The 69,119-nt window shown below is 42.0% G+C and overlaps 8 protein-coding genes across 11 annotated transcripts; 4 read left to right on the top strand and 4 right to left on the bottom strand.

Annotated features, from left to right (window-relative positions):
* Positions 1 to 232: 232 nt before the first annotated feature.
* inavaa (innate immunity activator a) lies at positions 233 to 8,302 on the bottom strand. The gene is made up of 10 exons (XM_083674427.1): positions 8,234 to 8,302; positions 4,162 to 4,255; positions 3,871 to 4,004; positions 3,578 to 3,694; positions 3,212 to 3,443; positions 3,033 to 3,086; positions 2,651 to 2,903; positions 2,351 to 2,503; positions 1,340 to 2,054; positions 233 to 1,141 (listed from the first exon to the last, which is right to left on the bottom strand). Exons 2-10 carry the CDS (start codon positions 4,214 to 4,216, stop codon positions 1,049 to 1,051), a joined length of 1,806 nt encoding a protein of 601 aa, XP_083530553.1. The 5' UTR covers positions 4,217 to 4,255; positions 8,234 to 8,302; the 3' UTR covers positions 233 to 1,048.
* Positions 8,303 to 9,204: 902 nt separating this feature from the next.
* LOC310808661 (protein FAM107B) lies at positions 9,205 to 13,154 on the bottom strand. Of its 2 annotated transcripts, XM_083675684.1 has the most exons (4): positions 13,031 to 13,154; positions 10,704 to 10,848; positions 10,200 to 10,344; positions 9,205 to 10,049 (listed from the first exon to the last, which is right to left on the bottom strand). In XM_083675684.1, exons 2-4 carry the CDS (start codon positions 10,838 to 10,840, stop codon positions 9,951 to 9,953), a joined length of 381 nt encoding a protein of 126 aa, XP_083531810.1. In that variant the 5' UTR covers positions 10,841 to 10,848; positions 13,031 to 13,154; the 3' UTR covers positions 9,205 to 9,950. The 2 variants fall into 2 exon arrangements, with proteins under 2 accessions (XP_083531810.1, XP_083531809.1); XM_083675683.1 differs by lacking the exon at positions 13,031 to 13,154 and having other exon boundaries at positions 10,704 to 11,300.
* A 936-nt stretch (positions 13,155 to 14,090) lies between these two features.
* LOC310807929 (protein kish-B-like) lies at positions 14,091 to 15,789 on the top strand. The gene is made up of 3 exons (XM_083674594.1): positions 14,091 to 14,203; positions 14,558 to 14,689; positions 14,982 to 15,789. Exons 1-3 carry the CDS (start codon positions 14,194 to 14,196, stop codon positions 15,062 to 15,064), a joined length of 225 nt encoding a protein of 74 aa, XP_083530720.1. The 5' UTR covers positions 14,091 to 14,193; the 3' UTR covers positions 15,065 to 15,789.
* A 144-nt stretch (positions 15,790 to 15,933) lies between these two features.
* Positions 15,934 to 18,172, bottom strand: cfap276 (cilia and flagella associated protein 276). The gene is made up of 5 exons (XM_083674540.1): positions 17,998 to 18,172; positions 17,695 to 17,811; positions 17,468 to 17,583; positions 17,226 to 17,344; positions 15,934 to 16,627 (listed from the first exon to the last, which is right to left on the bottom strand). Exons 1-5 carry the CDS (start codon positions 18,073 to 18,075, stop codon positions 16,557 to 16,559), a joined length of 501 nt encoding a protein of 166 aa, XP_083530666.1. The 5' UTR covers positions 18,076 to 18,172; the 3' UTR covers positions 15,934 to 16,556.
* Positions 18,173 to 19,036: 864 nt separating this feature from the next.
* On the top strand, positions 19,037 to 29,789 carry elapor1 (endosome-lysosome associated apoptosis and autophagy regulator 1). Its single transcript, XM_083674568.1, has 22 exons — positions 19,037 to 19,159; positions 21,871 to 21,991; positions 22,157 to 22,337; positions 22,513 to 22,660; positions 22,897 to 22,977; positions 23,200 to 23,308; positions 23,492 to 23,641; positions 23,957 to 24,045; positions 24,343 to 24,520; positions 24,853 to 24,981; positions 25,136 to 25,226; positions 25,462 to 25,567; positions 25,691 to 25,828; positions 26,065 to 26,328; positions 26,627 to 26,803; positions 27,051 to 27,201; positions 27,430 to 27,523; positions 27,648 to 27,749; positions 27,985 to 28,111; positions 28,230 to 28,408; positions 28,590 to 28,755; positions 28,881 to 29,789. Exons 1-22 carry the CDS (start codon positions 19,067 to 19,069, stop codon positions 28,947 to 28,949), a joined length of 2,943 nt encoding a protein of 980 aa, XP_083530694.1. The 5' UTR covers positions 19,037 to 19,066; the 3' UTR covers positions 28,950 to 29,789.
* A 113-nt stretch (positions 29,790 to 29,902) lies between these two features.
* On the top strand, positions 29,903 to 41,007 carry mapk14a (mitogen-activated protein kinase 14a). 3 transcript variants are annotated; one of them, XM_083675364.1, is made up of 12 exons: positions 29,903 to 30,280; positions 32,449 to 32,578; positions 32,800 to 32,858; positions 35,059 to 35,170; positions 35,367 to 35,396; positions 35,715 to 35,762; positions 35,882 to 35,996; positions 36,199 to 36,270; positions 37,214 to 37,293; positions 38,851 to 38,929; positions 39,077 to 39,250; positions 39,469 to 41,007. In XM_083675364.1, the coding sequence occupies exons 1-12, from the start codon at positions 30,162 to 30,164 to the stop codon at positions 39,534 to 39,536; spliced, it is 1,086 nt and encodes a 361-aa protein (XP_083531490.1). In that variant the 5' UTR covers positions 29,903 to 30,161; the 3' UTR covers positions 39,537 to 41,007. The 3 variants fall into 3 exon arrangements, with proteins under 3 accessions (XP_083531490.1, XP_083531489.1, XP_083531491.1); XM_083675363.1 differs by lacking the exon at positions 37,214 to 37,293 and adding an exon at positions 37,794 to 37,873; XM_083675365.1 differs by lacking the exons at positions 38,851 to 38,929; positions 39,077 to 39,250; positions 39,469 to 41,007 and adding an exon at positions 37,668 to 37,803.
* A 601-nt stretch (positions 41,008 to 41,608) lies between these two features.
* Positions 41,609 to 52,512, top strand: srpk1a (SRSF protein kinase 1a). The gene is made up of 16 exons (XM_083675583.1): positions 41,609 to 41,663; positions 42,335 to 42,389; positions 44,057 to 44,187; positions 44,364 to 44,472; positions 44,598 to 44,685; positions 45,247 to 45,334; positions 45,993 to 46,099; positions 46,269 to 46,434; positions 46,540 to 46,565; positions 46,720 to 46,954; positions 47,240 to 47,671; positions 48,480 to 48,580; positions 48,779 to 48,886; positions 49,117 to 49,186; positions 50,798 to 50,890; positions 51,346 to 52,512. The coding sequence occupies exons 1-16, from the start codon at positions 41,651 to 41,653 to the stop codon at positions 51,528 to 51,530; spliced, it is 2,007 nt and encodes a 668-aa protein (XP_083531709.1). The 5' UTR covers positions 41,609 to 41,650; the 3' UTR covers positions 51,531 to 52,512.
* Positions 52,513 to 53,169: 657 nt separating this feature from the next.
* On the bottom strand, positions 53,170 to 54,530 carry lhfpl5b (LHFPL tetraspan subfamily member 5b; the record flags this gene model as incomplete). Its single annotated transcript, XM_083675955.1, has 3 exons — positions 53,170 to 53,180; positions 53,281 to 53,520; positions 54,119 to 54,530. 3 exons carry the CDS (start codon positions 54,528 to 54,530, stop codon positions 53,170 to 53,172), a joined length of 663 nt encoding a protein of 220 aa, XP_083532081.1.
* Positions 54,531 to 69,119: the final 14,589 nt, after the last annotated feature.

Below are 69,119 nucleotides of genomic sequence, written 5' to 3' on the forward strand. Positions count from 1 at the left end.
ATCAATCCATTTTAAAAATGCTGTAATGCTTGTAATGATTTAACAATCTCACTAGCATTTGTGATTTTTTCGTTTAAACTTGCATCAGTTGCACAATGTATGTTATGTTGGATGTGCACCTTTTTAACTGCATGTGGTAGTTTGTCAAAATATTGTAAATATTGCACAGCATTCGTGATATGGTGATGTCATAAATTCATTTTGCATACAGTAACCTGCTTCAAGCCTGAAAAACAATCAAATATAAAACCTTTTATTATAAATATACAAACAATATCAAAACTGATACAATCACTTGGTTAGTAGTACCACAACAAGACCACAATGCAGTGAGAACATCCAAAACACAAAAACAATCATGCTTCAAACCACTTAAAAATAAAGGCATCTTAGGTTAATATGAAATAATTGTAAGGTTAACATTCATCTTATTTCATGTCATTGTTATTGTTCTACAGCTGTTATACTTAAAAAGAGAAACATCAATATTCTAACATTTTCTAATGCTATTTCCAAAAGCTAGTTTCAGTGATAGTTACTTTCTGCCTATACTGATAAAGGAAACAGGTAATAGATATATTTAGATAGGGTAATAGATAGAAGGATTATATTAGGAATGCTGTAACTTTATTTGGAAACTAGGTCAACCTGTTGTGCAAAATGTGTGCCAGACACAAAGAGATTCTTAGAACTACAGTAAATACTTATTGAAATGTTATAGACAGTGACAAATTTATTAAACTTGTTACAAAAACATATCATATTCATCCTGTAGAAAATAATCTACTTAACTCACCCGAAATAGATAACAAAGAAAAATATGCTTTCTTTTGAAATAAATAAACTGGCATACTGCCAAGTAAAACTTGCTTCATAGAAAGCATTAAATACAATAGGTCACAAGTAGTAGATGTGCTTAACATGGTACCCATGGGTCCAAGGTTTTCTGCATTCTATCAAGCACAGTGTCCCTCCTCCAGGACATACAATCTCACAGAGAGTCCATTGACTCAATAAATACAGACATAAATAAAGAGGATTCCTCATATTACACCTGACTCACTATCTCAGAGTCCTCTTCAATAAACCACTGCACTGGAGTTCCATCTGGAGCCCTCTGAAGGATCACCTTCTGGGGACCCTGGAAAACACAACAACATATTTCAGTCAGCCAGTGTAATACCTTTGTGGGTATTTATTTGAAACGTTGATTCCAAAATGTCAGTCTTGTACAACAAAAGTGTAATTTATGTATCTCTGTGGAATATCTGCAAACAAGTCTTACTGAGGAATATGTGTTGTGAATATGTGTTGTGGTAATGAGTGCAGGCATTCTAACCTCTTTATAGGGGGGGGGGTGAGGGGAGGTGGGGCTCTTCACTCTGAAAGACCCATGGCGTTCTAGGAAGCACGGGCCTGCCTTTTGGAGCTGGTTTCGCTGATGCCAGGACTTGAGCTCCTCTGACACCAGCTCCCTGGGCAGCACCCGGGTGGCATGGTTTGGATACTCCCTCAGCGAGGGCGTACGGACCAGCCTGTTGTAGGGGGGCGGGGGCTTCAGAACTCTTGTAGGGGAGGACAGCCCCTCTGGCCAGTGTCTCTGCTGTGGTGCCTGGGTCACAGGTGGAGGGGGAGACAGGTAGAGTTTCCCCATGTCCAGGTCCTGTGGAGAGCAGAGGCGTTCCTCTGCCAAGCCCCTGCAGAAGCTCTGGGAAGATTTGTGTTGGTTGTTCTTGTACATGCTGTGGTGGTTGTTGTTGTTGTTGTTGAACGCTGAGGGCCCTTTGTTTTGGGCACCAAAATGGTAGCCATACGGAGGTGGGCAGAGTTTAGGTATCTCTGTGGGGCCCTCTCTGCTGGGGGAGCTGGTGTAGGAGGGGACAGAGTGTTCCGAGCTGCTGTCATCAGAGCTTGACTGGTACAGGCACTGGGGGGAGTACTCTGGTGACTTCACCATGAACTCTGCCACTCGGCATCTTGGCAACATGGCTCGCCCACGGCTCTGATCAGAGCTAAATCTCTCCAGGTCATGAGCAGGGTTACTTTTGGGAAGCCTGATGGAGGAAATAACAGGGAGAGAAAAAGTCAGAGAAACGTTTACCCTTAGATCTGTTCAATACATTAGATCATGTTTAAAAACAAGATCATATTTATATGTAGCAATGTTAAATAAAATATTTTTGACACAATAACAAAAGTATGAAATGCTCATTTATTTGACACACACACTCATGGCACATAAAAGCACCAAACTGACTATTTAAAAAAGGCTTCCTTCAAAGCTGCATGCTGTGAACACGAGGCGTCACAATTGACGTGCTGTTACGGCAGTGACATTCTGAAACCTTACCTGAAGGACTGAGAGTACTGGCGGCGCACATGCAGCTCTGGGGTGGAGGGGGCGCTGTTGGATTGAGCATGGCGCAGAGCCAGATTCTTGATAGAGGGGAACTGGAAGGGGAGAGCACGGCTGTCTCCACACACTGGGGTTCCTACTGGACTGCTGCTCACACAGAAGTATTGCAGTTAGACAACTGAACTGGATATATAATATAATACCATCAACAATACACAAACAATCAATCATTGTGTAAATGATGTCATGTTCAAGTTAGGCCCTCCATATTTACTTGGTCAGTGGGTTTCTTACCTGGACCTGCTGCTGCAGGCAGAGAGGGGTTTGTTGAGCTTCTGGTAGGGCTGGTCCAGACTGGACTCTCTCCAGGGGGAGTTCTGAATGGGAGAGCGCTCATACTCCACGCTGGAGCTGGAGCCCATGGTCTGGGCAGAGAGAGACTGCTGGAGACTGCCCTGGGAGGACTGCAAGGAGCTTGATGATGACTGGAGAGGATCTGCAGAAGGGGAGCCCAAGGCTGGTGGAGAGAGGGGGCTGGAGTCTACGTCTGTGGAGAGAAGAAACGCAATAGAGAGAATGTGAGATCAAAGTCAAAACTGTTGGGGTCTTATTTACATAGCTATTGAATTCCCATTTCCACAGAAAGTTGTTGACAGGCAGTTGCAGCTCCACTTACCATCATCCAGGGCCACTGTGTCAGACAGGGAGCTATCGTCAGACATGCACAGATCTGGGGACAGAAGCAGAAACAAAAACCTTTAGTGCTTAATCCATCCAATCTCCATCTAACTGGATGAGCATATGAGCTCCCTGCAGAACATAAAGTAGCCTGAGGGGGGCAGCAACAGCACTCACCTCTATGGTTGGCTTTGGTGTTGGTCCTTGGTGAGGCACACTCATGTTTGATCCTGTGCTGAAACACTACCTCCTGCAGATCCTTCACTTTCCTCTCCTCCCGCTTGCATTGCTGCAGTCGGCTCTTCTTCACTGACTTGCTCAGGTGCTCCTCCACGGAGAGTCTACGGGCTGCCTCGTAAATCTGTAGCTGCAAGGCCAGGTCTGCCTCAAGAGAGTGCCACTCTGAATCCTAAGGGGGAGAAAGAAGGAGTTTTATCTTAGACAAAATGGAACTCCTGATTGTGCTCGGCTTGAGTGGGTAAATATTCTGTGGTCAAGTCTTTCTGTCTTTTTTTGTGTATATGGGGAGGAAAAGCTTGGTACCTCTCCATTCTGGTGGATCAGGTCCAGCTTGAAGGCAGCTCCTATTCGCCGGCGAACACGAGGAGGCTTCTCTTCAGGCATTAAAGGGTAATCTGAGGACAGTTTGCCTGTCAGTTCCTGTAAAAGTAATAGAGTCAAGAGATAAACTTGAAGGAACAACCCTGTTTAATTGATTAGATTAATGCTGAAAGAGAAGCTTGACAAAAATGCCCTCTGACCTCTTTCTTTGCAGATCATTCATATAAATATGATATGGGGGGTTGCGCTTGTGAAAGCCCCATAGTGTCACTTACCGCCTCTCTGATGCAGAGCTTCTTGAGCTCCAGCAGACACAGCTCCAAACGGTCCTCCAGAGACTGGTGCTTCAGCTTCATGGCCCTGGTGTGTGTGGTCAGGTCCTTGATGGGGGATGTTGGGCTATCTGGACCTGTAACACACACACAGAAGATTATATCAAATGTACTTTTCAGAACACAGGCCATACTAAAGAGTAGAGCTTATTCAACTTTAACCTCCTGAATTGACCTCTTACGTTTTGTATTATGCAACTACAACTGCATTCAAATTGAGGGCTAAGGTCTTACCAGAGTGCAGAATGATCCCACTGTCAGTGTCACTGATCTCCTCTTTACTCTCCATGGCTGTTGTGAGGACTTCTTCACAGTGTTAGAACAAAAGCTATTGGAGGGAAATAATTGAGTGAGATGAGTAAATATCATTACTTTTTTTCTTTATTTTCTGTTCAGATCACTGAAGAAAGTGCCAATCATATATGCAATCACATGTCAGACAATATACACACAATCTGAGTTACAAATCCTGATGCTACTCTTCTCCTCAACAATAGTGAATACATGCTGAATGTCTATTTTCCACTGCTCCCCTAACCAACTAATGTTACCCCTCCCATGCTCTCATCACAAAGGCAGCAGCCCCACACTTGACTCGGCACATGTGCGGGGGTTAATCTGAAACAGGGCGTCATGGAGACGGGGCACACTGCGGCTGGCCGGGAGAGTGTGTCGCCATGAGGCGTGTCAGAGGGCGTTTAAAGAGACGGAACCCCCAAAAGAAAGCAGATGGCTGCAGGAATTACCCCCTCTCATGGACTGCACCTGTTCCCCCCTCACACCCCTTCCAGAGGTCCCATTCAACCAGTGTCCTGAAACCCTCCAGGGCTTTGAAGTGGAAGAATGTCTCAATGCTGGGCTTGTCTCTGCAGCGTCAGCTCACATAAGACAACCAATGATTCACTATACACATACACACTCACAAACTAGAAGGCAAAATTAATGTTGTATATCCATCCCTTTTCATATCAATGTCTGACATTTCTACATCATTTTTGGACTTTAAGTTGAAATACTTAATATATTATATTTAAGCCAAGAGTCTAAAAGTTACTTATAAAGTTAATAAGCAGAATGGCAGCATGGATATCCTGTTTGAGTTTCATAAGGAGAATAAGTAGAAGCTGAATGACAGAGAGTATCTATATGTGACATGGTTTGAGTTGAGTAACCGTTGAAAATGTCATCAAAGGATAAAAGGATAAGAGAGATCTTTATTTAGTCAGTTTTTGGTGCATTACTTTTTGTTTTCATTCTCACATGTCTGTCATCAGTCAAGGCTCTCCTAAAACAGCAGATCACAAAGGACTTCTTTATGGCCACTAACGAGATTAGAAGATATCATTACCGTCCCTTGTAACAGGTCAACATACACCACTGCCACACAGGAAATAACAACTCTTAGACTGGATATAACTATTGTGACTGCTCATATGCTTGGGTTTCTGTGTGTAAAAACACAACTTCAATGTGTCTACGGAATTAAAGTTACAGACAATGGATCCATACTTCTGAGAACACACTACACACACACACACACACACACACACACACACACACACACACACACACACACACACACACACACACACACACACACTTCTCCGCACTGGGTCATGTAGCTTTAGCTGCTATAGATTAACAAGGCCCTATAATCCACTGGTCCTATCTAATGCAGTATGTTTAGAGATGGGTATCAGGCCTTTTCCGAGTGACGGGGAGGACACAGCCCGTCCGCATGAGCAACTCTTGACAGGATGTTATTGTGTTGATCACACGGGCTCTGCCCATTCAGGACAGTAACTCATGTGAACTGATGCAGCTTTGAGCACACAGTAGGACAATGAGGAACAGCATGCTCTACTGTGCACCACCGCTTACTGAATACACAGCAACAAAGGCCCTGTATCCACCCACCAGTCTGGGTAATCTGCTATGGGTACAATATCTGCTGACACCTCTAGCTTTATCCCAGGAACATTGGGCCAACAGTGAGACAGGCAACAGGACCCCCTCTCAGGGAGAGAAAGGAACAGGGCTGAGTGGGTGAGGTGGGTTGGGGCCTTCATAGGGAACTGCAATATAAAACTGGGACGGCAACAGGAATTCAGCCTGGTAATCAGAGACAGGCAGCGTAGTGTGGTGTTTGCCCACTTACACTCCATAACTCTCTATAGACTTTCACAATGTCTGTGGTCAGAGGGCTGCTTGGTGGGTGGGTGGGTTGGGGTAAAACAGCAGACTGTTCAATAAATTGTAGCCTTATGGCTAGACATAGACATCATTAGCCATAGTATTTAGTCATCATACTCATATGAGTGTTAAGGATGGGCAAAAATCTATAAATCACACCATTAAGTCAGGAATCGATTTCTTGGAGAAATACTACTGTTACCTTAAGCTCCACCCAACAGACTATGACTTAATTGCTGTCATCAAAACAACCTAATTACAGCAAAATCTTCTGTGATCATGACAAACGCCATCACAGGACTGGTCAGGATAGCAGCTGACTGTTACACCCATCCTCACAGTTCGCTGTACCGTGAAAATGTAACATCTACGGAAATGGGTGTTTATAGCAGGAGATTATGATGTGGATTGACTGTCTCCCAGACTTCCCCACCACCCTTTCCCATGAGCCTTAGGAGTTGTGATCTCCTGGAATGTAGCCACCACCATACTCATTACCACTGTGGTCGGGCCTGGAACTACCAACGGGGGCTAGCCTAGGAAACAGTGAGGGATGCCTGAAACCAAACCAAGACCTGAATGTGAAGCCTGTAATTAAGATTCTCAAGTGAATGCTGATACTATGGAAGAAACCAAACGACTTTACAGTATGCCTTATTGCAGAGTCTGACGAGGAGCCAAAATCCATTCAGCAAAATTGATCCATTCTGTATACAGCATGGGCTGCTGGGGGAAAGGGATTCAATGTGGGGGAGCACAGGGAGAGAGAGAGAGAGAGAGGGAAAAACCTTTCTTTCATCATCCAGAACCAAAATACTGTACTCAAACATAAACTCATGAACACAGTAGCAAACAATGGGCCTGATAGGGGATGAACATCTGAAACAATGGCATGGAGGAAATTAATCAGTGTAACAATAAACATTCTTCTTAAACTCCAATGCATGCTAACCCCTGATAGTAGCAACGTGTTTCCTTTGACAACTTTCATTCAGAACAACTGTAACATTAGTGCCTTAGTTTTCCAGTAGAGACAATGAGCGACACCAGCCTACTCTCAGTCATCCCCGGTAGTAGAGGCCATATGTTAGCCAGACACATAAGCTCTGTTACAGCCCATAGACAACATAAATAAAGAGGGAAAGAAGAGATGCTCCATTGTTCTCTAAGATCAAGACACATGCTATTTGAACCTTCAGTCTTCAAGACCACTGCAATTTAGCAGGATGTGATTCTTGGTCTGCACAATTTGTATTTACTCACCCAATGTCAATCCATGTGTTTGTCACCAACAGATAAAAGGAACGGTAGCACCAGTGGTGGAAATGGAGGGGAACCAACAGGAACCAGGTTCTGAGAGTGAACTTAATAGCAGCATTCAATTTGCCCCTGGACTCACCAGGGTTCCCCTCGTGAATTAATTCCATTTTCAACAACACTCAGGTGCTTTCAATGGCATCAGCAGGGGCTGATAGTCTAAGTCAACATAAAACTGAGAACTTTTTTGTTTGGTGACAATTGATGCAAACAACTGACCATCAATCAGTATGTTTACTCCTTTTACACAGAAACACATATCTTATGTGTAGACCATTAGCCCCTTTTGTCCCATTTCCTGTGTTAAGTGTTAACTAAATAGCTGTGGCAAGTGGCAAGATAAATTAATTGTATGATTGGATTGACTTGTGTGTAAACTAAACACATATTGTAGTATTTTTTATTCTGGGTTAGGGGTTTGTATAGTGACATTTAATCATATTGATGATGATACTCATCTGATGGAACTGTGACTAAAACATGTCATAGGGACACTCTGGAATAAAGACACCATAAAATCAAGATACATCTGTGTTGAAAACTTGGGCTTAGCCAATTGTATTTGAGTTGTGTGTTCATTCAACAAAAAAAAACTACTAAGGTAACACATCCTCGAGAATCGCTGACATTCACATCAGATACTAGTGTTGCTCTGCTGAGAAGTTGATACATTCAGCGGATACTTTCTGCCCTCTGTTGTTTCGCTGTAACAATAACGCGAATGTTACATTTAGTAAGGCGTCCTGTAACACTTTTTATTTTATTTTATTTTTTTAATTCAAATGCATTTTCTTACCTTTGTGCGTTGGTGAGTCCTCTTAAGTTAAAAGCATCTCGTTGAAACTTAAAGAGGAGAGTCTCTGAAGTCAGATGTGATGATGGACATTGGGGGCGTTTCGTGGTGGGACATCTGTCGTCGGCTCATACCATTCTCCCAAGAAAAAGAGGGGTTGATTACTTGAGTTGAGGAGTAGTTCTTTTAAACAAAATTCTTCTTAAATCAAACACAAATTCTGTGCGTTTAGGTGAATTGTGACGTTTTGTAAAGATATTTTGAAAAATAAGTTAAGAAAATAAACATAATTTGGGAAGAGCCACATATTTGCATGGGACGTTTTCGCCCGACAATACTTTTTTCCAGACACGCTCTGCCCCATTGACACAGCACACGACTCACCGAGGGGGGGCCAAGGCGGCATTATTAGTGTGAAAGGGGGATATAGAAGAATAGCCCGAGAGAAACAAAGTTTGGGGAGATGGCGAGTGCTTGGGACAGCTGGCTGGTAGGCCAGTCCAAGAAGTGACGAACAGCTTCTCAGAATCCCAGCAGTATAGCTTAATAGGCTTAAATTATAGCATTTGATGCGTAACGTATCTAAAATATCACCTTTTTGCAATAGTGATCACTGGATTGCAGAATATCTTTGAATCATCCATAGGAGAGGCCACTTTAGCATCTTGACCAGACCTGTAGGCATCTCTTCACTGCCCGGACCAGGAGAGCACCCTCCAGATGGTCAGCTTTCTTTTCTCATCCCGTGATGGAATGAAAAGATCAGCTAATTAAACAAAGTCCCATATCCATGTGAAAGACCGCTAGTGAGCCCTTGGGGAACTGTTGTGTGCAGGGGTTAACCACAGAGCTGCTTGCAAATCGATTCTCACAGTCGAATTATCTCTATAGGCCTACTACAATGTATTCTAAAAAGAGAATCTCTGGAAATCATGGACATCTTTATTTTCATAAACACATTAGCCTACTAAAAAAAGAAACTACAAAAAGACAACAACACACATACAAAGAAAGAAAGAAACTTAAACGGATAGGGTTTCAGATCATACTGTCAAATTTACAAAATAGCTGATCAGGGTTTTTTGATAAGAGATTGATAAGAGACAAGCTCTGTTTAGAATGTCTCTGTTTAAAACAATCCCATACCATATTGAGTGATACTGAGAACAGAAATAAGTGCACTGGGAAGAGGATTAGGTCTTCTTTCGTTATTATTAAATAATGCCTATTATGTCCAGTACTAGAGTACTGTTGGTTTGCTCTTAGTATTTATAGCCTCTGCATATTAAAAATATGACACTGCATACAGTTGTACACCAATACATGGCTGTAACTGCTCTTGGAAACAAAAACATGTTTTTCTAAATGAAAAAAAAACAAACATAGAAAAAGATCACTTATGAATAACGGATATAATTCTTTGAGAGGATGCCATAAACATAATTAATAATGCGAACTATTCCATTAACATTTTCTAAGGATGTATGACCAGTTTTCCTAAACATTTTCTACAATATTGCATAACATACACATATTTTACAGTTTACTTTTTATCACTGTAAAGACCGTCCAGCAAGGGATGCACATAGTGGAGTTGTTTGTCTTTCAACCACTTGCTGCAGTAAAGTTGATTGTGTGGGATATGGAAGGATAGGGCCACTGTGGTGAAAGAGGCTGCGAAGGGGGGGGGGGGGGGGGGGGTGAGAGTTTGTGACCCTCACTACTCAGACACCGGTGTACGACGCAGATTCTCCCTCACACGGACAAACTCTGGGACCTTCTCCTGGTCCTCTCGTCGCTTGATCTCTTCCTGCTCATACTAAAAAACATACCAGTGGCGTTAGAAGAAGAAGAAAAGACAGGGTCAAATTCTGTTAACCTTACTGTGATTTACAGAATAATTACTTTTATTTAATTCTCTTCCCTTTGTGTATGTATACTTTATGTATACAGTACATTGAGTCTTTACCTGTTCCAGTCTCTGCTGCCTCTTGCGGAGCTCTGTCTCCAGATCGGAGGGGGGCCGCAGGGCCAGCTCCTGCTCTCTGTGCTGCTCCAGCCTCCGCTGCTCCAGGACCCGCTGCAGCTCTGGCTTCTCCTCCAGCACCAGGCCTCTGTGGGGTCACAACAACTGGGCTCAGTCACACACCTGCTCATACACATACACACACTCACCCTACGCTTACAGTAATAATCCCCATTCCAAAATGTGTGTCATGTCAACTGTAATGGCATTATGTTTGATAACCATAGAGTAAATCATTTTACATAGTCTTTATAAATGATTCTGTTTACAATACTTTTTTTTTTTAAATATATGTTTTAGGGCATTTCTGTTTTATTGGGATAGAGATAGTAGAGATTGACAGGAATGATGGGTGAGAGAGAGGAGGGATGACCTTGCGATGATATGGTATACGCCTTAGTGTGCTACACTACTGAACGCCCCTGTTTACAAGACTTTTGTACCGACCTTTTGTAGCTGAGCAGCAGTTCCCGGTGCAGGTCCTGGTGGCTAGGGCTCTCCACAGTGGAGCCGTTCAGTTTTCTGGGTTGGGTGACCTCCTCACTACACTCTGTGGATTGGCGGGACAGGGGAGAGTGACACATATAGTTCTCTAATGGAGAGAAAAAGGTACATTTATTTTCAGATAAAATCTTTGATCATATAATTTGTGAATTCAACTAGTTTTAGTTGTTCTGCAGGCCCTACTTGAGACGTGTTGATTAACTTACCACTTTGTTGGTAAATAGTTTTTTATCTAAAAATTGGCCCAAATCAGTGACATTAAACAATGTCCTCAATGAAATTAAATGTATTGGTCCTATTTGAAAGTAAACTAATGATTAAGCAGTATATAATGTACAAAAGTGGCTACAAAAAGGAGTACCTTTTCTGTGGTGTCGAAATCCTGGCCGCTGAGATTTTCCCAAAAGGTGCAAGAGGAAAAGGGGGATATGCCCTGTTAACTCAAACACTGGTACAAAGCTCAGGGTAGGCCTGAATAGAAGAGTAGCCTGTATAACACTAGGGTCTAGTATACTGCACTAGGGTCTATGATGAGTAAGTTATCACACATCTGCACCACAGATGGATAGTGAATAAGAACATTTCTAAATCAAAAGATATGACGTGCGATAGAATCTTCCTGTGTTACTATAATTGGTCTGCTTTTTCACCCCACTGGATTGAGGGTATAATTACGCAAGCTTTAAGAGTCTTATCATCTATTTGGCTGTACAGTCAAGGTTTCCTCAGGTCATTCCTGACCTAGTCACCAAAGCATAGTCAATGTCAACATAATAATAGCAACTAGAGGATGGAAAAATGAACAAATAAAAGGAGAGAGCGTAATAAATAACAATACATGTTTTTTTTATTATACTGTTGGTGATAGCAAATCTCAAACTAAGGTGTTGAATTAGCTGCCACAGCTAGTAAGGGACACACATTGTCTAAACAGACTGTCTCCTCATTCAGCTACAGTTAGAGCAGATGCCTATGCCACTCCCAGTTGAAATCAGATAACCAAACTCTGAGAAGAAATGAATAGTATCATATTAAACAGGGAACAGATGGTAGACTGCACTCTATGCTCTCTATAGAGAGTATAGTCTCACAGACAAAGTCAAAGGCAAAAAAAACATTGCAGGTCAACTAGTTGGATTATGTTTGCATGTCTCACTCTTTGTTTATCTTATAAGATCTGTATAGACTCTCTATGATTCCAGGAACGATCTGCTATCTCTGGAACCTGTATAAGCCTCCAGGTGTCCTAGTGCAGGCCTCATGCAGGGTGTTTACCTGGAATTGAGAATAAATAAGGTGACTCTGATCTCTGCTGCTGAGTGCCACACTTTTAGCCAGAGCCAGGGGTACAGCCAGGGACAGGACAAGTGCCAGCCAGACTGGACCAATCTGATCTCCTGGTGTCTCTTTTCTCCCCAACTCCTCATACACCGACACTCACTTAACAGGATCTTTTGATGTTGTGGACTCCTCTATACAATTTATTTCATTGTGCTGAATCACAACAAATATGACAGATTGGATTATTGTATCAAATGTATATTTTTTTTATCATTAGGTCATCATTATATGGTTAAATACATCAAGGGGGCCATTCTCCCCTTGCCACGTTCAGATCACCTGATTTACAGCACCAATTTAGCCACCTAGAGGCCACAGTGGTCACATCAGTTGGTTGATCTAAAGTACCATTGATTGAGCTGAACATCAAAATGATCATGCAATGTAGGTTTTAATACATTCACAATTGCAATGCTGAACAAATTATAGACACCCAATTGATAGATTAATCTAAATGGAACTAAACAACTTTCTCTTTATTGAAAAAGAAACATATAAACATGTTAGTCACACATTCCATTCAAAGCCACAATACCTTCCCAGGTACTGAGGTCTCTATAGACTAATATGTTTATAACTGAAGAAGAGTCAACAATTGTGTCTGCAGATTACTCTAATCTTCTAGGTCATTCTACAGTGTTTCATCCCGTGAGTGCAGTGTGCTACTGTACTGATATAGCAGGTACAGTTCAGTTGTTGCTCAGCCTCCAATTCAACCCTCAAAGATCTAAAAAACAGAAATCAATGCCAGATAGGACCAATAATTTATTTGAATCCAATCATTAAAGATCACTCACAGATCAGATACTCTACTGTGTTGACCAGAATCACCTATCACCACAACCCACTCTGACAGGTGGCAACCAGACTGTGACAGTTCAGTCACCAGACAGACTTTAAGATGATAGTAAACAGCCTGTGAAACTCACTTTCTTTGCGTATGACCCCTCCATGGCAGGGTGGCCAGGTTCCCCAGATTCTATCCAGCTACAGTACAGTGCCTCTGTCTCATTCAATAGTCCACTGTCAAAAGCAACACACCTCTATGCATACAGTTGTCTGTCTCTTTGCAGCGCCCAAGTCCAACATAGTGCTGTTGATGAGGAGAATGTAGCCTTCAATGAGCTGTTGTCAACAGTGATAGTAGACATCCCCTGAAATCTCTTCATGCCTTTCAAGATTAACCCACAACAATCCCCCGGGCAGTGGATGCAAGATTAGCTAATTGTCGTCGACATCAATGCTGCTTTTAACCAAGCTAACATGGCACTCCCATCAGCAGCTTTAGAGTCTATGCCTCGTTCGCTGAGCTCTTTAATTCGGTCTAGTCAGACAACATTACTAAGGATGTGGCATTCATGCTTTTAAGAAAATGAGCACATAAGTGGTGTGAAGTAATTTTCAGTAGCTCCGATACCATCATGTCTAATATATCTTTGACCTTATTACAAACTAATATAATACCTTATCAATCTAAAGAAGAAGTAGATAGATACTTTAACACATTCACTGAAATTCACTAATTTCACATAATTTAAAAGAGGAAATTGAGGCCTGTAAAATAAAATTAGTACTTTCAGTAGTTTGTGACCAGCCTATGTTTACCTTCATCACAACTGTCACTACTGTCTGCTTTGGAAGTTAGAAATATTGTAGCCTTCATGGACATACTTAAATTAAACCACTCTTTTAAAGGCACATACTCAACTTCACTTTCCCCGACAGCTCTATCATAGCAGGTCTGTGTAATTATTGTCTGAGCAGCTGTGTTATGGACTGCACAGGCTTTTCAAAAAAGTGGATGAATTTAGGCCTTGTGGAATTACATTTTGAAGGTGAATCTGAAATCTGATCGTTCTCAATAGGAGGTGATTACTGTGTGTCCGAGTCCTCACAGCACGTATAATATATATAATATAACATTAACATCGTCGTGTAGACCCAGAAGTGACGTCATTCCTCGGTACTCGATTGATCTTCACTGCAGCATTCCAATCTGTCTGTCGTGTGCAACTTATCGACCTGTTTCATGCTGTCAAGTCTATTTGGACAGGAAAACAGCACACTGATAACTTAGTTGTCAACGTTGACAATGACAAACGGTATGAAATACTCATTCTGTAGTTAAGTGAAAATAAAATTACTTTTCACATTAGCTAGCTACTAACATTTGCTACTAGGAAGTTTCTTGCTTGCTAGCTAACGTTAGCTAGCATGCCAGGTTATGATGAAGTAGACGTGGCTCCTCACAACTATATAATCTAGATATAGCCAGCAATCAAGAGTTGTTGATTTTTGATGGAGACATAGTTAACACTAAAGAAATAAGCTGAGTTTGCTGTTAATGTTAAACTAATTGCAGTAGCAAAACTAGTAGCAAAACTAATGTCCTGAATGAGACAGGCAGCTATAGTTATGACATCTATATTAATGCATACAGTTTTCTTTTTGAGCAGTGTATTCATTCGATGGATTACTGGTGTTCGGGTTGCTATTCATCTGCACATGTGCATACCTCAAAAAAATACCTCGAGTAAAGGGCTGGTTTCTGTCTGAAAAGAGAGGCGTCTGGGGAGTGTTCTACAAAGGTAAATGAGAACAATATATTGTATATATATCTACACAGTGTTTTGCACTATTGGACAAAAGATAAAGTGGACAGCAATGCCTGTCAACTTTTCAAAACTAGAGTTTTGATAGTTACACTAGAGAACCTGTCACCAACACATACAGTAATGAGAACCTAAATGCACCTGCACATATTGGCATATTTGGGTTGTGCATTTGTATGAAATATAACAAATAATATTTGTTTTAGCTCTATCCTGCTTTTCAGTTGATTCAGAAATTCTCTCTTTTTTTTCCTTTCAATATTTTTAGCTGCTGTGATCGGGACAAGACTTCACCTGGCAGTGGCATTGTCCTGCATGTTAATGGCATTCTATGTCCTCTTCATAAAGTGACACAGCCTCTCTAGTTTACAGTGACACACCTCATGGACACTGATTTGCTCAGTTCTCAAGGACCAACAATGGACACTGGTGAGGGAAGAGGACAGGACTATACTTTTCCAATAGGGGTCTGCTCTCAACTACAATGGCACACACCCTGCACTTATTGATCTTTCTAAAAATGTCATTGTTACAACAGATGAGAATGCCATGAGTTTGGTACTACAGAGGTCAAACTACAAGATGTTTCTCTCTATTAGTGATGTTTCTTCTTATTGGTGATGTTTCTTCCTATAGGTCCCAATTATTAAGTAAATGGGTGGTTGTGTTTGTTTGTGTGCATTCAAACAGGGTTGTCATGGTTTTTACAAAATGTTTTTTTTAGGAGAAGTAACTATTGACCAATGTAGTTATTTTTATTGCAGTTTACTTGAGTGAGTACTATCCTGTTTTGAGTTAAGTGCCTTTGGAGACAAGAGTCCTGACTCATGACCAACACAAACACAGCACATCATTCTAACAGAGGAGTAAAGGATGGAGTAGGTTATCTTAGGAAAAAATCACTGTGACTTGCTCATGATCTGTTAAAAAGTTCCAATGTCTTATTGCATTTGCTAGTATTTTCACAGGTTGCCTTGATGAAGTTTTATTAAAAGTTGTGTTTTCTAAGATATTTAAGATGTATATAGGGAAAAGCAGTGGTGGTCATGAAACTAATTAATAAAATGTAACCATTGATTTTTAATGATGTGCCAGTTTTATTATTACCAAATGTTTTAAGGCTAATTTGATACGTGCCCTGTTCTCCCTACATCTTATATACCTTTTATGGCCACTAGAGGGAATCACTTCCCCAAGTACCCCTCGATATTTCCCAAGATTCCCTGAGCCGTATAAATACCAACCCGGATGTTTCCACTTTCTTGTTTGTCGTGCGTTTGTGTGTGTGAGTGTTGTGTTGGGTGCTTGAGCGAGCGAGTGAGTGAGTGAGTGTTTGTCGTGTGTGTCTTTATGTATTTTAAAAAAAACTACACAGTGATCTTATTTGATCTGGTCGGAGTCTGGCCTTGCTCCGATTCGGAGATGATAGAACCCGACTTGCGAGTCTCTATGACGATGTGCATGAGGCATCTCACAAACTTCTGGGCTTCCACAAGTGAAATTGTGGTCAGAAATGATGATTTGATCAGATATACTAGTGCCGAAGGGATTTTGGGTTCATCTCAATCTCTATCACGGCCGATGAGTATAACGGCGATTCTGATCTAACCATAATGTATCATTGTGGTGCCCCTGAGACGATGCTGCTAAGCGCCGCTGCTAGCAAGCTATCTTGAGTTAACTTTAGCAAGCAAGCTAACTTTGTTGCATAGCTAGTCAGGTGAGTTATTTAGGCAATAGGCTTACAAAGTGAATATTAATTGAAGAGAAGGCGTATAAGTGGGCTAAGTTAGGTCGTGGTTGGTCCCTTTTTATTTAATAGTAAGTTGAGTGGGACACAACATTAGGTTGAGTAGAAGCCACCATCATGCTTCCTAGAGTAGCCCCGGTTAGTAGAGGCATTATGATGAGATTCTGTGGAAAGAAAAGGAGGGTGTTAACACTCGATTAGTAACACGCCATGCTTTGTCCTCCAAAGCAAAGGCAGCTTGACCATAATTCAAATGTTTGGAACCATTATGTTGCCCAACACCTGGTCACAGTTCTAACAACTAGCCTATAAAATTCCCAGCAATGTTGGAATTGCCCTGCAGTGCTATAGTAATTACGTTGTACATTTGTAGACAAGTGGAAATGGGAACAGTCCATGTTCCACTTTTCAATAATAAAATAAAAAAAGTTTATTACTAAAAAAGCAATTATTAACCTGTATAGGTTTCTTTAGCTGAATGTTAGTAATGACAGTGTTAATCAGGTATAAGAGTAACCTTAAACAAGGTGTTTATGTATATGAAAGGGTGGAATTACTTGCAGTAGTCCCAGATGTGCGCATTTCTACAGGGATACGTAATATTCAATAGCATTCTACCTTTTCTTGACTTATTTAAGTGTGGTCAGAAGGGATTGGTGTATGCTTCATGCACATAGGACCACCAGACAGTTTTTAAATCATCTCACCAAATCAAGCAAAATTTGAACATGTCTTTACATTCAGCATGACAATTAATCTTACCGATTGTTCCCTCAATACTGTAAATGGAAGATTTCTGTGAGTTCATCCATACTTTCACATTGCTTTTCTCAACATCACATGGTGGGGTTTCATGTTTTCCACGGTTCTTCAAAGTCCTCCTACAAAGTTATTTTATATTAGTCCAGAATGAGAAGCATACAGTACAGTAAGTGATCATCAGCATACATCAAAGTTACATCTTCCTTGATTTATATGACCCCACCTAATTTCAGCATACTCACCCATGGTCATCAGTAATGGTTTCCCTCTGGTATAAGGTCTGGTTCCTACTGCGTAGAAACTCTTGGTGGTGGTCATATGTTGATTTTAGATTGAAGTCTAGGCTGTCTTTTGGGGCCTTGGTTGAAAAGAGAAGGTATTTGAGTCAGTCAATGCCCAGTTAGACAGTTTCCTTATAGGTTGCAATTTTTTTTGCCTGGCTTTAGGTCTAAATTATTGTGTGGTTTACCTCCAGGTCATGATACAGCACATTCCGTCTGATGCTGGCCAAAGTAGGCCTGTCATTTAGACGACTCCAGGGTTGGTCATTTTGCGCAATGTGAGTTGGTTTATCGAATGGCTCTTTCTGTTCAGAGAGAGGAGTGTGCAGGTTAAGGTGATTTTTAGAGTAGCCTTAATCGTAGGCCTAATAGACTGCGATTAATAAAGCTAATGTATGTAGACATATAGTAGGCCTAGGTTGATTACCGTACGAATATAGCTACACTAGAATACCAGTAGGCCATATGGGCTAAAGATAAGAGTGGCCTACCTGACATTGCCTTGTTCCAGTGAATGTATAGTCATTCTCATGTTTTGGAAAGGGAAAGGGATCCCGTTTTTGTGGCATTATAAAAACTAGAGGTGTTATAATATTAATGTCTGATAAAGATTGAAAAGACTTGCCGCAAAATTGTTTCTCCTTGGGATTCTTGTCGCAGTCTCGAATGTTTACTAACAATGGTTGCTAGGAGACCCATTGTGACTCTTGTGACGCTTTTCAGAATGAGTTTGCTCCTGAATAAGTTACTATATTTTAATAAAGAAAGACAAGATGAAATGGAAATGTCACGGATAGCCTATAAAAAGGGCAATTCAGGTTCAGGTTATTTGTCTTCCATAATAAATATAACCTTATTTACAAAAAGTAAAACATCATATTTGTGTTGTTGAGTTTATTTTATTGTTAGGGTCCAGGCTTTGTATATACAGTGCCTTCGGAAAGTATTCAGACCCCTTCACTTTTTCCACGTTTTGTTGTGTTATAGACTCATTTTAGCTCATTTAAAGAGTGTCATAGCAAAGGGTCTGAATACATACGTATATGAGGTATTTCTGTATTTCAATTTTAATAAATGTACTGAAATTTAAAAAAAACTGTTTCCCCTTTGTCATTCTGGGGTATTGTGTGTGGATTGATGGCAAATTCTTTTAATTTAATCCTTTTAAAAATGAGTCTATAACACAACAAAATGTGGAAAAGGTGAAGGGGTCTGAATACTTTCCGAAGGCACTGTACATGTACATACGGTTTCATTGTATTCAACTGACTGGACATTGACAGTAACACCTGTTCTTTCCTCCCCCCAAAACATCCTCAGACAATATATCCATGCCATTTTGGCTACATAACAAAAAGAGAGAAAAAAGGAGGCTGTAGCACTGTTATAGCACTCTATTCATGTGCTCAAAGAAATGTAAGCGGAAACGGTGCCTCATACTAGTGAGAGGATGCTAATCAGCTGATAACTACAGTAGTCGTGGCATAAATTCAACCCTCATGAGGTTTACCTATAGTGAGGAGCGGACTTGCAAGACCGTATTCAACATAGGTGGCGGCAATGATGAACCGAGGTCCATACCGCTTGTTTCACTTTCTGTGGTTATTTTTTGTTCAAATTGATGCATCCAGGGATTTGCCGATGTGTAAAGAGGTAAGGAGCGTAAATGTGTTGTGCTATGATTATTTGATAGCATGTAATACAATTTTCACACATGATGGCAAATGGATTATGACATTATGGCATAGTTTATAGTTTAATTCAATGAAAATATGTACTGTAATAGGCTATGTGGTTTTGAATATATTTATCAGTCAGGATGAATTAAATTCTGAAATGACAGATCGATCCTTTTTCCAGGCTGCTTCATGCACTAATGCATGAAATACATATTGACAAATTCACATTTATGTGTCAGTGTAAACATGTTTTATGAGTATTGAACTGCATAATAGTAATATACAGTATTGTATAATTATACAATAGAGAGTATACTCTAACTGAAGATACCTGGAGGAAATAGTAGCTGTTTGTGCCTGATAACCTATATCACATTTATAACATAGTGATAAGAAGAAAGAGTGGTAGTTTGTTGTTGTAGGACATTTCATGCTACAGTAATGATGAAGATATCAGAACCATATTCAAAACAGCCACACATGCGGAATGGCCAGGCAGAGGAGAGGAGAACGGAGTCCTTCCCAGTTTGTTATCTTATGTATCGGTCATTTCAGCCCAGGGTAGGCACTTTACTGAACCTCCGTGGAACTGCTTGATTGTTCTCCATGTTGTGATCCAAAAAACACAAAGTTAGTCACATGTTTGATGGAGTGCTAATTTCCAAAAAACTTTTAATTACTTGGGTGGAATTACAAATGACTGGTCTCTTGGTAAACATCTTTACAAAAGCAATTGTGAGAGATTACTATTACAAGACATCTATGGGAACAGCAGGTGCCTCAAGCTCTAAAGAAAGACAGGCAGTGAGTAGCCATTACTCTTTCTTAGAGTGGTCGGCATGAAATGGTTAACTGAATTCAGTAGAGGCACCTGCTCACAACATTCTTCTTATCAAGAGTTAATAAACACTCTGGTCTCCCTCACATGCATCATTAGTGCCTGTACCTGTGGGAAATCAACATGTGTCACACACCTAAGAGGATTGTTTGAAGTCTTACATCAGACTTTTTGCTGCTGACCACAAAGGCTATGTGAACCACTGTTGTTTAGTAATGTGCATGTGTGTTGCCCCTGTCTGAACAACAGCAGCCTCCTAATATGCCTTCAGCAAGTTGTCCTGTTAACAACTCTCCCAAAGCCTACTTTCTTCTCTTTATATTTGCATAGGAACTGCGGTGTCTGATATATATTTTTAATTGTTATCAATTTACATAGCTCTTTGGCTGGGTATGAATGGCCCTCTGTGACAGACTGATATCATGGTTGTGCCATATCTGTGGTGTTGATATAACGTAGGCCTACTATCGGGACAATTTATCACATTACACCTATGGCACCTTCATTTCAAGGTGAGGGAGCTTAGAGACAGATTTAGGGAAGGGGACACTGTGGCAGGCTAATTCATCAGATGGATTTGTTTGCTGCCGCAACCACCCTTATGACCATGACGAAAGAGGGGCACAATGTCCTGTTACCTAGGTTTCTTCATGTTTATATGAAGAGGGGGATTAGGCTAGAGCGCATCTCCAATTTGATGCTGTTTTACATTAACCTCTCTCTCTTCTCCTCCCACTCCCTCTATCTCACATCCAAACGAAAGCTAATGTAGCAGAACTAATAAAAAAACAGACGCTTGGAGGAACATTTGTCTGCTTTTGTTCTTTTGTTAACTATTAATCCCACGTGTCCCGGTGTGGGGGTTAGGTTTACTCTGCTAAGTGGTCTTGGTCACTTTATAAACATGACATTAACGATAGCTTGAGTTTTCCCTTTGTAGCTCAGTATGCATTAGTTGACAGGAGGTGGTTAAGTTAAGCTTTGACAATAATAAGTTTATTTAACTGCTCACATCTTTGAACAATATCCACATGAAATTGTAATGGGAGGGGTATACTTTGTTAATGGACTTTGTAAGTAACTGTCTTCTAAAGTAATTTATCTCACACCTTCAGCAATACCGCTTGAAACATCCCTTCTCTGCTGGTGTCTGTTAAAAGCTGTTAACTGTAATGACTTGGGACAAGATTGTGATCATTGTTTACAAAAGGGTTTGCCTAGTCAACAGCTTTTCCCATGGCCTCTTGATAAGTAAATAATCCAGAAACTATTGGCAGTAAGACTTACTGCACATGCTTGATGAGTGAGATTAAGGCAACAGGTAAAACAGCCTCCTGTACAAATATTTACCCCCCCCCTATATTTGAAGAGGGGGTTGGTGTATTTCAGTAAGCAATTCTGCAGAATGCATTATATCCTATTGAAAAAATCATGTTAACTCACCACTTTGTAGTCTGTACACTGTTTAGTCAGTTACATTCGTCACAATTTATCATTTCATTTCATGATTACAATGGTACAATGAGCAACATTCCTAAAGTTGATGGTAATTAATTTGAGTTTATTTAGCAGTTAAAATGGATTGAGGATAATCTGTATGGGTATTTGTTTAAAAGTAAGTTGTTGTTGTTGTTGTTGTTGTTGTTGTTGTCGTCATATGTGTCGAGATATTACATTTACACCAATGACACTTTTTTCAAAACAAAGCCCCATGCACTGCTCTGAAATCAACATTCTCTGAAGTACATTACAAATGCAAGTCATCTGCCTTGCAAGGAGCCTACATCCTCTATTGTTCAGTGTCAACTCAGTCTGTATATGAGCAATTGTGTGTGTTTTCTTTGCAGTCAGATTACCACTTTGAGTACACAGACTGCGATGTGCTTGGGTCTCGCTGGAGAGTGGCTGTGCCCAACAAGCCCGACACGTGCACAGGCCTCCCAGACCCCGTCAAAGGCACTCAGTGCAGTGAGTACTCTACTCTCCTACTATATTACTCTGAATACTTAGTACCCAATACTCGATCAAATGTCAGTCATAGACTGGTTATGACAATCTTCTACTCTACACAATGTCTATATGAGCACAGAGTGTGGCTCCCTGCTCTAGCGACAGATATTCTCTTTCCACCAGCGTTCTCCTGTAGTGACGGGGAGTTCCTTGACATGAGTAGCCAGGACTGTCAGAAGTGTGCGGCAGGAACCTACTCCTTGGGGACAGGCGTGGCATTCGATGAGTGGGACAGCATGCCAACTGGTTTTGTCACCCATGGGATGAATATGAATGTTGGGGAAATCTACACTAACTGCTCTAAGTCAGTATGCCTCAAGCTTTGGTTGTAAAGGGTGTTTGCATTGTTTTGTAAATGTACAGCAAGGTTGGTAAACTGTTATTAAGTAAACAGTCATTTACGTTTTCTATGGAGCTCTAACTGTTGCTGATCCCCTGTCTATTTCTACGTGTATTTTTACTGTTATGTCTTCACGTAGCTCGACCTGGATACCAAAGGGTGACTACATTGCCTCAAACATAGATGAGTGCACCTCTACCTTGTCCTATGCAGTCAGCCTGAAGAAACCTGGCACATTGTCATTTGAGTATTTCTACCCTGATAACAACATCTTCTTTGAGTTTTTTGTGAGTATTTAATTACAAAATAATTTCTTGGCATGGTCCTCAAACTGTCAATATCAGAGGACTGAGGTTGTATCTGACAATATGTTCATAACAGAATTTCCACATTTCACCATTTTGACAATGGGTTTTCAGATTCTACTATCCATACTGTAATTTCTCAGAAACCCAGACCATTGACTGAGATGTGTGTGGCAGCCATGTGTTTTATGACGCGAGTGATGATATCTTCCTAACAGGTTCAGAATGACCAGTGCCAGTCCACAGACACAGAGAGCCGCTGGATGAAAACCTCTGAGAGTGACTGGAGTTCCTACAATGTGAGCTTTAATGCAAAAACTAGGACCAGTCTAGGTTTCCTGATCAGGTCACATTTAGTCAGGAATAAACTCATGGTCCAACACATAACACCTCACAAGCCTTATGTCTGCTTTTGAAGAGTGGGGGAGTAGAGATAAGAGCTGCTGATGGTTGGTGGTCGTGAGTGACCCCCTCTCTCTCTCTCTCTCTCTCTCTCTCTCTCTCTCTCTCTCTCTCTGCAGGTTCAGCTGAATAATGGCAACAACGTGCTGTACTGGAGAACCACTGCATTCGCACTGGTGGGCAGTGCTGCTGTCAAACCTGTGCTTCTTCGGAACATCGCCATCTCAGGTAAGCGTCTTTTTCTGCCTGGTGGAAGTACACACATTATGTCTATAACGTTTTTATTATTTAGAACAATGTAGTAATGTAGTATTTGTAAAGATTATGTAAAGCAAAGATGTTTTAATGTCTGCACACCTCTTCTTCTCATTATTGTTAATAATTACAAATGGATTGATGACCATCCTCCAGGGGTTGCCTATACATCAGAATGTTTCCATTGTAAGCCTGGTACCTATAGTGCAAAACCAGGATCTGCCCACTGTGCCACCTGCCCTGCTGACTCCTATTCTAATAAGGGTGCCATTGTGTGCCAGCAGTGTGAAAGGGACAAATATACAGGTATGTTTGCATTCTACCACTCAAACCACAAGGGAATGTCCCTACATAAACCTCTCCTTATATATGTGCTACTGCACATATATTTTAACCGAACTTACAACAGCTTAAATCATGTACTTGATCTCACGTTTTGCAAGTCACCAGACAAAAACAACGTATGTGTTAATGTATGTGCTGACTTCATTAATGCATAGCCCGTCTGGTTTACTTAGTCTTTGACTGTGACTGTTCTGTATCACTGGATCTTAATGTGGGCTGTGTTTTTCCTCCTGCCTGCTGGCTGTTTTCCCCTGCCTGCTTCTCCTGTGTTTCCAGAGGCTGGATCTGGGAGCTGCAAACAGAGGCCTGCATGTACAACCAGTGACTACTTCTACACTCACACCCCATGTGACTCCAAAGGACAGGTGCTGTGGGAAATGTACATATAACACATAACAGGCCATATAGATAATGTGTGAGGAAGTACATCAAGGTTAACAGAGCTGACATCTGACAATACTGTTTCAATGGGAGCAATCTGTTTTCATACATGGATCAATCCACTGCGGTTATCACCAGCTGTCATTGGTATCAAGTTCCCGTACACATTTATTAGCTATTCAGTCCTGGCAGTCTCTGTTTAAGTCGTTTAACTGCTAGCGACTCTTGTCCTTATCAGCTAAATGTTTATTTATGAATGATTGCCTTGCTGTGTTCTTCAGACCCAGCTCATGTACAAATGGATCGAGCCAAAGATCTGTAGTGAGAATGCAGATGGGGCAGTGAAGCTGCCTGCCTCAGGGAAGATGGAGACCTGTCCTCCCTGTAACCCTGGTTTCTCTGTCACCAACACCTCGGCATGTGAACCTTGCCCTCATGGCTCCTACTCCAATGGAACAGGTGCAGGCCCACACAACATGACTAAGAACTGAGATAGAACCAGTGGAGAACTTGATTCATGATTTTATGATGATAGTTATGAATATGCATGCTGATTAAATGGAAGACTGATAAATTCATCCTAAAATAATGACAGAAGAGGTTATTATGGTGTCTTTTGATTGGTTGAGTGCAAGGTGAGGCGTATTACACATGATGCATTACTTGTCCTGTAGAAATACACAAGCTTTACCTTCAAGCTAATGCTCATGCTTTTATGATGTCAGACCATTTTGGATGTAAAAGCCGAAACATGAACACCCATCTGCTCTTTAACCTTCATGTATTGACAGCCTGCGCTGAGTGCCCTGTTGGCACAGAGCCTGTGGTTGGCTTTGAGTACAAGTGGTGGAACAAGATGCCCAGCAACATGAGGAGCTCTGTCTTCAGCCGCGAGTACAGCAACTCAGACAGGAGCACCGGTGAGAGTCTACTCGTACCATATGTATTATCAATGACTGGTACTGATAGATGAACTATTGTTATTAAAGCATGATAGGAAGGGATTACAGTGTAGTGTGTCAGGTTGCATGACCCTGCCATGTCATATTATTGATTGTTGATTGGTTGTGACAGCATGGGAGGTGGCAGGGGAGTACATCTACACCACCCCCGGGGATCTGGACTCAGACTACATGATGCTCTCACTCACTGTCCCTGGTTACAGGTGGGGCTCAATCGGTCAACTAACTCGGACAAACAACAATTCAATGATCTGTATCTCATGTATTTAACAGTATTCATGATGAAATGTGAGTATTATAAATGTAATGTATTTGATGTGGCTGTAGCAAAAGAAGAGTGCAGTAGTGGTTTAGCCTGGTCAACCAGACCGACTTAACGTTATATCTGACTGGTTTTACAAGGTAGTGGTTGCCTCAAATGTCAAAATGTCTCCCTAGGTTGCCTCATTCCATGACCAAAGATGATGAGACAAGTGAATTGGCCAGAATCTCCTTTGTCTTTGAGACGAAGTGTACTGCTGATTGCACACTTTACTTTATGGTGGTGAGAGAGAATATTACATACCTAATGTCATACTGTTATGAATAACATCAAACATTTACTACTATAAGGCCTTCAGTCAGACCACTCCTAGAGAACAGTGATGCGAGTGTATCTCTCTTGCAGGGCTACAATGAAAGAAACAATGATGTAGCGGAGCACTGGAGTGGCACCAACAGGAAACAGTCCTATTCCTATCTGATCAAGAGCAACAGCACTGTCAGCTTCACCTGGGCCTTCCAACGCGCTGAGACCATCACCTCAGTGAGAAGGATTACTAACTCCCACATGATGTCAAACACTGCATCACCTAAGCTCAGTCTCTGCCAAAGCGTTTTCACCTTACTGTAATGTACTCTGGGAGAGAATTCTGTTCACTTTTAAATAACTAAGTTACCTTACATTGATACTTTACTGTTTTATTTAATGTCAGTTTTTATGTCAGAGTGGCATAGCTTTTGAATTGGAACTGTCACTTCTTTTTTTTTTTTTTACCCCAGAAGAAACAGTACAGTGGTGTCTTTGCCAAGATCTACTCTGTCCACATCACCAACGTGATGGGTGGCGTGGCCTCCCAGTGTCGCCACTGTGCTCTGGGCTCCACCCAGACAGGCTCTGCCTGTGTGCCCTGCCCACCAGGGCACTACATGGTCAATGGCACAGGCATGTGTAAGAGCTGCCCTCCAAACACCTTCATCAGGGCCGAGCAGCCTATCGGGGAGGCTGCCTGTATTCACTGTGGACCCAACACTATCAGCAACAAGGTATGGCAGCAAGCAGCCCCCTCCACTATAGAACAATACAACACACAAAACCATAGGAAGGTTTGTCTGACTATGCTTTCATCAGTTATCCTACCAGTTATACTAGCTCTAAACCTAACACCTACACTGATAAGGAAAGTGGAATGGCTGTGATAAAGAAAGCTAATGGCCACTATCACTAGGTTTTTAAGATATAGACAGAGTTTGACTTTTAGCTTGGTCATGTAAAATGTAATGACAGTTGATGAGTTGTTTTGTACATGCATCTAAGTCATGTGTTTCTATCTGCCTCTCCCAGGCCCACTCGGCTTGCATAAGTGACTGTAGACTGGATCTGCAACCCAGTGGAGGGGAGGTCCTGCACTATGACTTCTCCCCTTTGGCCAACATCACCAGCTTCCAGAGCAGCCCCCGCTTCACCAATAAAGGCCTCAGATACTTTCACAGATTCAGTGTTGGCCTTTGTGGGACAGAGGTATGGGCTTATTGATGGAAATTATTCTATTTAGAATACACTTTGATCACAGTAATACAAACGATTCACAATGACAACTTCACACATAGCAATACATCCCAATACATGAATCCCCCCAAAACCATTCAGTAGATGCCAGTTCCCTCACTTGAAAAAATGTAAATGAAATTACATATGTACTATATAAGTGTATGTTGTGGATCATAGTTTCGAAGACATCCTGGTGATTCTCTGTCTCCTCCCATAGGGCAGAGAGCTGGCTGTATGTGTGGACAACGTAACTGAGAGTAGGAAGGAGGTCAAAGGTTACACTTGCCAGTCCACTGTGGTGCCCTCTGATGTGAGGGGTCAGAGCGTAGTGTCCTCCCAGCCCTTTACTATTGGAGACACACTCATCGGTAAGAACTAAAGCATTGAGCCATCTCCCTCAAATAGCAAAAATGGACACAAAAAAAGTTTAATTCTTGACTCTTGGTTTAGGCTGAACAAGCTGTGGGATTATGGCTGACTTCAAATGCTTATTATCCCTTTTCTTTAGACTAGGTTCTCAATTTCAATGATTGACCTTTTACCATGGCTATGATACTGTATCTATTTGATAACTATCCTTCTGTCTGTCTCTGAAGGGGTTACTGTTGACTCTACCCTGAATCAGATCTCCTCTCTGGAGCACTCCTTCCCCACTAAGTCCAACCTGCCTGACGTCATATTCTACTACAGGTACAGTACTATCCATCTTCTCTCAGTATGTATGGTTTAACAACCGACATATTCAAATATATAAACAGTAAATCATAATTAACATTAAGACTAAGATACAATCATTTGATTTTGGTGTTTGCAGGGGAAGTGAGACAACACAGGCGTGCAAAAAGGGAAGATCAACGACCATCAGGCTGAGGTGTGATCCTACAATGACAGCCAAAGACCAGATTACACTCCCAAGGTACTGTTGATGATGACTGACTTTAGTGAACTATTGACTTCTAAGGAGTACATCGTACATAGAGTACACTTCTGAAATTAGAAGGGACTTTCCATCTGCAGTGCTCTCTAAAGTTTGGACAGACTGACACCCTGTGGACAAACTGTGGGACTGCAACTAATGTGCCATCATAAAGCAGGGCTTGACTAAATTATTTGATTTAAATCTTTCTCTGTGTCTTTGTTTTTGTCATCAGCAACTGTTCAGAGGGGACATGTGATGGCTGCTCTTTCCACTTCCTGTGGCAGTCTCAGTATGCATGCCCACTCTGCACAGAGAGTAACTACAGAGAGATAGTGAGTGCCTGCATCCAGGGTATACAGGTAAGGCTGGCATTGTAGTCTACTGAGCACATACTACAATATAAACTTGTCATGACACTAAGAAAACAAATGCCAAATTAAGTGTGTGTGTGCGTGCGTGTGTGTGTGTGTCTCTCAGAGAACCACATACGTGTGGCAGCAGCCCCTGCAGTGCACTGGTGGGGTGTCCCTGCCAGCCCAGAGCGTCAGTGCCTGCGTGACACTGGATTTCTGGCTAAAGTTTGGTGTGTCCACGGGAACGGTTGCAGCCCTGCTGCTCATCAGCATCAGCTGTTATTTCTGGAAAAAGACGCGCAAGTAAGAAGTTCTCTGTGCCTGCTACTGCATCCTTAAGTAGCATTAAAAAAACAAATCCTCAGTGATTATGTTAGTCAGTGGAAGTGCATTTACATCTCTCAAAATCTTTTATGTTTTACTTTGAATAAAATCGCACAAGGTGTATGGTATGGTGGCTAAGCTATGATGAATGTCTCCTCAGGCTGCAGTATAAGTACTCCAAGCTGATGATGAGCTCCGGGGATAAAGAGTGTGAGCTCCCTGCAGCCGACAGCTGTGCCATCATGGAGGGAGAGGATGCAGAGGATGACCTCATCTACCTCACCAAGAAATCCTTCTTCACCAAAATCAAGTCGTTTTCGAGAGAGGTCAGTTCAACTTAAAAAAGCTCTTTTTTTACCAATACACTGGATTTGCTATGTTGCATTGAGATGTTTTCTTTTGATTCAGTTCAAAGTTCGTACACATTACTTGATTTGATGTATTTTCACAGAGAACATCAGATGGATTTGACTCAGTGCCTCTGAAATCATCGTCAGGTCTTGAGATGGAGATGAACTAGAGCACCATACACCTCCTGAGCTCAGAGGAGGGACAAATCTGCCTGTATAGTACCAAAGGACAGGATTGAAGAGTATGAATCGATACATCCTATGCACTCACCACAGATGTATTTTATAAGTCCATAGACCAATGAACAGCAGAAAGGTTTTGGTCTTATACTGGTCTTTCAAACTCTGAATTGCTGACTATTTGTAATGTAAATGTTGTTGTGTTTTTTCTTCCGTAAATTGTTATTACACAAAATTAATAGTAGTTATACAAATTATTCTGCTAAGTTTTGGCTTTTTTGTCAAGTGAGTTAGATGTTTGTGTAGTGTCTGCAACATTTATTTGGTCATATCAAAACAAATGAATTTCTCTTGTTTCTTATTTGGGGAATTTCCTCAAAAGTCTGGCTCGTAGAACAATTTGATGGTCCCCGAATGGCAATATGGACGCTGAGGGCATTTTTAAACCTCAATGGGGGCCTTATCTTTCTACAGGATTTTTTGTTTACGTCCTGGAACATTTGGGCCTATATTTTTAGCCTATATTTTCATACTGTGTGAACCATGTGCTCTTGAAACGATTATGTCATATACTTTATAATGTAACTCATGTATCTTCATGTTTTAATATTATTTATTTGCCATCATGAGTCTACATTTTAACATTATTTTCTACAAGGTATTGTTGCCAAACTATTAAAAAAACAAGTTCTCATCATCTATTCAAATAGATTAGAAGAAATCAATTTCTCAGTTTTTTTTTTTTTTTAATGATGGACTCTCTTATTTGCATCAGATTTCTTTTCAGAGCTGGATGTTCTGCTGTTTATCTTTCCCTATGAATAAATAAACCTATAAAATAATGTGGAAAAAATGTTTGTCCTTTGTGACTCGAGATTTTGAGCTCATCTCGCGACGCTAGGTAGCAATGTTGCAGCACTGGGTGGGTGCGTGCTGAGAGTGGGTGACATCGTGAGAATCCCGGGAGCTACACAGAAATGGAATAGGAACTTCCTACCAAAATCTTCAAAACGTGCATAAACTCGAGGAATTTTCACCTCGCGTTGAAATGATATTATAATTGTCACGTAGAGTAGCCACAGTTTATTTGCGTTTTTGTTTTTCTTAGTTATCTAACTTGCGTTAGCTGCACGAATCCACCGCTGCCACCTTTGACCAAGAAAAAGCAGAAGTCACAACTTGCTGAGGGTTGTTCTGCAGGAATGTCGCAGAAAGAGAGACCCAAGTTCTATCGACAGGAGGTCAACAAGACAATTTGGGAGGTTCCAGAACGCTACCAGAGCCTGTCTCCAGTCGGGTCTGGGGCCTATGGATCAGTGTGGTAAATCACGCTTTTAGTCCTGATGTCTGCGCAGAGAGCTAGTTAGCATAGCCTAGCTACCTCATTCATTTCTATGAGGCCTACATCGATGCTAAAGTTAGCTTTGTAGTCTGAGCAGAACACGAACTACATGCCAGGGCCCTCGATCAACTTTAGCGAGCACGCGAACTCATCTTGCTGCCCTATATGCTCGCCTACTACATTGTTTGCCAATCGCCTGATGAGTAGATTGCTAAAATGTTGCATTGTGAAATGTTCAACACTAACTACACAAGTATAAAAAATATAGTCCAACAGGAGAGGTAGATAAACTAGCTACTAATACTGTTGCAACATACTGTCTCTGTGATTGCAACATTGTATGCATTCAAACCATGAACATATGTTTGCAAACCAGTCAAATTAGTCGTTTACAGACGAGCATATTCATCAAATTATCCATTTGATGGCGTGTGAGTGTTGTTGTGGCTACGTGCGCTTTACTTCTCAGTCGGTCGTTATTCCGATGCATTTGGACCCATCGGACCGTTTGTGTAGTATTCTAGTCTACATCGGTTGGAAAACCTCCACAGAGTGATGTCACCATCATTTTATATGCCATGACTCATAGCCCAGAATAGGTCAAACTCTAGTGTGGATGGTTACTTTTCAGTGTATTGCAAAGTTCCATAGCGAGGCAGAGATTAAATGGATGTGGGATGTTACTGTATGAGTAAAACAAATCATCAAGAAAGACAATACACATTATATTATCTTGCGTTTTACACATTTGACAAGATAACTGATGAATTGACATACTGATTTAATGTGCACTGATTCTGCTTGTTTTCTGAAATGGAGGGACAGGTTCTGTGAATGAGCAGATGTTTGTTTTTCACAAAAAGTCAGGCTTATATTATGCTGCTAGGCAACAGGATAAACTGCAGCTATCATATTATTCAGTGGTTTCCCTGCCTTTGCTGATAAAAATGGGCCTTAGTAGGCTAGGTCATCAGTATTATCTGGAAATTGTCTGATTAAACAGATGCTTGTTTTGCAGCCAGATGTGCTGCTGCAGGGCAGTAGAGGATAATCTGACCAAAATCAGATTATTATTGTTATTATTATTATGAGGTCGAATAAAATGTGCTGAATGTGAAACCAGGGGGAGGGGAATGTAAATGTAATGTTACAGTACATTTACATTTGATTGACATTACTACAAAGCTTTTTGCTGAAATTGCAGACTAGGCTATGCCATCTTTCTAAACTGCAATATATGGTGTTTTCACACTTGGGGCGTTTCATTTCCAATCGTGACACTTAACCTCAAATACATTCCTGCACAATTTGGAGATTTGAGTCTATTGTCTACAACAGTGTCGACGCCATTCAGAAGAATGTCCGTTGGCTTTGACAGTCTTGGCATAGCCTGCTCTGTTCCATCTGCCTGCGAGCATTTCTGTGCTGTGCGTGTCGTGCAGTGACTCTGTTGTTGGAGCCAGGCCTACCGCCCATAAATGTGGTTAGCTGAGATTCACAGGGAAGGGAAGTGAGAAGGAGACTGTGCTCGTCCAGTCTGTCAGTCAGACTCCTTGTGCTGAGAAATTACATTTTCTGCAGATGGTGCTTTTTCGTCACCTCAGCACTTCACATCATTTGATTCTGGGTCAAGCAAACTCAGCCCTAAGTGGGCCACTTAAAGGCCAACTTAAGTGAAAAATCAAATTCCTAGTGTTTTGGTTTGACTTTTGGCTTCACCAGATCAAAGTAGCATCACCCACATATTGAAAATTAGGTTTCTGTTGTTTTCCAGTGCACTTCGTGTAAAAATCTAGCCCTGCTACTCTCCCTCAAATGCTCAGTTTTCGATGGGTGTGATTTAAGAGATTATGTGTTGGTCACCACGAACTGCTCATGTTATAATCTCAATAGGATGCATGCTCTGGTAGAAAAACTCAATCAAATAATATCAATTGTTTACATTTTACATCCCTCCCATTTTAATCAGAACTAGCAGTGCACACAGTCTTCAATTGAGGATGCTGTTTGTGTCTCGTCATGCAATGATCAGTATTCAGATGTCTTAACAATAGGGATTGAATGAAAAATGGGTTGGGTTGTTCCGAGACACCCCTGTTATAATTGCACATACTAGAATCCATAATTACATTTTTGTCTCTTCACAGTTCGTCATACGATGAGAAGATATGCCAGAAGATAGCGGTGAAGAAACTCTCGCGGCCGTTCCAGTCCATTATTCATGCCAAAAGAACATACAGAGAACTGCGGCTGCTGAAGCACATGAAACATGAGAATGTGAGTTCCTCCCTCTCTGCCTACCTGTAGCGCGGCCTCTCTTTTAAAAGCTGCAGAACTATGCTGGCTAAATTCATCATGCTGATGTGAAAACTCAAGATATACAGTATGTTGGTTGAGCATGTCTTTGGTTTCATGCCTGAGAGCCTCTCTGCTGAAACCAACTCAGTCATGAATGAAGTTGCATAATTTACTTGATCATTGGCCTCCCTTTGTTGCAGGTGATCGGGCTTCTTGATGTCTTCACACCTGCTACTAGTTTGGAGGAGTTTAATGATGTGTGAGTTAAACATCCTTACTACCCTTTAACTACTGTATCATTGTCCAATAACCTTTATTCACTCTGTCAAATGCCTAAAGATAGTGGGCCAATAGCTTCACGCCAACAGTATTTCTGCTCAGTACAGTGCCTTTTTTTCATCAGAAATAAAACAAAAAACCCTGTCTGGGAATCACCTGGAGTCCATCCAAAAGACTAAACTGAATGGAATGTTTCACTGGTTCAGTAATAAATTAACCAGTCACACGTGGCTTTTCAGTTTCACCACCTTCATCTTTCCTCATCTTTTACATCTTTTACATTTTTGTAAAAAGTTTTTGTTTGTTGTTGCTAAATGTTATTGAAAAGAGGAAGTGGACTAGTATTGCACAATGTACCGGTTCTACAAAAGTAAAACTGTTTGTTTGTTTTTTTACCATAAACATCTCGACACTTGGGCTGTAGATTCACTTGACTTTCATAGAAAACAACACTGACCTGCTTCTGTAATATTTTTCGAGTATTCAGAGCGTCTGAAGTCGTTAGAGCCTCCATCTTTTTTTAAGCGACATGAAGCACTGCTGATATGTCGAAGGTGACGTAATTTGTGTCGTCACCGAAAACAAAGATATTATAGCGCCGTTGGAAAGCCAAGATCCGCACCTTTCCTGTGATATGCGGCATTCGCCTATGCAGTTTACTGTGTTATGACTAACTGATCAGACATCTAAACATAAACAATCAAATGAAAGCAGAGATTGGGCCCATGCACCTTAAGAGGTTAAGAATCTAAAGTGTGATACTTAAGCTGATATCGCTATCAAAGTCAAAATGTTGGTATCGTGACAACACTGAAGTGGACAGACCGTGACTCGGGGCTGACTCCCTCTTGTAGCTGGATGCCTGAGTGTCAGACACACAAGCCTGGATGTGCTGTGGGGTTTTGGAATGCATGGACTCATTCAACATCTCCTTTACTATCTCACTCTACAATGTGGAATGCATGCCTATATTCCTCATTTGGACAGAAGGGCTTCATATTGAGCAACAAATAGCCTGGAAGTTGAAAGATTTGAGCAAAGGAACACATTTCGTCAAGAGGCTCGATTTTAACATGGCATATGGAATAAGATGAAGGAATATAAAACCCTAGCTCTCTCTCCACTCTGGGGGCTCCCGTTGCCCCTTGTCCCAGATTAACACCATGCATAGAGGATTGGGGGGAATGCGAGGTCGCAGGCCCATAGAGAGAGAGAGGGGTGTGTGTCTGGGGGGGGGTGTCCAGAAACCTGCACTGCCTCAGTAGAAAAACTCCTCCCTCACTCAGAATAATAAACATGGAATCATTCCGGAACATTCAAACCTGCTATTTTCTGTTCACACATATCTGTGCACACACACCTCTGTGCACGCACGCCTGCTGGAGCATAGGGAGGGGTTTCAAAGTGCTGTCTAGGAAAACCCGGGATATGCAGCTACTGTAACTGTGGTTCCCTCAGTTCCAAAAATACAGTGTGACTCACATGGCCGTAGCAAGGCTGTTCATAACTCCGCATCTACTCCTGTTTCCATCGGGGGGAGGGGGGGGGGGAGAGAAGGATCCATGGATCAAGGGGGATGAGGGCTCCCTATTTATATACCTTTATTTATTTAATTTTTTTGCCTCACGAACCCCATGGAGAGTGTTTCTGCCTCGTTGTTTGTGTCTTTGATCTTGTGTAGAAGAGGGGCAGTAAGGACAAGACAAGCTTAACCAGGGGTTATTTTAAGATGTCCTGTGTGGGAATAGAGCCACATGCATCTAACCAAAGGCAAACAGACTCGCTACATGTGCAGTATATTTATGCTTCAAATAATGTGAGCCAGGTCTTCCCCAAGAAGTGCTTACTGTTGTTTGAGCTTTTTAAACAGTGATGGGATTAGATTCGAATTACACACTGATGCAGTCCCATTAAGGCCCATTATCTGTGTGTTGTTTAATGACATTCCATTTGTGGAGGGTTTGGCCCATTGGGGCCTCTGGAGAGGCCAGGCCACGGGGAGTGAGGACAGGAGCAGCCACTAAACCGGTTTGAGTTGACTCACACAGCCATATGGCAAAACACTGCCCTGGTAACAAACGAAGCAGTCTTTCCTGCCTGTCAGAGATTTTTAGGGGTGGGAAACAGATGGTTTGTCTTCACACAGTTTGAGCCTCTCTCTTGTCTGGTGCCATTGACAGGTACCTGGTGACTCACTTGATGGGGGCGGACCTCAACAACATAGTGAAGTGTCAGAAACTCACAGACGACCATGTGCAGTTCCTCATCTACCAGATCCTCAGGGGGTTAAAGGTGAAATACCTTAATACTGTACATAAGTATGAAAATTTCACCTGGAGGCTGTAGACCAGAGTTGTGTAAACTGTACTTCAAAGCCACAAACCACCTAGCTAAGGGCTTATGATCCCCGTATCAGGTTGGAGATCAATATGACTCAATTGATGATATTCATGTCATCTAATACTGGTGTTCCCTTCTCTCCTCTCAGTACATCCACTCAGCAGACATCATTCACAGAGTAAGTCCCCTGTTTGATTATGTCCGCTGTGGTTTAGTGTTGAAATGGAAAACAATCCCTCTGTGACCCAGAATCAAAACAGTGAGTCTTGTTGGTTTATGGGCGCTTCCACATGGCAGGCCCAGGCTCACGCCTTGTGCAAACACTGTAAAAAAGGCAAAAAAAGGGAAGTAATAAACAGACCTTTATTTTGCACAGTGCCAGAGACCGTGCTACCGTTTTCAAAGAACAGAAACATCAAAGTGTATTAGACAGAGTTTTAGCAGTAAGGGATTTACAGGGAAAATACACTGAAATATCTCCCACTTCTCTCTTTAGGACTTGAAACCCAGTAATCTAGCTGTGAATGAGGACTGTGAGCTCAAGGTAAGAGGGATAGACCAACTCATTCAAATGTGTCTTGAATGCTCAGCAGCGGGACACAGTGTGCCCGTTAGGGTAACTCTCCTGCTCAGTACCATACTAGCTTCCTCTGACCTCCTCAGATCCTGGACTTTGGGCTGGCACGGCACACTGACGATGAGATGACGGGCTACGTTGCCACCCGCTGGTACCGTGCTCCGGAGATCATGTTGAACTGGATGCACTACAACATGACAGGTAGAGGCGCAGGCACTGACGACACAGCCCTACCCTACATCTGCTCAATATGGAATAATGTTTATAGATTGTTGATTTACTTAAGAACTGGGCCAACTATTCTGTCTGTCCTTATGGGTGTCATTACAACAGAGTGATTGGATGGGACTCGACTCTCTTAATGTTGCTCTGAATGTTATGTTTTCCTCCTGTATGTATCCAGTGGACATTTGGTCCGTGGGATGCATAATGGCTGAACTCCTCACCGGAAGGACTCTGTTTCCTGGTACTGACCGTATCCTTTCATTTACCTCACTATTATTTTTTTTTTTATTTGAGGCCCTAAACTGAAGTCCTCTTCCACTATTCCTAGTTCACAATATTTGCTTGCAGAGTCACACAGGATGAGAGACATTTCACAAGATTGTGGGTGTACTGACCTTTTCGATGCTCTCAGCTGTTTGCAGGTTCAGTTTTAAAAAGTGGTTGACTGTGTGTTTGCTCTCTCCTTCGTCCTTTAATTCCTAACTTGTCTTGCACTAAGTCCTGTCTGTAATGCCTCTGAATGCTTCTGCTGCCCTCTGCCTCTCTCCTCAAGCATGTGATGAGGCCGACACTGTTGTCTTACAGAGTCTGTCTATACACGTAATGGTTCTCCAAGTCACACTCATCTCTGCCTCTCGACTTGCCCTGCCTCTATAACTGCTTTGCTACTGTTTCCCCAGGTTTTTAAACCCCTCTTCCATTGTCTGCCAGCATGCACCCTTGGCATCAAGCTCTGATCTGCTCCAATAACACACCTACTGACGTGTTTTTGTCTCTGCACCAGTGTTCTGTTTGTCTTTTCTTCTGTTTGCCAGTGTTTTCAGACTAACAGCAAGGCTTTGAAGTGTGCATACCCTGAATATTTTCTCCAGTTTGTTTTCCATTTGCAGGCTGCTGCTTATCCAGCACCAGTGACTCATAATAATTCTGTTGATAAGTATTATGAGGTCTTGTTGTTGATTTTCCTCCTTCACTGAGTAGCTGCTGAACAGACATCGTGAAATGTCAATGGAGATTTTTTATCATAAGACTTTTAAGCATTTGGTGTGAAACACAGAATTCAATGTCACTGCTCTTGGCCATAGTCCTCAAGCTGTTGTGATCTCTCAGGGATGATCTTGATGAACAGGTCAGCCCCAGGCTAGCCCGCTCCCATGTCCAGCTTCTGTTCTTCCTTTACGCACCGATGGTAGATATTGATCAGTTGAAGCTCATAATGCTTCTCGTCGGAACGCCAGGGCCCGAGCTCTTGATGAAAATATCTTCAGAGTCTGTGAGTTCCGTTATGCAAGGTCTTCTGTTGTTAATTTGCTAAAAGGCCTGTTTTTGTTTTTTTTGCATCACTTTGTTAAGTAATTTTCATCCTCAGCAACAGCTACTTCAGCCATAAATTACAGCATGCTTTGCGGACTGTTTGTGGACTGGGTTCAAATACAAGACCTGTTAATTTGGTAACTGAGTCTTTGCTAGGAAAATGACTATGATTTCTCTCAGATCAAAGCTTGATTACACTGCGACTGATTAACTTGTTTGTTTTTTCCTGACTGAAGTTTCACTTCTTTACTCTCCTAACCTAACGCATGTTACTGTCTTATCTATTCTGAATCTGCCCTCATCTCTTCCCTTTTCACACCATACCCACTAAAGGGACAGTTCCCTTTTTCGCAGAGGCTCCTGGGGCTTTTAGGAGTTGATGACAGTGCTCCTATTGAACAGCTGCTTGTTAACCGTCTCTGCTGTACTGCTGTATCCCCCTTGACCTGCACCTCATAGATATAAACCAGCTTCAGCAGATAATGCGCCTCACAGGAACGCCCCCAGCATCTCTAATAAGCAGGATGCCCAGCCACGAGGTGAGCAGGACCCACTTAATGCTTTCTCTGTAGCCCAGAGCCACAGACCACAGACCCAGGACCACATACCTAGTGTTATATATCCTGATCACACTACAGAGCTGAGCTGAGCTGTACTGTGCTGGCCTGGTGGTATCACCCACCATAATTGCTGTAACAGTGCAAGTTAACCCATCCCCTCCATGACAAGTCTCCCAAAGTGTAGTCAATTGCCAATTCCAGGCACAGACAGCACACATCTTAGTGATAAAGTGGAAAGACTATTTATACCATATATTCCTTTTGATATTTTGACATGGCACCTTTTTTTGAATTGTAAATGAAAGCTCCCCCCCCCCCCTACCTAAAAGCTGTACTATGACAATTGAGTGGCATCTGATCTGCTAAGCTGCATGAAATGAATGAAAGCAGAAACTACCTCCGGCTCCTAACTATTTGTTTGTTAAAGCAGCATGGTAAGCCTTATTAAACATTAATATGCCAAGCGTTATACACTAACAAGCTCTGACACATTGTCTGCAACAGAATTTGCTTGAAACACTTGCTCAACTGACTCAGTGTGGTAATAATCGACACTGGACCCTCAACTGCATGTGAAAGTCCTCCCAAAAACTCAAGACAACAATCCTGGTTGTTGGTGACGATACATGATGCCACAAAGAAAGTAATACTCAGCTGTGGGAAATACTCTTCCTTCTGCCCTCTGTCTGTCTGATTGCACATTTACCAAATCTGCAACCAAAGCTTCTCTCAACAGTGCTCAGCACATTCTTATTTTATCAAGTGACAGGGCCAATGTGGTTATGAGTAAATCTACCCGCATCCTTCTGATAAATGCCTCTGTGTAATCTCCTTGTGTCATCTAATGATACCAACAATTGCTAATCATCATTTTCCAAATGTAAAACTATAACCTAGAGAGATGTACTGCTTGTGGCTCTTCAGGGGTTTGACCATTGAATCATATCTCTTCACAGGCCAGAAATTACATCAACTCTTTGCCACAAATGGCCAAAAGGAATTTTGCTGATGTGTTTATCGGAGCCAACCCCCAAGGTAAGGCCAGCATGAGTAAAGACTTGGGGCAGTAATTAAGGAAGACATTGATCCACAGGGGGCAAAAAAAAATCCTGCTAATCCTACTAATCATAGAGACAGAGCAGTCAGGTGCTGTCTGACCTGTTTGTTGTGGTTATGTTGTAGCTGTGGATCTGTTGGAGAAGATGCTAGTTCTGGACACAGATAAGAGGATCACAGCGGCCGAGGCGCTGGCGCACCCTTACTTTGCCCAGTACCATGACCCGGATGACGAGCCTGAGGCTGACCCCTATGACCAGAGCTTTGAGAGCCGCGAGCTGGAGATCGAGGAATGGAAACGTATGTATCAAATAGCCTGTGATAGGTAATAGGGTAACATGGGCTAAAATTGTATATATTGGATATGTGAATACTGATACTATGTGATGTGATACTGTATGACGATAACATTTCTCTTGTGGTTTAAATGTGTTCCATTAGAACGATCAATGGAACACATACTGTATTATGGCTTAGTTTGTGTATGTTTCCAGCACTTTCTCTATTTCTTATTACAGGACTTACCTGGGAGGAGGTGGTAAGTTTTGAGCCACCGATCTTTGATGGAGATGACATGGAGTCGTGAGACCTGTTTTTTTTTTACAGATATAGCCCATCCCACCAGCCCTCCCAACCTTGAGGATCAGCTTAAATATCATCTGACCTTTTGGAAAAATGATATCATCTGAGTGCCTAATATTGTTAGTTTATTGTTAATCATATTTTCATGGCAAGCACTCTTTTCCACCATTTTGACTCAGTTAGGTGTTTCAAGGGGAACATAACCAAAATGGGGATAGGAATAGGCATTTTAAGAGCTTGTCCCTGTTAACAAATATTGATTATCAGTATCTGTTGAAGGGAGACACAGAGGCAAGCAAAACCAACCACTTCTATCATTGGTCCATTGCTGGAAAATGTCATGCTTCTGTTATTGATATTTGAAATAGCTGAAATAGTTTTGTATTCCTCAGAAGTTTTATATGAGACTTCTATGACTCATCACTGTGACATTCAAAAAATTAGATGCTGAAACGTCCGGAAATATAGCTGTGCTATTATGTGTTATGATTGAATCGTTTGTAGTGTCTATCAACTGAAATATAGAATAATGCTAGTCTGTCACTCACTCTGCCAATCTGTCAATCACAGCATTGTGTCACATGATTTGCTTCACTTTATCTGTTCAAAAACGTAGGGATTTCTTTACTTTTGACATGTTTTGCTGTAAGAAGGGTCTATCACATTAGGGACTTATTAGTAGGTCCATCTCCATTCTCCAAAGTCAGTCATACTATTGGAATGTTTGGTTCAATGCCTGACTATAAGATGTTTGACCATTGAATGCTCACAAACCCCAAATCATTATTCAGTGCAATGAATATCTAAATGATAGTTCTGGTAGATTCAGACTTTTGTTTATTTTCTTTGTTTTAAATGTAGCTCCCAGTCTAATATCTAGGTCCAGGTCCTTCCCCTATGCTCTCCCTGACAGGAGACAATAGAAGAGAACTATAAGGACTAGTCTGAATAGATAACCATGATAGCCCCAGGACTCATAATACCACTTCATGTATTTACATATTTAAACCAGATCGAGTAATCTGAGCCACTGTGGGTTGTCATTTAAAGTGCCAATCAATAAGGCATAAAACTAGGAAAAATATGTATTTGTGGGTACAAATTTAACTCAAATGTATGTAAATATCTGTTCTATATTTTATTTTTTAATCTTCATGACGTGGTTTGTTATTCCATTAAGCAATCTTTTCATCAGCATGTAAATCATTTTATGCGTGTGTGTGTGAGTTTTGAATATGTGTGTTTACAGGAATTTGAAGTGTCATGCAAAAACCGCAAATAGAAATATTACATGAATGTCTAAAAGAATGAGGGAATTAGATATATTTATACTTTGTTGAGGTGGTATTTATAAACTGAAGAGATACTTGTTACTTCAGCAAACCCCCACCAGACTGTTAACAGTCCAGCAGAGTAACTATGGTGTCATTATGCCTTTGTTTATAAAGAAATAAAGACAGTTATTTTTAAGAGTGCATGTCTGTTTTGTGTTTTGTTTCCTAAATTGAGGATTCCATCTACTGACTTCTATATACTAGCATTTCTTATAATAGCATCTACATCTGAAACCTAATGCCATAATTCCTCTTTTGCTTGCCACAAATATTGAATATAATTTACCCAGGCAGTACCCACTGATTATGAATAGCCACTAGATGGAACTAGTCCACTTTGCTAATGAGAGCGTACATTGAGAGAGAGTTATGATTTCACCCAGGCATTATGTTGCATTAGGCTACCAATGACAACTGGAGAAGATAAGAAGGTGATTGAGTTAATTCACATCCAAGCCACATTATAGTATTGAAAATCGATGACACTAAGGAGAACTTAACAGCCTTTCCCAGGTCATCATAATTTTTTGTTCACTCAGTGCTAAAAAAAAGAGATTTATCCATCGTTCAGGGGCTGCGCGATCTCAGCTGGAGTGTATGTATGTATGTATGTATGTATGTATGTAGACTCCACTCTCTGGCTGCCTAGGGCAAGTATAATCGGTCTCTTTGGTGCAGTGTGGTACAGTCATTTGTACAGTGTGTGGTGTGCTGGAAGGTGTCATTTAACACGCATGCGTGGACCATTCAACCCAGCTAGCTGCGAACTACATACCCGGTCAACATGGAGAGGAAAGGTAATCTTCTCAAAGACAAATCATTGATTAAAAGGCAGTTTTGCATAAACATAAGATATTTTAAAGGATTGGATTCGATGTAGTTTCGAAGTTGAAGTTCACTCTCAAGGCAATCACAGTATATCAAATGTGTTGTGGAATTGCATGTCTCTTCATGTCTCTTGCTAGCTAAACAGCGAAACGTCACTCACGCGCTGTTCAAAAAAACTAGCCAGCCAGCTAGCTAAGCTAGCTTAAGCTTCTAGCCAATGCATTTGCCACATATTTAATCATGTTAATGAAATATGTAATTTCTTACTAGTATTAAGTCATTTTCATGTGACATCCTTGACATAGTAGTGAGATAACACGTAGCCAGGGAATTCTGCATTCATTTAATTTGTGCCACTGACTTGCATGAGCTGGTTTTGGTCTGGTTAGACGAAGGTTGCACCATAGACTTGAGTTCTACCGTTAGCTTAGCAAGCAAATTAAATTCTATTCAGTTACCTGCTTCCTAACAACACCACCCCACACAAGCTAACTCAGCCAGTTTACAAATGAAATGTGAGAGTAGATTAAAGCATGGGCATGCTTTATACTAGAAACACAATACTAAGCATAAGCTCGTAGATCACTGTCTGTACCTAGCTAGATCTTTAATAATGTGTGCTCTCTGCATTTAACAACAGTTCTGGCACTCCAAGCAAGGAAGAAGAGGGCGAAAGCGAAGAAGTCCAGCAAGAAGTGAGTTATTAAATCCAGCAGCACTACACAGTGTTTCTATTTCAACTACCCTCAATGCTTACATCTCGTTGACATATAATGAACATTTGGTTTGAATGAGCCTGACAGTCTGCGACTGTCCAGACGTTCTCAGGATGCACTCGTTTGTCTCTTTGCTTGAGGGTAATCTGTGTGTTAAGTGACAGCATATATTTGTCTTGATATACCATGAGATCATAATATAATAACACCTAATGTTGGCTGTCTTCTACATGCAATTGCTGCTGGGGTTTTTTCTCACTACATGTGTGGAAAGGCAAACACGTATTGGCACCTGCTGTAATGGCCTTCACAAGCTTCAGACATTATTTTGGAATTGAAGTTCAGAAATGTTTTATGTTGTTTTGTGATGCATGCTACACTATAATGTTGTGTAGGAGTTTCTATGAAGACATGTATAGTCATGTGGTGTATTGATATTCTTTGTTTCCATAGCAGCAGTCAATTGATTTGTTCCTGTCTGTGAGGATATGGAATCTAGTGTGCCGCTATCTACCAGTGTTATTATCTACTGTATGTAGAATAAATGCAACATATCTAGTTATGCCATGATGTAATAATATACGTGTCCTGTAGGCTAGTTAGTGTGAAGGAGTGACTCATGTTCAAGGCAGATATAGTAATGGCTGTGCACTGATCTCATGAATGGTAGGCCTATCTGTCAGAAATACTCATGACAATTAAAGAGATGGTTCACTATTTTGACACTTGCATTCCTTTTTTAGATATAACTCCCATATTGACCAATGACCCCAGTGATTTACCTTTGTTAGCCTATTTAGTTCTGTCTATAGCAGCTGTGATCCCTCAACTTGGAGTTAGAATGTGAGTAAAAAGGGAAAGTAGTTTCTTGCTCCATGTGCTCAGTGTTCCTATTGTTGTAGGAATTATTGTTGAGGTTTAACTAACAGTCTACCCATGCCTCTTGAATGTTACATAATGCCTCTGTGCTATATATAAAACAGGAGAATGATGAAGCCCACATCTTGGACCACTATAGCATGACATTTTGTGTGAAAATGGCCTGCCCTTGAAGATATTCCTTGACACATCTATTAAGATCTGTATCAAATGTCAGTGTAATGGTATGTTTGTTTGGTTCTTGGGAACTAAAACTCCCAGTTGGTGAAGTCATAACAACGACATGAATGCATTTGAGTGCTTTTGGAGTCGGGACAACTCTTCCATCCATCAATCTTTCAATTCAATCCATAATGAACGTTTACAAGCATACATTATACCTACATATGTAATTTCTAACAACTGATTATGTTAACATTTTACAGAAAGATGAATACAGTTGACATTTACTGTCTAAATCAGCGTCTATTTTCTGACAAGAAGGTGAAAGGTTACAGTGGTTACGTCACAACTCGTAAACTCTGGTATCATCACACTGATCCGAGTTTCCCACTTGGAACTCTGACTTGGAGTGTCATTCTAGTGGTTATTTCCCACTCTGGAACTTGTATCCTAGAGGTAGCTAGTAGAAAACAACACAGATCTCAATTAGATTGTTACAAATGTATTAGATAATCACATATATACGTTTTCAGAGGCATTTGAACAGTGGTGCTGATGAAGGGGCCTGTGACCATTGATGGATCTGTGGTGTGTTTGTCCTCCAGGCAGGCAGCTCATCCCAGAGGAGCAGCCCAGCAGCAGCAGCCCCAGCCAGAGGCCTCGCCCCAGGAGCCTGATGAGGAGATCCTGGGCTCTGATGATGAGGAGCAGGAGGACCCCAACGACTACACCAAGGGTGAGCCCATGGCCCTTTCTCAATTGTTAGAAACTCGATACCTCGCATCCTGTCTTTTGTCCTCCACTCGCTTCCTACTCAAAATGCCTGGGAGGAGAAGATCTAGTGTTTTCCAGTCCACTTGATGATCTTGCCCTTCTATCGTCAAATAATCTCACTCCCCTCTGTGTTTCCAGGTGGCTATCACCATGTGAAAATTGGAGACCTCTTCAATGGGAAATACCATGTGATCCGGAAGCTGGGCTGGGGACACTTCTCCACTGTGTGGCTGGCTTGGGACATCCAGTAAGAGCTGTTCTCATCTGTAGCTCTGTAAAGGCCTGAGATATTAGACCTGCATAGATGAATGTGTTCAGTTCTCTGTGTACTGTACCTCCTGTACCAGCTGGACTGTCTGACTGTGTTTGCAGGGTGAAGCGGTTTGTGGCCATGAAGGTGGTGAAGAGTGCTGAGCACTATACAGAGACAGCCGTGGATGAGATCAAGCTGCTGAGATCTGTGAGTAGCTCTTAACCCATTTGTGCCGACTGCCGCGCGACATCTACCGCCGGTTGCTGCGTTACGCACATTTGAATTTACCGCCATTTTTGATTTGTCGTAATTTTCATGAGTGCAGCATATAATGCACTGTCATTGGTTCAAATACACATGAGGTGGGTCTTGTTGATTTTTTAAAACCACGTGAGCACCCGAATGTCGTGTCGTGTCGCGGAAAATCAATCAGACATACAAGTGCGTTCGGCGAACCACACGACATTTGGGTCAACAAGACCCACCTCATGTGTATTTGAACCAATGACAGTGCATTATATGCTGCACTCATGAAAATTACGACAAATCAAAAATGCTGCGCTGCGCAGCAACTGGCGGCAAATTCAAATGTGCGTAACGCAGCAACCGGCGGTAGATGCAATGCTGCGTAGCGCAGCATCCGGCACAAATGGGTTAAGGGAGGGTCTGTCCATATTTTGCTATTAATCCATCTGCCTGATTTATAAAATTAAGAATTTTGATTTTACGGGAAAAAAAGTGTTGACTTCTGATCTGATTTGTGTGTAGGTAAGAAACACAGATCCCGATGACCCAAATAGGGAGATGGTGGTCCAGCTGTTAGATGACTTCAAGATCTCTGGTGTCAATGGAACTCGTATCCTCCAGATCATAATTTATCAAAAGCATTCTATGAAACTCATTTGAAATGTCCTCGCTCAAAGTGTGTTCATCCATTCCATTCATTATATTTCTACGACTAGAGTATAATAATAAATGCATTATTATGATTCATTTTACTTTTAAAATGAATCATAGTAATTTAGCCTATTCAATTCAGGGATTGCTCTGTGTCCAATATAGCTGGAATTCTTGAAGGTAAACAACAGGTGATGGAGCAGGCTGAATGGAACATCAACTGTCCTAAACAGACCCCACTAATCATTTAACCTCTTACTCTCTGCTCCTAGTTAGGAACACATGACACAGACCTCTACTGTTCCAGCTGCCCTGACACCTTGGGGAGAGTTGTAAGATGATCCTCCCTAAGTACTTTAGTTTCCACACTCCTATAGCATACTTGCCTCTAATATTGGGACACTACTGCCATCAGTGCTGCCTTTCTGAGAGAACCTTTCTGGTGAGACTAATCTGGTGAGCTTCAGGGTCTCAGACAAGCACAGGAAAATGTCTGGCTTAATTTGACATAGTGAAATGGAATTTGGAGTGACACTTGAACAAGGACCTTTAATGAGTTGTCAGCGAGGCCTAACTTCTATTGCAGTTTATTGCTCCTTGACTGCTGTCTTTCTGAGATGTGTGTATGGTGTTTGAAGTCCTGGGATATCACCTACTAAAGTGGATCATCAAGTCCAACTATCAGGGGTTGCCTCTGCCTTGTGTCAAGAGCATCATTCGGCAGGTAACTTGTCGACACACGTCCTCATACCTTGACCTTTCAAACTAAATTATACTGTTCTGCTAATCCATCTGTTGATCTTAATGAAGAGTCAGATTTTGGTGTCAAAAAATGTTAATGAGTTACAGTGAAATGTCACTCATAGGTGTCTGTATTTGTAACAATTATTCAGGTTCTCCAAGGCCTGGACTACCTGCACACCAAATGTCAGATCATCCACACAGATATCAAGCCAGAGAACATCCTGTTGACAGTGAATGAGCCCTACGTGAGGAGGCTGGCAGCAGAGGCCACAGAGTGGCAGAAAGCTGGGGCTCCCCCTCCCTCAGGATCAGCAGGTACTGCCTGTTCTCCCTGACACTCACACGCACACACACCTGCTTTTACGGAGACACCAGAAATTAACGTTGCATTTTGATCACTTGATTCTATTCTCTCTTCAGTGAGCACAGCGCCAGCTCCAAAAACAGTGAGTCCCCTCTCTTCATTTATTGCCTTTGCCTAAGATGTCATCCATCCAAAGATCTAGTGGTAGTACACACACCTTTAGTCGTTATGCTTGAATCATCGTCATTGTTACCAAATCTTACAGATGTGTGTTGTGCCTGTCTGTTCCTCCTCAGGCACAAAAAATGTCCAAGAACAAGAAAAAGAAGCTAAAGAAGAAGCAAAAGCGGCAGGCCGAGCTGCTGGAGAAGTGTATCCTGGACCTGGAGGAAATGGAGAAGACGCCAGAGACACGCGAGGAGGATGACGATGAGGAAGAGGACCCAGAGTCTCCAGGGTCTCCAAGGGAGCGATCATGTGCACCTTTGAGACAGATGTCCTTACAGGAGATGGGAAACGAGGAAACAGCTGGTGTGCTTTAGATGTTAGAGATAAACCCTGCGTCTCAATTCTCCCTTTATCTGAAACGTGTACTTGTGCACTCCCTTACACAAAATTAAAAGCGTAGGATTGGTGTAAGAGCCATTTCTTATACCAGTCCATGAGGGGTAGTGCACAAGTGTGCACTTCAGGAAAAGGGATGGAGAATTATAACAAGAGGAAATACAGTAACCGATAGAAGTAGCACCATCATTCCAATCGCATTAACCATCAATTCCAAGATATGATTAATGTGGCCATGTCTGGTTTTCCCAGGGTGCAGTGCGGATGCTGAGGTGGCGCGAATGGGACCAGAGGTGGTGACGGAGGTGAACTGTAATGGCCTCCACCTGGAGGGAGAAGAAGAGGGAGAAAGGCAGGCCCTGTGGACGGAGGAAGATCAACACAATGGCAATGCCGAGCCAACAGAAGAACACTCCACTCGGGAGCTCCATCACAAGGAGTCCCTCCATCCTGTATGCAACGGTCTGTTGTCTCCTGAGCCTGAGGAGCCTGAGGAGCCTGGGGCCCTGGAGAGTGAAGCTCTGACCAGTGGGCTGACGGAGACTGAGACAGGGCCCTCTAGTGTACGGGAGGAGGGAGAGCTACAGGAGGAGGAACAGGACAAGGAACAGGACAGGAGTCAGGAGGAGACCACAGAGGAGGGGCCTGATTGCCAGTATGGACAGCAGGAGAGCCTGAGGAATGGTCAGTCAACAACCATGATCCCTCTGTTGATGTGCTCTATGCTAGGGGTTTGTCAATGTGGTCGGATTATGCATATACACTCACTGAACACTTTATTAGGAACACTATACTAATACTGGGTAGGGCCTCCCTTTGCTCTCAAAACAGCCTCAATTCTTCGTGGCATTGATTCCACAAGATGTTGGAAACATTCCTTTGAGATTCTGGTCCATGATGACATGATTGCATCACATAATTCCTGCAGATTTTTCAGATGCACTTTCAAGCTGTGAATCTCCCGTTCTACCACATCCCAAAGGTGTTCTATTGGATTCAGATCCGATGACTGGGAAGGCCACTGAAGAACACTGAACTCACTGTCAGGTTCATGAAACCAGTTTGAGACATGGCGCATTATCATGCTGGAAGTAGCCATTAGAAGATGGGTAAATTGTGGCCATAAAGGGATGCACATGGTCAGCAACAATACTCAAATAGGCTGTGGCATTCAAGCGATGATTGATTGGTATTAACGGGCCCAAAGTGTGCCAAGAAAACATTCCCCACACCATTACACCACCTCCTGAATGAGAAGGTGTACAGGTGTTCCTAATAGAGTGTTCAGTGAGTGTGTGTATGTATGGCTGTATGTGTATGTATTATTGACGTGAGACAACCAGTGGGTGATTTTATCTCATGATGAACAAAACCTATTACGTAGACTGTGTTAGGTTGGAATATTAATATAAAAATGAAGGATCCTTCTCCTGATCCCTCATCTGTGAGTTTTGGTTGCTGAGTTTGCTGTTATCTCTCTGTGGTGATGCAGCCAAACTAGCAGCAGGAAACCTACTGGTCAACCCCCTTGAACCACTCAACTCAGACAAGATCAAGGTCAAGATTGCAGACCTGGGGAACGCCTGCTGGGTGGTAAGACTTTTAGCTAATGACCTCAGGGATTTCCTGCTTATGTCTTTGAGACAACAGTGTTACATGCAGGTTCAGTGTGTTCTGTCAGCCTTTTAAGCTGTATTTTCACTTGTGCATGACTTTTACATATTGATATAAGATATATGGGGTTTACCGGGGGTTAGCAGTCTCATTAACCTGACCTGTCTCTCCCCTCAGCACAAGCACTTTACAGAAGACATCCAGACACGGCAGTATCGCTCCCTAGAGGTGCTGATAGGCTCTGGGTACAACACACCAGCTGATATATGGAGCACAGCTTGCATGGTGAGCACATTGACACGTTGAAATCTAAAAGAATATTGATTGAAAATCTGTACATGAGATGGATCACAAAACTAGTTTCTATGAGGCTAGAATGACCTGAGAGGAGGGCAGCCTTTTTAGATGGATAACGTTTGGAATAGCTGAATTTAACTGCCTCACATTGGTCCCTATTCACAATGCATTGTCTGTTTCCTGTGATTAAGCCGTCTATGTTTATCCCGTCTCTGCAGGCGTTTGAGCTGGCCACAGGGGACTACTTGTTTGAACCCCATTCTGGAGAAGATTACTCCAGGGATGAAGGTAACACACATTCTGCTTGATCCTGATCTAGGGCTGAGGCTCTCTACTGTAGCATGTTTTTTTTGTAATGGATCATAAATGTAATTGAAAATGGCTTCAGCGGCTACACAAGTAGATACATCCACTACTGCCTACTGTGAAAAGCCTTTAAAAAATTGACGCATTGTGTGTCACATTTGCTTTTTAATCGGTGCTTTGTGATAAACAACCAAAATGAAAGATATAACCCTCTTTAGCCTTCTGTAGTAAGCCGTGTATGTATTTGTTGTTACAATTTTGTACAATGTCTTTGATACAATATTGTGCGAGAGTAGAGTTCACAATCTCAATGCTACTGTACTGTCTTTGGTGCTCCATTGCAGTGATTCATTTGGTTAAGCATCTTGTACATTTATGTTTTAGTCAATATTTTGGACACTACCTAACGTATATATCTAATCATGTGATGCGAGTACCTGCATTCCTGTGTCTATTTCCCCTTTAACAATTGGAGCCATATTTCTGTCGACATTGGACAGTGTACCTTCCCACACCCTCTACTCATCTTGCTACCTCAATCTCCTCCTTCACTCACTCTTTACCTCTCCTTCCTTTCCCCCTCTTCTGTGCTATGCTTTGCTGCTCACAACACAGCTGCCTTTCTTTTTAAGTTTTTGTATTGACTTGATTCAGTGGCATGGTAGATATGTGCTGAGCTTCAGGCTAACAGGCTCGTCTTGCACAGCAAGGTAATGAGTTTTTTCATTAAAAGTGTCTGAACTCTTCATCCCTGATCTAGAGTCTTTCAGTTAATACCATCCCTGTGCTACTGCCACATGTTAAATGTAACCTCTCTCAGCCTGCATCTAAACTTTTGTTTAACAGACACAGTTACCCAGTTGGTAAATATACTATGGCTTTCTCATGTAAGTGATTCATGGCATACTAGATCATCATCCTCCATTTGTCTTAATATGCTGCCCCTTGGCTTTCCTCTGTCTCTCTCTCTCTCCCTGTCTCTCTCTCTCTCTCTCTCTCTCTCTCTGTCTCTGTCTCTGTCTCTGTCTCTGTCTCTCTCTCTCTCTCTCTCTCTCTCCCTCTCTCTCTCTGTCTGTGTGTGATGTGCCTCATCAACAGACCACCTTGCTCTCATTATTGAGCTGCTGGGTAAAATCCCCCGCCACTATGCTCTGAGTGGGAAATTCTCACAGGAATACTTCACCAGGAGAGGTACGCCATTCTGTGTCTGTGGCCTGCCCTGGGACCAGAGGGAGAGCGGGTGGGTGGGTGGGTCAAGATCTTTCTGACAGCACACGTCCAACCATCGCATACATTGCATGTATACTACATATACACTGCGACTTTGCAGTTGGATGAACATGAATATTACATGCACTTATTTTATTCCTAGTTAAACTACTTGCTCAGTCATGCTCTGGTGCTGTACTAAGAGGCCTACAGACACTGCCTCTGCTCTGTGTGCTGTCAGACTGACCTCTCCCCTCCCCACACCCCAGGGTGGGCCTGTGACTGGAGCACTGTCCGATGAATCTGTTGTTTGTCTTGTCCCCCCCCCCCTCCTCCCTTCCTCATCTCTTTGCTCTCGTCTACTGGGCAACTCTAATTGAGCAGACCACATTGCATTGATCATTGAGCTGTTGGGGAATGTCCCACGCAAACTCATAACGGCTGGGAAATATTCCAAGGATTTTTTCACCAAGAAAGGTAAAGCAGGTTTTCATATATGGCATCCTTTAAGTGTAAACTCCAAACATGTCTTAGTTCTATTATGTGTTGTTTGAATGTCTTGTGTGTTTGGCTTTTGAAGCATGTTGATCAGGATGTTATTAGATCTTTATCTAAATGTGATGCTGCTGTGGCCTCTGAATGAGAGTTCTGTCTTGTGATGTGTGTTTGTCACCCGTGGAGAGAGTTTTTCCATGTGATTGTCCTCTGGTGTCATTACTGGGTTTTATACACTACAGGGCCGACCCGAACATTGTGCTGGTTCGGATATTTTCTTTTCACATTGTCCTTTCAAGCACAGTGTCATCAACTATGGTGAATGCGCCACCAAGCCGGCACAGTACAGCTCAGCTTGGCTCAGCTCTGTAGTGTGGTTAGGGTATTTATTACTATGGTGATGGGGATCTGTGTGACTGAGCCTGTTGTCTGTGTAGGAGACCTGAAACACATCACCAAGCTGAAGCCCTGGGGCCTGCTGGAGGTGCTGGTGGACAAGTACGAGTGGCCCAAGGAGGAGGCCGAGTGCTTCGCTGACTTCCTGCTCCCCATGCTGGAGCTCGTCACTGAGAAGAGGGCCACGGCGGCTGAGTGCCTGCGCCACCCCTGGATCGCCCTCTAATGGCGTCATCCAGCCACTGCAACCCCTTACAAGAGACTGCAACAGATCACTTTCCAGTTCAAGCATATCTGATGACTATTTATTTCTGTTTGTTCATGTTTTGGTTTTCTTATGTTGTTCATTTAACATTGAGTAATACTCCTGTATGTCTGCTTTATGTTAGTTTCTTTTTTTTCTCTTTTCTTCCCTTGTACCGATTAAGTGTTTTGACAATTCACTGGGCTGAGTTGGTTTGTGATCATGTTGCCAGAAGATGCTGTGCTCCGTACACTCGCCCATGTACCATATATTATGACTTCTTTTTTGTAATGCTTGTGACTCTCCCACAATCTTGTTTTGTTTCACCTGTGCACAAGACCTGGAACAGGTTGAGGTAGCCTCTACTGCCCATTTTTGTAACCCTGTCTCCGTAAAATGACCCAATGTCGTTTTGTCGTTAACTTTGTTTATTAAGGCAAAGAATTATCTTGTTACACGTAAGGCATTTTTGGTATTATCTTAGTAATAGGAAGTTGCACTTCATTGTACTGACGAACTTGAACAGACTTGTGGATTGTAGTCAGTTTGAATTCCTAGGTCGTTATCAGGAAATCCAAGACTGTCTTTCAGTTCAAATTCAACCAATAGTAAAATCTGGATCACCTGGTATTTGGTTTGTTTATTCAGTTTGAATAATGTTGGTCGTTAACTCTAATGGGATACTGGTTTTCTCATGTGTTTTGGGGGATTCATGATGGATTCATTCAGGAGTCATTATGTTTGAAAATATTTCAACATGACATTTTCAAGAAAGCCATCCAAAAGAAAGAAATTTTGTGTGTGTCTGTGTGTGTGTGTCTGTGTGTGTGTGTGTGTATGTCAGCCAAAGAGTTTGCCTTGTTCTGTATATTACAGCTCTGTACAGTTTTTAACAAATCCTACTATGTCTTAGCTAAAATTATTTAGCTGGATAGTAATGTTTTAATAAAGCATTTGGAAGAAGTGTGCAAGCTCATTTGTATGTATGTCAACTGTTCAATAATGTCACTATATTAATTAGAATAAGAGTGAGCCCTAAGATTAAAATGAATATAGTGGTGTCCTAAATGTATCATCCTTTTAGGATCTGTTGGGACTGGGAGGGTCGATCACACAATTAACATGTAAGATGCCAATTTACAGAACAATATAACATTGTACAGTATAACACACCATACAATAAAACAGAAGTTCATACTATGAATATGGTATGTTTCTGTTGTCTAGCTTCTTTCTGTGAAAACATCAAGACTTACTCAGAAATGTCAAAGTCAAATGTATGTTAAACAATGTATATTAAACAACTATCATGTACGGAAACATTACATTGATACCAAAAATTATGTTAACTCAATGCTGTAATAACATTGCATGTAATGATGAAAGCTTGAAAGAGGATAAATCACTGCAGATTAGGAAATTGTCAATGTCACAACAGGCTAAAAACAACAACATGAACGCAGGATATTGAGCTAAGCAGTTTGATCCCTAGGTTTATAACAATAGCCTTAGCGCCGTCTCCATGTCCCAGCTTTGGTTCCTGCATTCTAACATCATAGGATGCTTGTTTTCCTTATGGACAGTATTTTGGGCCAGAATTCTGTAAAGGTACTCTGGTGGCTCACTGGTTTTCTGAAATGAAAAGGCATGAAATACATTTTTTAAAGTTGGTTTGAAAACATGTCAAACCTGCAAACCCTTGGGTCATTAACCCAAACACCCCTCTTCTCACCTGCCCCACCTTCCACCTCAAAGTCGTCTGGCAGCAGTTTGTCCTGGCGGTTTCCCAGGATGAAGGCCAGGAAAGAGAGGATGAGGGCATCCAGGATGCTGATGATAGCCAAGATGTAGGCCCAGCGCACTGTGCAATTCCCTAGGCTGTACTTGTCTGTCCGCTGGCCACACATGCGCTTCACCTCAGGAGCGTCCCAGCCGTCAGGATAGATCATGCAGCCCATCACCATCAGGACAGCTGGGGTGGGAGAGGGAGACAAACACAATGGAGACTCACAGTCTTTTTAGCTCTACTACTCTACTACTGTGAAACTGAGAATTAAAAAGCAACTATTTAACATGCAGATAACATAGAACAGCTCAATACCCTGCCTATTTTCCGATTACGGGATTTGTCTCATGGCCAATTTAGATAAAGTTGTGTCATGTTACATGTAACCCATCTTCCCCTGAAGGTGTCAGAATCTGGAGTGAAACTGAATCCTTTGGTGTCACCAGTGTTATTGTCACCTAGAGCAACAATTGACTCACTGGACACATGCCAGCCTTGAAACAGAGATGTTGTGGTGTCACTTGGCATGATGAATTTGTTACCCCAACATTCCTTATAGCATGGCCCAAAGGCTGGGGTACTCTGTCACCCCATCACTGTTCACAAGCCCTTTACGATGTGTGATAAGCATATATGGAACAATTAAGGTTTGAAGATGACCACACAGTAGGTAGAGAGTTGTGTTTTTCTGTCTTATAAATGTATGTGTTGCAGGGTTAAGTAGCTAGACACCAGATTGCTCTGAGGTTTTTTGGTTCACCTACATAAAACATGCCCATCTTACCTGACGCCAGCTGCATCCAAGCACAAATCTTGTAGACACTCCCTGCATTGCAGAAAAAGAACAAGCTAAAGCAGACCATAGTGCCGACAATCAAAAGCATTGAACACCCTACAAAGAACATGGCAGTCCTGAAGGCTCCAGAAGGGATGGAGCTGAAGTCAAGGACGGTGCCCTTGCAGGTCAACTCGGAGGTCAGCGCGTTGCCAATGCAGTAGTGGAAAAGGCCAAAGTAGCCCGCTTGGGGAGTGTTGACGCTGTCTCCAATCCAGTAGGGCTGAATGAACACCACCATGGTAATGATGACAAAACAAATGGTGAATATCGCCCACAGGACGCCAACTGCTCGCGCGTTTCTTACGTAATTGGTGTGGTAGATTTTGGCAGCCTCTTGGGCTGGTAGCATTTTCTCCATCTTGATCAGAAATGACCGTACGGTGAAAAAGTAAATGTGGTAGTGACAACTCTTTAGTAACGTATGCTCCTAGAGAAGAACCTTTTACTGTCACTGTCTATTTGAGTTTCTCTTGACTTAAAGTTTTTTTTCCAATGCTCCTCTTGATATGTTGCCAGTTCTTCTTTACAAGTATGCAAATAAATCTGTTACGCAAAAGTTATATCTGAATGTAGCAGTCAGTCACACTTTACTTCACACGATCTTGCGTCCACAACACATTCTAATTAAGCCCCCCATCTGTTGCGCGCGCTGAGAACGTTTCCTTCGCTTCCTTAGCTCATGCTGAAGTCACTCGTGATGAGTGTCAGGGACAGCAGACCAGCGTTTCAGAACCACGGACGGCACCCTTTCACACCTGATGACGTTGGGATGTCCTTCCTTGTCCTGGTGTCGGAGACCAATAAAGGTGTGACTGAATGAATTATTAAAGGTAAGATGATAAAAAGAGTGAAGAAGGGTGATGACAGTGCTCCTTTGTGGAACAAGATACAGGTGTTAAATTAATGTATGTATTTATGAGACTGACATGACATGACATGAGGTCCTCAATATGATCCTCAAATGCAAAAATAAATAGGAATTTGCATCAATGTTATTTTGTCAAATGTTATCAGCCTTTAATCCTAACACTGTTGTAGCTGACTACTGTATTTATTTGTATTGAGATTCCATTATGACCATGTTAAAGGTCAGAGAGAGTTCACCATTAAGAACTGAACAAACCCTGTGTCACATTATTTTCCACAATACTAGCCAATTAAATATTATTGACTGTTCTTTTCCACTGGAAATCAGATGTGTCTTACACTCCCTGAATGTACACAGGATTGGGAGCAATGGTATGCTCTAGGGCTGATTAACTGAGGGAAAAGGAGGGGAAGTGCTGATCCAAGACCAATTCTTAAGACTATTACAATTCTTTACGGCAATTTCCCAGGCCAGTGGTGCATGATGGGAGTGGGGGTATAAAGGATGATTGAGTTACTCTAAGCTGGTGGTCTGGCCAGAGAACATCATGAGGAACCTACAGGTGTTTTCACTGGGATTTCTGGCAGTGGCATTGACAAAGGCATAATTATCAACCTAAGGACACCAGCAGATGATCAGGCTATGACCAGTGAATATCAAACTTAAAGATATGATGAATCTGTCTTATGACTACTGTCCAAGGTAATCGCTTTGAATCTTATCAAATGTTGCTGTAATTGTGTGATCTGCTTCCATCTTCATCTAAAACACTGATGGTCTGTCTGGTCACTTACATTACTACTAGTATTCTTCTGAGAACCACAAGTTCTCTAAAGTGGTACAGAACACACACACACACACACACACACACACACACACACACACACACACACACACACACACACACACACACACACACACACACACACACACACACACACACACACACACACAGTATGTTTTGGGGCTAAACCACAATATAAGAGCGCCTCCAGCCAATTCAGGATTAGCTGTGTAAAGTGAGATAAGTCTCTTCCACAGGTGTCACCTAAAGATTACACATACATTATTTACTCAGTATATTGTATCAACAACTGAGGCAAGACTCACTCAAAAAGAACTGAAAAGGGTTTTGTATCTAGCTTTGTAAACTGAGTATCAGGCTTGTATTCAGCAGGATCATAGAATACAATAGTCAACAACTCCCTCCAGTGGGAAGTTATGGTAACAAGTGTTAGTCTCACTAAATCTAACCTCACTGAGCCTGAAGGGGGATACAATGTGAAGGGGGAGACATACATTCTGCTCCCTTTCTTGAGATCCCTTCCTCCAATGGGCCAAATGACTGTGATCTCATTGGTTCTCCTTGCAAACAGATCTTAATTTTTCTCTCTTTCTAACATTTAGCATGAGGGTAGAATGTAACAGTTCTCTATTATGTTTTTTTTTATGAGTTTACAGTATTATTAAAGCCTAATTTGATTAATTCTAACTTGATTATTCTTATTCAAGACTACACTAAATCAGACTCTCCATTTGGGTTCCGAGATTACAGAAGTGTCCGCCTAGAATTATTTCAACATTGGCCATGTTGATAGAGATCTGAAGGTCTCTCCAGAGCCTGTATGTACTGAAGTGTGAGGGAGACTGGTCTATTGGGGGGTCCATCACCAGCACCAACTTTGGAATCTGCGAAGACCCCACTCCCAGTACCTGCTGAATGAACAACCAACAGTACTTACAATAACAGAGAGCAAATTATATTCTGTTGGATATAAAGAACTGCACCAGACCATTTGGTCCTTTAAACAATGTCATAACCCTGAACGTCAAGGGAACATCTCATAATGTTCTCCAGTGCATGATGATGTTATAGAAAATGTTGATTTATTTAGTTGTCTTTCCTGTTTGCATGTTTAGGCTACATACTACTGTACATGTTGGGGATAGACACCCTGGCAAATGGTTAATAAAGTTGGATGTCTTATAACAAGTGTCTTTTATTAATGGGATATGTCTCCTCTTAAAATGATTAATTGCAATTGATGCACAAATACATACTCATACATTACAGTACTCACTTATGTGTTAAAATCCCTTTAATCAATCCATTTAATTATGCACTACTGGGATCACTCAGCATCATCTGCCTCACTGAAAGAGCTCGTCCATATCTCCTCCAGCCTGTCATGCCACACCCTTGCCTGGTTCTTACGGGGGGAGGTGGGCAGTGGCAGCCTGGAGAGCATGTACCCAGCAGTGGCTTTCACCCGCTGATCAGTGTGCTGGGTCAGGGGCCGGAGGGCCTCCCACAGGGGGGTGGGCCAGGCATAGAGCAGGGCATGGAGGGATGCCTCATTGTACTGTTGTCCCAGGGCTCCACTAGGTGGCTCTCTGCAGCTCAGGTTGGACAGCAGGCCCAGGCAGTGGAGGAGGGTGTCGCGGGGGTTGGAGGGATGCAGGAGGGAGAGGAACCCTGGCACCACCTGAGAGAATGAGGGTGGAGGAAGAGGGGGTTGGAGGGTTCTCTTGCTAGATCACTCACAGGTAAGAGCCTCTGACAAGTGGGAGCTACTCTGAATGCTGCTGTAATGAGGGCTGGCCTACGACACTCCTGTGACTGACAGCCTATTTGCTGGGTTGCTCCATCTCTCACAGCTGAGAGACTTGTCAAGAGCAGGTCACATTCACTCACCCTGCAATTCAGGAGTGTCTCGAGCAGATCCCGATTTTCAGATAGCTTGAAAAGAAGCCGTGTCACAAGCATCTTGATGTAAGCGAAAGAAACACACGTGTGAATACAAACAATAGATCAACAGAAATCATTTCAAACTTTCAAAATCTCACAGACAGACAGACACAGACACAGACACGCACGCACGCACGCACGCACGCACGCACGCACGCACGCACGCACGCACGCACACACACACACACACACCACAGTGCTGTATCTGATGTGGTGGGAGTGAAGCAGGCTCCAATAGTGGGGCAGGCTCCTACTGAGGTCTGCATGACACTCTCTGTGAGAGGAGAGAGAGACCAGCAGTCTGAGGCAGGCTGACTGCTCCTCCACAGTCTCACTGTTGGAGAGCATGGTGAGAAGCAGGGGGGTGTACTGTAGCACAGTCTGGAACAAGACACACATGTAGCCTACAGGTTTAACATGTTTTGGGGCTTTTTGGAGAGAAGATTTTGGAGTGAATTAGCACTACACCACACAAAAGACAGACTAATAAAGTTATGAAAGGACTACCTCTTTCACAATTACGTCATCTTGACCGATGTTATTTCCACATCTCAAAATGCATTGAAGTGCATGGCAACACTTGGCTCTAACCACTGCCTCATGGTCCAGAAGTGATGCAGAGATTGCACTGATCTGTTCGGGGCTTAAACAAGCACTCTGTTGAATGAATAACATTAATTTAATAACTGTCACTTTTTCCTCCCCACACAGTCACAGAAGTGAAATGTACACAGTCATTTCCATCACCGTCAACAGGCACAAGGGTTGCTCCATAGCTCCATCTGAGATTAGGATAATATTGATATTTATTATTATTTTATTGTATTATTTTACTGTGTAATCACCTTAAAGTATTAATTGCTATCGGAGTTGAGAATATCTAATGCATACACATTTATGTTAATTAGGATTATGCCAGCAATTATATTTGAGTCAATCTTTTGAACAATTAAGCAAGGTTTCTGATGTCTTATTGAGTCAACATTGAAAAGAAGTTTGATTTGAAATTAATTGATTGAAAATGTACCAAATTCCCTGATTATAGCTCAAACGGGACAGGAGATATGCCTATTCAAAGTTTGGAATTTCAGTTGTTAGTTAGTCAGCGTAATTTCGGAATTTAAGTTGTTTATTATAGCCTTTGGCCAATCCGTCTTATTTTATAAATGCCGAGGATCTCTATGGCAAGAAGCATCTTTCACCCAAATTCTGTCAAAATTGACAGTTAATGGTTCGAAAGCGTGTCAGCAGAGGTCTTACCACGGGAGAGCGAGATTCCAGTAGAATCGATATCTCAATCAGTGATTCAGCTCTGTCACCCTTGTTTGGACAATCAAGTTTCTTGATCAGTCTGCTCAATTCGTCCTGCTCCTGACAACTCGAGGATGCTTCCAAAAGTATAGACATTATTATTATGTAAAAACACCACTGTATTTCGAGACAAAGACATAAGGAAAGGGAATGCGATCCTGATGACATGATGACACAGACCTACGAAGCAAGTTACCTTTGAGATGGCATCGAATAGACTGGTAAGCTAGATAGAGAGCTCCAGCTCCAAGTAAAATGTGAGTGGTGCTAAATGGAGGTCCTAAATACTGTGGCATCTTGTTTCAGACTTTGTAAAAACTCACTGAGGACATTTTAAAAGTATACATATAGGCCCTGGAACACGACATGCATCAATGTTCTGGAACATCTGAACATTTGCCATCAGTGACCAGTGAATTGAAATGGCTGTGCCATAAGATTAATTGTATTAAAAATAAAAGTAGAATTCATATACAAATGCCATTTATAAGACATTTTCCCCCTGAACAATGTACAGTTAGGTCCGGAAATATTTGGACAGTGACACAATTTTCATAATTTTGGCTCTGTACGCCACCACAATGGATTTGAAATGAAACAATCAAGATGCAATTGAAGTGCAGACTTTCAGCTTTAATTCAAGGGGTTGAACACAAATATTGTATGAAATGTTTAGGAATTGCAACCATTTTTATACACAGTCCTCTATTTTCAGGGGCTCAAATGTAATTGGACAAATTAACATAATCATAAATAAAATGTTCATTTTTAATACTTTGTTGAGAATCCTTTGCAGGCAATGACTGCCTGAAGTCTGGAACCCATGGACATCACCAAATGCTGGGTTTCCTCCTTTGTGATGCTTTGCCAGGCCTTTACTGCAGCTGTCTCAGTTGTTGTTTGTTCGTGGGTCTTCCTGCCTTTAGTTTTGTCTTCAGCAAGTGAAATGCATGCTCGATCGGGTTGAGATCAGGCGATTGATTTGGCCATTGCAGAATATTCCACTTGATAAAGAAATAGCAAAGGAATAGCCCACACCTGTCCATGAAACAGCTTTTGAGTCAATTGTCCAATTACCTTTGGTTTCTTGAAAAAGAGGGGGCTACATATTAAAGAGCTGTAATTCCTAAACCCTTCCTCCAAATTGGATGTGAATACCCTCAAATTAAAGCAGTCTGCACTTTAAGCCCATATTCATTATATAACTGTAACTTGAATATGTTTTGGTAAACAGCTAAAATAAAGTGTCAGAGTCCAAATATATATGGACCTAACTGTATATCTCAAATCAATTAGCGGCTTAATGTTTTCCTCTTTGAATTGTAGAATGTCATTCGATTTAACCTTGATGTTCTTTATTCTAGCCTATCGAGGCTGATAGTCAATCTTCATCAATTAGGGCAGTTTCACATATACCTAGGAATGCATATTTTGGGCCAGGCAGCTGGTCTTTGCAGATGGTATTAATTTCTAGATTTATAACACCATATACAGTTTAGGGATAACATATTTATGAATGGCCTAAATAATGTGGCATTAAACTTTCTCTTTGATCGGTTGTAAATGGACAGGTTCTAGCTGAAAATCTGTACATCATATGTTATCCTCAGTAACCCAATATAGGGTTTGAGCCATTACAAAATGACATCTGGCAGTTCTAATAACCTTGGCAGCTTTATTACATTTATGGCCAACTTTAATCAACAAAGCTTCGCTTATTCCTTGATCTGATTAAGGCTCTGAGGGTAAGATGGAGAGAGTAATGCAGCCTAATGTAGCCTCCATTCATTTGCTCTAGAAATCAGACAAAGAAAGACAACCGTAACGATCATCGTTGTTACACTATGATTGTCTTTTCCAAAATATCATCACTCTTGTGTCATTGTGCCACCTTTTGGATTTTCCTCAGTTATCTCACCATGACAGTTGGCCGTTGACAAAGATCACACTGCCTTCATCATATTCCAGATTTACAAACTTAACCACTGCATCGGTCCTCATTCACTTTCAGTGTGCCCCAGTTTTGTTAGCTTTAGATGTAGTGCCAAAGCCATAGGCTTAGTGGTACTTAGTCCCACAAATCAGAGTCCCTTTGAACAGAGTAGACCCAGGCACTGATTTCTTTTGTGGTGGACCCAGTCGAGGTGGACCAGCGACATTGATCCAGGTTTAAGAGCAGAATGATAAGATATTCTCCTCCTCCACTTTACATTCAGTTCAGTCAGCTGCCCCTATTAGTATGCTGAGGGCTTTAGCATGCCGAGCTCTCCCCTGGCACATTACTGTAGATCTTGTAATCTTATATCCCACAATTTCTCCTATTTGACCAGACCAAAGCTATGAATACATATACTGTTGGATGTTAAAAGCCTCTTAAGATCCCTTTTCTTTGCACCAATAACCTTGAATGTGTACCTCTCGTCTGCAGTAGCAATGGTGATAAAGAGCCCTGTGAATTTGGTTGCCAAAGGTGTTTTAAAAGGTGTACAGTAGTAGGCATTGGGCTGGCAACAGAAGGAGGCAACCAGACACTGGTGTCCAAAGCCTTTGGTCTGAAGAGACTGTCTGCTTTCAGATCAATGCCTTCTCCTTCAGCACCCCTCTTCATCCTCTGTAGCCCCTGACTGCAGAACAGTGTTGTCTCCCCGTCATTATGATATTACAGCATTACAGCTTCAAAGTCTGCATCTGGTCCAGTCCGCCCTTAGACCAATTTCCTTTCATCCCGTCTCTCTCTGACTCAACGTGGCCGGGTGGCCCACACCTCATGGCAAGAGCAGGGGTCGACTCAGACAGCAGGCAGCAGACGGCAGTGTCTCGTTATTTTGGATCAAGATATTAAGATTATACATTTTCCCTCCTGAGTCAGAGCTAGGTAAATATGAAAGGTAAATAGAAGCATCAAACACTGGAGAAGAGTGGATTGGCTGTTAAATGGCAGTTATTTTGTCTCAAATTGTGAAATGGCAGAATGGTAAATTAAACAGTGAACAGTTTGTTTTGGAAAAGGATAGAATGAAAGACCATACCTCAAACATTTCAGCTTGCTTGTTCCATGTTGGGAAGTGTTCTGTGTCATAAATGAAGAGCAACCCTGATTGACTGTATATGGTTCTCCAAGAGGGGGCAGTGCATCATTAAATGTAATGAGTGAGCCAGGTTATTAGAGGGCATGAAGGAGGTGGATTAGAGATCTACAGTATTCCCAATTTATACCCAACTCAAACAAACATGTTGTAAGGGAGCGTAGTTCCACCAATCCTCTGTCATTGGCTGGGTTCAATAAAGTAAAGTAAGTAAAAGTGTTACACAATGTTCTCTTTTGTTTCGGAATGATGTTCCCGGGAGCAGAGCCCAGTCTGTGATGCGGTCATCTCTCAGTTCCTTGACAGACTGAGACCCTCTGTACCGTCAGTACCACTGTTTACAGACAGCTGCTTGCACTCACAGGGTAACAACTTCATCTGACGGGCTGTGAGCTACCAAGTGTAATCCCTCAGCAGGGCCTGCGTGAGAGGTGTTATCATTAGGGTAAAACAGTCATTATTATTCCTGTTCACCACATATTCCTCGTCTGCCCTGTGGCACGGTAGGACCTGAGGCTCTAAAGTTTGATTGCATCGTTGGGATTTACCTCCGCTGCAAACTGCCTTTAGAGGCGGAAATCCCTTTAATCATTCGTTCACATTGTGTGCAGTTACGACTGACAAACTCTGTGTTGGTTCTTTTATTATAACATGATAAGTTTGATTATTCATTCTTTGTGGAAGCCTATGGGTAACACCACCAGCATTTGATTTGCAAAGGAGTGTATGTGTGTACATGTACGTGGGTCCTTAATAATATTAATAATATAATAATCAATAATATAATCATTTAGATGAAATGAGAGGCAGGATATTCCTCTGACTGTGAATATTGAGGGGGGTGACAGTGAGGCTGTGAATGCTGCTGTTAATTGGATTGTGAGGGTAGGATTCTGTACTAATTGTATATCAATTTAGTTCAACTTCAGATGGTGGATGTCAATGTACACACACATACACACACCAACAGCTTACACACAGAGCTTTCAAACACATCAAACAGGTGATTGATGATGATGTCAGTCCATACAAGCCCACAACGAAAGCAGAAATGACAACTGAAGGGACAAGATCAAGGCCTTTCAACTGAAGGGGCAAGATCAAGCTTTAAAGGAATACTTGACTCAGACTAAGAAGAAACTCTTTCAAGTCAACACCCATTAAACTCCTTGTTTAGTTTTTCTCTTTAATGTAGACACAGTAGTTTGGGACTCTCACTGTGCTCTGGCCTGTAAGTCCATTCATCACCTATAGGATGAGAGAAACGGAGAGTCGAGAGCTAGACTCAATTTTAAATCAGACGTTTAGTCATTAATTGCCTCTATTTTTCCTGCAGTGTGAGAGAAGAGACACTCTATCACTTGGCATTGTAGCTGCTAGATATTGGAGTGTGTAGTGATCTAAGAGGTTATTGGTTTCTTGATGACCCCACAGGCTTTGAGCACAACGCCCCGCCAACACAGGCTTTTATCTTCGAGGCTGTCAGTGTTACTTATGTGTTACAGTGGGAGGCTACTGTAGCTTATTGATCTGGACTAACATGGTGGGGAAGGTTTCTGTCTGTTCGCCACACAGACACTTTGCTTTGCAGTGGGGATTTTGGATCCCACCCCAAGCCTGCATTTCCCTTTCCACCCTGCCATACTGTTCACTTGTCTGTGCTCATTTGGTGAACACCTGTCATTTGGTAAGCACTGATCTGAGGTCAGTGTTGCAGGGGCGGTTAGGGACGAATTCTGAGAGGTATTTAGTTGCCTGCTATGCTGACTGATTGGGAGATGAACTGCCACCTGGGACAATATGCAAATATGATCATGAAGAAAAAGCAGGATATGTGGTAACACAACATCACACCGTACCTCCTATTACACAACCCCTCCCCCACCATGAGACTGATCAATCAGAGGGTGTATTTAAAGCGATGGAAATGTTGTTACTATGGAAATTGACTAATGGCAGCGGTGAGGTTAAGAGAAACCTAAAGGGGTTAAAGACTATAGTGCTAACGACACACATCTGCTGGCGTTAGCCGCAGTAAGCCGCTAGCTGAGCTACTGATGGGGCAGTCAGATGACATCCCCTGGCTCCACTGTGTGGATCGCCATCAATGTCCCAGTGAATGCTGGTCCGGTAATGAGGAAATCCATAATGACATATGCTGTGTGCAGCAGCAGCCTCTTAGGGTTGAGTGCTGTACTGGAGGGCATACGTACAGACAGACAGTAGGGATGCTTCAGCTAGTGAAGAGGCCATCTCATTATATCTAGAGAGGAGATGAATAGTGCTTAGGCTGGGAGTCACATTAATCAAACTGTCAGATCTACAACCAAACTGGAGGACCTCGCCTTCACAGGATTGGTGTGGAAATGGATGACAACATGTAGGGCTTGTGTCTGTTTCATAGAGCACCTGTGGTATATAAAAATAGCCATGCTGCAGAAAGCAATGTTTTTCTGCTTTGTACCACACTGAAGATTGACATGATCAGGGAATGAGCTTCTTGATGATGGTAGTGTTCCTCTGCAGCTGAGCCTTGGCAGTGTTTTCCAGCACCTGAATCTTGTACTGTGTTGGCAGAATCCTCCTATCCTCTGCGAGTTGTTGGTATCTCTGCTAAGGGTTTTGCGTGGCAACATCTGCATAACAGTTCATAACTAATTCCATCTGCATCATGCATAGTGTATAAGGTTCAATTCAATTATTTGCATGGATATAGCTTAGGGAAAATGAAAGTGATAATGAAAGTGCCTTCCTTTGCCCATGATGAAAACCTGGCTTAGATCAGGGGGATGTTTGTACTGCATTTGTGTCTTCCCTTCCGGCATGTCTAATACTGTAGAAGCACTAGGCTATGGCACCTATTGGCAGCTCTTGCACTAAGTTGCAGCATACACTGTAACTATAGCCTTGGAGCATAGTCAGACCGTGTAGTCAGCTCAGCACTTCCTAATTACTTCCCAAAAGTTCCAATTCAATTCTTAGGTAATTTACAGGCAAGGGATCGGCCCTATGGAACAGAATATTTTGTACGTAGGTCTTGTATCTTGGCCCCCATAAATCATTTTGATTAATCAGAGATGATAAATATATTGTAGTTAAAATCAACACAAACTACATTTGGTTGGTTAGCATCATGAGAAAAAATTATTAGCTCCGTATTAACACGCTGCTACTGTACAGAGGATTAAGATGTTGTTTACAGCTAGGATTCTGTACTATAGCGGATGATAAAATTCATACTGTAATGACAGATATGTATTTTTGCGTCAACTGAAATTGACTATTGACTGTTGTGGTTGATGGATGGGCTAAATAAGATTAAGATAAGAAGACATTTTTAAAGGTACAAGATGTAACATTCAAGCTTTCTAAAACCTTCCTAATGGTTGTAATGACAGTTTTTAATCGGTAGCCATTTAAGATAAGAGAGTGGGTAGGGTCTTATGTGAAGCTCTTTGTGTCTGAGGTGCTTGTTTGCTGGTCTGACATTACTCATGACATATGTCTGTCAAAGTTAGCTGGCAGAACTGGGAGAAAACGTTCTGTTGTATCTCAAAACTTTCCTCTTTAATGTGACTTTTTGAGTTGGAGTCAGACCTTTTTTGGCTCTGACCAGCACATAGCAGTAAATATATAGATTTCTGTGTGACTGCTGTAGATCATTATGTCAGTGGGGTGCCTCAGTGTCCCCAGAGGCCCTCTGCCCATAGATTAAACCACTGTACTTGTTGAATAATGAATTAGATGTGGGACTGTGTACTATTGCCAGAGGGTTATGATTTTGGGGGGATGATATTGATGGACAGAACTCATTAATTACATTTGTATTTATAAATAATATAGTTATTTGACCTTGCCATTGGCGGCTGCGACCTACGTGCTATAGATTCCTTAGCCAACCAGAAAGAATGTTTCCTATGGGATGTCTGTGTCTCAGGGTGAATTCCTTTCTCCAGAACATGAAGTAATTCATGTCACCTAGAATGGATTAATGTAGGAAGGGGTGGCAAAACTTTTTCCGATGTCATTGACAGTGATTGCAATTTGTTGGAACTCTGAATGCGCTGTTTTAACACAGTTTATTTAGGCAACACTGCAATTAGCTGCAACATTGCAATCACTCTTTATACTGTGATTACAACAGTACATGTGATTACGTGTCTGTGCTCACATGTGCATGTTTGTGTGTGCGTTTGTTCATGCATTCATGTTTTTTTCATGGGTATGTCCGTTCCCTAAAAAGAAGGGAATAACAAGATGTTTACTCTGTGCAAACATAGCTGCTAGAACAAGAATAAGATTAAGAAGAGGTCATGGCTCATGTTTGACTGGTCTGTAAGAGCATGTGTGCTGTTTACCACAGGTATACACCTCTGTGGGAGAAGGTAGCAGTAATACTGAGCTGAATACGGATGGGAGACGAGACAGGGACAGCACAATGAGTTCCTTGGGATGATAGGTAATTATAGAGTTTTCTTTTCTGCACAGGCTGCTGTCTTGTGATTTAGAGCCTAATGAATATGTATATACTGTATGTATGTGAGCAGCAGCACAGGGATGGTTGGATCTGGGTCAGGCTGGTGTTAGATGATGAGCTTTGTGTTGAGTGAAGTGTGGAGACGTGCCACAATCTGCTGGCACCAGCAATTAAACTTTGTTAAAACATCTATTGGGAGACATCATCCTGGTGAGGGACGGTGATGTGAGAGCACAACCTTTCTAGAATGCTCCATCATAACTTTTTATTTGTATCTGTCATAGCTTTACTGGTCCGCAATATTCAAAAGGCTTCCAGTTCTTTTCTTCTAGGATCATTGTGTCTGTTAGTGTCCTTGCCTCTTGGCACTTTAATTGATTAATTGAATGTATTGATTGGGTTCAGTCACTTGGTTATCCACACTGAAAGGCTAGCAGGCAATATGATCCTTTTGGAGTTAATCTGTTCGCTTCACTACCTTCTCTACTGTCCATTTGAACAAAGCATCCATCCTACCCAACTAAGAGGGATGTAGGCCTACTGAATGGTCCAGCTTGCTTTTAGTTGTTATTCCTAGAAAGTTATGACTGAAGAGGTTTGTCACTCCTCTGTGGCCCTGATTACACCTGTTTTGCGCTAGAATCCAGAAATCATAGTGACCCTCCAGATGTCCTTCATGCTGAAAGGAAGTGCACTGAACAATTGCTAAAGAAATGTCTTTTATTTCTATTAAATCATTTCTCTCTCCAGGATTTTGGATAGAGACAGCTATCCAGTTTTTCTTTGTATTTTCTTATCCTGGACAATGACTATTACTCTTTTGTATGACATAGATAAAACCTTGACATTCCAGCCCTGTTGAATGTTGAATTTAAGAACATGGCAGTTCCCCCTGCATAGTTCCAGGTATAGACACCTGTACGCACAGTGAGTTCCTAATGGACACTGGTCAAGGCTTTATAATGGGAGGGAAAGATCCTGTCGTTACAGAGCCAATCACACGTCCATCACAGCCTGTCTGCCCCACAGCTGAGTCCTTTGTGCTGTCACATATGCCTAGCCACAAGATCTGTCAAGGAAATGAGAGATGCCTCCAGTATTGTTTTCTTTTATTAAACTGTGCTGTTTTTTTCAGCAGGCACCAGCAATCAAACTTTGAAATGATGAAAGTTTCTGATTATAGTATGCACGACAATAAACGCCCTGATTTTCTCTTTCAGCACAACGGGAAAATGCTTGAACTATTAATGAAAGTTATGCCTATTTATTATCATTTAGGGGTATGCCAAATTCCCTTGAAAGAAGTAAAATTAGATGTTGTAATATGCACAAAAATAGAATGCGAAAATCCACTTTTTATGAAAAGTTTAAAAAATGCTATGCTTTTTTTCTCTTGCCTAACAGGAATTATACCTGCATGGCTAAGATAAAACAAACTGTATCTCCTCTCTCCACTTTTACAAATGTGTCAAGAGCAAATTCCACCACTCTTTAAACTAGAGACTGTCTGTATGGAATGCGAGTTGTGTACTGTATATAGAGTAATGAACGACAGGACATGGAACTGCCAGCGCTTTACCACGGTGAACACAGCTACGCACCACTGTAGCCTTCCTCGAGTGTGAACGCCAAGCTACATGGTTTTAGTGACAGCGGTCGAGTGGCTGCAGAAATCACATTTCCCACTGCTCAATCAGCTTAACAGATGGCTCTATGTTCTCTAGAAGACACTGATGAGGTCACATTCTATGCGCCCCTCTGGCACTTCTGCTGATGGCTGCCGCTCTCCCTGTGTGGTGGTCATGGCCTGTCGTTCTTCTGATGCCATGTGGAAGATGAATGAGCCACAGTTATTCATCTGCTGCTGCTGCCGCGGCACGCTTAGTTAAGGTCCATTTAGTTTGCAGCAGGACTCCGGTATGTGTGTGTGTGTGTGTGTGTGTGTGTGTGTGTGTGTGTGTGTGTGTGTGTGTGTGTGTGTGTGTGTGTGTGTGTGTGTATCTAAACCTCCATACACCGCTCCTTACAATAGACGACAGGATCATACACTACTCCTCTTAATAGAACTGTGTGACTACAGCACCATTCTGGATGGATTTGTAGACCTGTTTTCTGCACTCAGACAAATGCCTACATTTGTTTTTTACACTTTTACATGAAGGTTCAGCTTTCAGCTTAGAAAGTGACTGACTAAGAGGCTTTACACACTACAGGGCCGACCTGAACCATATTGTGCTGGCTCAGATATTTTCCTAACCCTCGGTTCGGGTCTGTCTCAAGCTCACAGCACCATAGAAATTAGAACAAATTCCTCCTGCTACAGTTGCTAACTCTGGTGTCCATCCCGCCCATACTGCACATTGAAGATGCATTGAGGATATCGAACAGTGAGAAGACCTATACAGTATATGCATGCTGAAGGGCCAACAGCAATGTCCCTGTAAACCCCCATCACT

This window comes from Argentina silus (assembly GCF_951799395.1).
Source record: "Argentina silus genome assembly, chromosome: 8".
Taxonomy (NCBI): Eukaryota; Metazoa; Chordata; class Actinopteri; order Argentiniformes; family Argentinidae; genus Argentina; species Argentina silus.

Excerpts from the sequence above, each read along its gene's own strand:
- inavaa (XM_083674427.1), bottom strand. The coding sequence starts at position 4,216 with ATGGAGAGTAAAGAGGAGATCAGTGACACTGACAGTGGGATCATTCTG. Across the intron at positions 3,087-3,211 it reads CACCAAAGCCAACCATAGAG|ATCTGTGCATGTCTGACGAT; the intron begins GTGAGTGCTGTT and ends TTCTGTCCCCAG. Across the intron at positions 2,904-3,032 it reads CACAGTGGCCCTGGATGATG|ACGTAGACTCCAGCCCCCTC; the intron begins GTAAGTGGAGCT and ends TTCTCTCCACAG.
- cfap276 (XM_083674540.1), bottom strand. The coding sequence starts at position 18,075 with ATGCCACAAAAACGGGATCCCTTTCCCTTTCCAAAACATGAGAATGAC. Across the intron at positions 17,812-17,997 it reads CTGGAACAAGGCAATGTCAG|AAAGAGCCATTCGATAAACC; the intron begins GTAGGCCACTCT and ends CTCTCTGAACAG. Across the intron at positions 17,345-17,467 it reads ACCATTACTGATGACCATGG|GAGGACTTTGAAGAACCGTG; the intron begins GTGAGTATGCTG and ends ATAACTTTGTAG.
- mapk14a (XM_083675364.1), top strand. The coding sequence starts at position 30,162 with ATGTCGCAGAAAGAGAGACCCAAGTTCTATCGACAGGAGGTCAACAAG. Across the intron at positions 37,294-38,850 it reads TGAAAATATCTTCAGAGTCT|GCCAGAAATTACATCAACTC; the intron begins GTGAGTTCCGTT and ends ATCTCTTCACAG. Across the intron at positions 38,930-39,076 it reads TATCGGAGCCAACCCCCAAG|CTGTGGATCTGTTGGAGAAG; the intron begins GTAAGGCCAGCA and ends GTTATGTTGTAG.
- LOC310807929 (XM_083674594.1), top strand. Across the intron at positions 14,690-14,981 it reads CTGGGGAGTGTTCTACAAAG|CTGCTGTGATCGGGACAAGA; the intron begins GTAAATGAGAAC and ends CAATATTTTTAG.
- srpk1a (XM_083675583.1), top strand. Across the intron at positions 42,390-44,056 it reads GCGAAGAAGTCCAGCAAGAA|GCAGGCAGCTCATCCCAGAG; the intron begins GTGAGTTATTAA and ends TTTGTCCTCCAG. Across the intron at positions 50,891-51,345 it reads GGATTTTTTCACCAAGAAAG|GAGACCTGAAACACATCACC; the intron begins GTAAAGCAGGTT and ends TTGTCTGTGTAG.
- LOC310808661 (XM_083675684.1), bottom strand. The coding sequence starts at position 10,840 with ATGTGTCACTCTCCCCTGTCCCGCCAATCCACAGAGTGTAGTGAGGAG. Across the intron at positions 10,345-10,703 it reads CTGCTGCTCAGCTACAAAAG|AGGCCTGGTGCTGGAGGAGA; the intron begins GTCGGTACAAAA and ends GTGACCCCACAG. Across the intron at positions 10,050-10,199 it reads GGCAGCAGAGACTGGAACAG|TATGAGCAGGAAGAGATCAA; the intron begins GTAAAGACTCAA and ends TATGTTTTTTAG.
- elapor1 (XM_083674568.1), top strand. The coding sequence starts at position 19,067 with ATGATGAACCGAGGTCCATACCGCTTGTTTCACTTTCTGTGGTTATTT. Across the intron at positions 22,978-23,199 it reads GTGACTGGAGTTCCTACAAT|GTTCAGCTGAATAATGGCAA; the intron begins GTGAGCTTTAAT and ends CTCTCTCTGCAG. Across the intron at positions 25,829-26,064 it reads GCGCTGAGACCATCACCTCA|AAGAAACAGTACAGTGGTGT; the intron begins GTGAGAAGGATT and ends TTTTTACCCCAG.